Raw genomic sequence first — 72089 nt, forward strand, 5'->3', positions numbered from 1 at the left:
TTCCTTTGCTTGGAAATGTCTTACCTCTCTTCCTTGTATGGCTGGCTTCTGACTTTTTAGGTTTCATGTGAAATATCACCTCATCAGAGTGTCCTAACTACTCCATCTAATCTAAAGTTGTCCTTATTCCCACCCCACCGCTCTATCCTATCACCAAATTTTATTTTTGTTTTAAAATTTATCTCTCTACTTCATTAATGTTCACTTGTTTTATTGGCTGTCTTTCCAACTAATAGGTGAGCTCTGTGAGAGCAAGGATCTTGTCTGTCCTGTTATCATTGTATCTCCAGTCTCTGACACATAATAGGTGGTCAACAAATTATTATAGAATGAATGTAGTGGTCCCATAAGTAGTAGTAATACTAATAACAATTACCTCAAAATTATTTTGCTACTTAATGATTTCTTCCCATAGTATAATGATAATTTTTTAAATTTTTTAAACTTTTTCCCTAGGTAGAAGAATTAAGTCCTGAGAAGGGTGAAAGTGACTGCCCAAGGTGAAACAGGGAATCTTTGATTTGTGGAGCAATCTTCACAGCATTAATTTAGCTTGTGGTATCCCACAAGAGTAAAGGGAGAAAGACACAAGAGATACATGGTTTGAAGCTACTCAAGGCCAAATTCAAGGTGCTTGGACCTGCTTCCAGCCTCCCTGTATTTCCTCAAAGTTTGTCTAAATTCAAGAAAGAAAACCAGGTGGTACCAGAGTTGATGGCTCTTTGCCAAGCACAGCAAGTATCAGCCACTGAGTCGCCCCTTAGAACTCATTAAAAATGAAAAAGAATTGTTAAGGAAGCTGGAAATACTGCTTCATTTCTGGGTAAGATTGGTTTCTCACAGCTCATCCCTGGTTACCACCGGACAATTGTTGGTCGATACAGCACTTAAAGCTGAAAGGATTTGTAACCACTTTGCCCCAGTCCCCACATCCTTCCTGAGTCACTTCTTCCTGAGCCACCTCTTGTCCTTGAGAAGCTGTGGTGTGTAGGAAACAGGGTGGTTGGGGGAGGTCTGACCAATCTTTGTCTCCTTCACAAGTCCTTGTTTCTTTACCTATCCCTTAAGTGTGAGTGTTTCTCAGGGTTGCTCCTGTTCCTGGCCCTCGTATTTGACAAACACCTTTGTTCTATCATCTACCCGTAGGCTAGTATCTTCCCCACATGAACTTTCAGCCTGGAACTTTCCCCTGAGCTCTAGACCCATATAACTATGTTTATTGCACATCTCCACTGGGATGTACAGAGATGCTTTGAACCTAATAGCGAAGCTGAACTCAATAATTTACTGATCCTCACCGTCCACTACCAGGGAGAAAGAGTGTGGAGAGGTGGGGATACTGCCGTGTGCCTGTGTTCTTATTTTAATGAAGGATATATCTGTGCACAAATTTTCTCAAAGCAGAAATTTAGGATTCATAAAATATTTCTCCCTTTCCTTTACTCCTTTTTGGACCCTGCCTTCTGTCCTCATCCAGCCTCCAACCTTTCTTCTTTCTCCAGGTTTTTTTTTTTTTTTCTGAATCTGTTAACAGACATAAGAGCTCTGTGGCTTTGGAAAAGTCATTTAACTTTTCTAAGCTTAAGTTCCCTGCTCTGAAAAGGGGGGTAATGTTTATTTCATAAGTTTATTGTGAGGATCAACTTTACTATTCAAATTTTAGGAATCATTACTCATTAAAAGGCAAGTCCTGCTTGCAAGGATTAGGCAATGTTTGCCTGTAATTCCCAGCAAATATTCTTAATGACAGCCTCCTGGGCAGATCTTCTAAATGGAAGGCATGTTAGAATCCACCAATGTGCCTATTATTTCCCCAGAGATCAGAATTACATCCCAAGAAGTGATGAAATGAAGTTGTTTGGCTGTCAATTGCTTTACTCATTGCTGCCAAGAAAACATGGTTTATATCGCAGGTCACTAGGCAAATGCCCAAATGTTCTCTGGGGTGGTCTTAAGCTAGCACCCGAATACTTAGCCAGAGAACAAAGCTGAGGTTTATAGAGTAGGGCTTTTCTTATTGTATCATCTTTGCTTCCTGCAGCTGTTGCTTCATGGGATTTGGTGGGCAAGTAGTCTAGTTTGTAGCACTGTCTCCACTGGCCAGCCACTGGCCCTATCAGATTACCCCTGTAGAAAAGGTTGCCGTGTATTTCCTGAGCTCCATGTCTCATTTCCTGAGCATTTTTTTTTGGGCGGGCGGGGGACTATCTTGTAGCCTTCACTTTTCCTTCAGCCTCTAAGCCAGCACTGAAATGGCAGAAGACATGTTCATCCTTTTAGCTCTTTTGATGTCCTTCTGTGGTGTGGCTGCCCAGGTCTTTTGGAGCAGCCTGGCTGCCTATACTATTCAGCAAAGCCAGGAAACTATTGCAATGCTGTAATAACCAACGAGATGCCTAGAAACCAAAGTCTTTGTGAGTGAGATCCCAAAATTGACAAAGCTCGGTGATTTGCTTTAGGAGACAGAGGCAAGAACAATGATTTCTTGGTTCTGGAATGCTGCTTCTCTTGTTTCACTGAATTTTCTAAAACTGAGTTTTAGAAAAAATTCTCCAGGAAATGAATTGGGGTGGTCTGGAAAATCAGCCGTGCCACCAATGGCCACTCCTCCACATGATTTGACTGACTGAGAAGAGAGGGATGTTTATGTTAGAAAGTCTTTGAAAGACACTGATGGCTTTGTGGTAAGAGAGGTAGGATGAGAAGAATAACAAAGGAAATACTGTTGAGAAAGTTGGTAGAGGATTTGTTCTTTCAGTTTTCTGGACCATCATTTGGGATACTGCCTGAAGAGTAAAATTCTACTCAAATCTTCACTAACTGGACTATGAGAGAGTGGACTTTCTGTTCCTAAGCTAACCAATCTCATAATTAGCTCAGCATTGAGGTACTTTGAATACAGGGGCCCAAGGTATATAGAATTCTGGTATATAGGACTTTTTAAGAGTTTTGTATTAACATCTTGATGGAAATTTTCACTAAATCTGTTTCCATTTATTTAATTATTTATTTTGTGATGGAATCTCACTCTGTCGCCCAGGCTGGAGTGCAGTGATGCGATCTCAGCTCACTGCAACCTCCACCTCCTGGGTTCAAATGATTCTCCTGCCTCAGCCTCCCAAGTAGCTGGGATTGCAGGCGCCCACTACCATGCCCAGCTAATTTTTGTACTTTTAGTAGAGATGGGGTTTCAACATGTTGGCCAGACTGGTCTCAAACTCCTGACCTCAAGTGATCCGCCTGCCTCGGCCTCCCGAAGTGCTGGAATTACAAGCATGAGCTACTGCGCCTGGCCACTAAATCTGTTTTTATTGGTACATAATACATGTACGTATTTTCAGAGTACAAATGATAATTTGATACATTCATATAATGTGTAAAGATTAAATCAGGGTAATTGGAACATCCATTACCTTAAATATTTCTCTTTTCTTTATCTTAGGAACAATTGAATTATTTTTTGCTAGCTATTTGGAAGTGTACAATAGATTAATGTTAACTATAGTCACCCTACTGATCTGTCACACACTAGGTCTTATTCTAACTGCATATTTATACCCATTGACCAATCTGTACTCATCCTCCTTCCCCGCTGGTTTCCAGGCCTCTGGTAATCATCAATCTACTCTTTATCTTCCTAAATCTGTTTTTTAAAAATTTGCTTAAACATAAATATGCTTACAGAAAGATACTTATAGTGGTGTGAATATAATGCAATTTAGTTTAACTTACCCTATTCAATTTGGACCCAAAATTTGGTACATGATTTTAGTTAAAAAAGGATTTGCAATCTGTTTTATTTTCATCTACTATAAATATAATAAAAATCCTCCCTCAAAAGCTGTTAAAGCAGGCAGCAAGATCCATGAGCAAATTTATTTTTGGTTTACTTCTGAATAATACACAAATTGCACTGCAAAAGCTTAAAAGTTGGTGCAGCAAAATATTTTTGAAATGCATTTTAAAATATATTTTGAAACATATTGTGTAGTGGAGAGAAGCCTATGTGTAACATATGAAACAACTATAATAGCAATCCCATTTTTGTTAATATTGTGTGTAGCTTATAAAGCTACACAGACCAAGATAGAAGTAACTTCTTGAATCCGAGTTCCAGTGGTATGCTGGAGCTGGCTTGTAGCAGCTTCTAAGAATCGATTGTGCTTATCTCTTCCCAATTCTACCTTTACTGATGTCAAGCTGGTAGCTTGAAATTGGCCATGATGGGAGTATTTATACTACGGCAATCAGCAAATGCCACAAATTACGGCTCTTTTGCAGTCCTCCACCTCCCACCTCCCGAAGCCAGTTACTAAATGTTTACCAACACACCACATCACTGCTTAACACTATCAGCTCATCCTTCGAGGTCAAAAAGGAAACTCAACAAAAGAGTTATTGGTTCTCATTTTTATACACTAAAGAATATAAGCTTAATCTCTAGGTTTTCAATCTATAACTGAAACTATAGTTTAGGCAAGGAGTACCTTCCATATCCAAACTGTATTGGTGAGAGGTCACGGAGTTCATATGATTTTAAATTTGCAAACACATATATACAAATTTCCCAAAGTTCAAGGGCAACGGGACTCTAGAAATGATTTTTTTTTTTTTTTTTTTTTACAAAATAATGCTTCTGTCTTTGAAGACTAGAACAGAACATACTGATAAGAGAAGAAGAAACTTTGACAAAAGAGGAAAAAATAACTTAAAATATGTTGGAAAACAACATCAACAGAGGTTCAAAGGATAATTAACAGAAAAATATATTTTCATAAAACTACCAAATGTTTGGCTTAGCTGAACTCCAGTGTGTTGCTAACTCACAGGGAATAGATTTTAACTAGTGTGGGTTAACTGGCACCTTAACAAAGCTGGCAGTAAGCAGTATTTCTTTTTATTTCACCATTTTCCCTTCCTTTCCAACCTCTTTCTCCTCATAATCAATATAATGTCTCTACCATAATCTATCGATGTGTGTTTAACCAGGGGTCAACATCTTTTCTCTGTAAAGAGTCACTTAGTAAATATTTTTAGGCTTTGTGGACCATAAGATCTCTGTCACAACTACTCAACTCTGCAACTGTAGCGTGAAAGCAGCCATAGATGATACATAAGTGAATAAACAGTGGGAGTGTGCCAATAAAACTTTACAAAAACAGACAGCCTACAGGATTTGGCATGCACAGTCTCTGGCTTGCTGACCTCTTGTCTAGACTGCAAAATGCTGTGGGGGTGTTGATCTCATTTGGGAAATGCTACTGTATGCAATAGTGTTTGGCAAATGAGGGATGGGGATGGGGGGCATATATCAGAATCACCTGTCACCCATATCTTACCCTTGCAGAATCTCTTATTCCAGACTGATTAAAAGCAGGATTTAGGTATTCCCTAGTTTCCTTTCCGGTACCCATTTTAGCACCATCCCGTCCCCTAAATACATTACAAGAAGTGTTCCTTTCTCAAGCCTTTCCACATAATCTTAGGAAAGCATGGCTAAAGAGCATTTTTAATTGAAAACATATCAAGAGCCACAGAAGCAAGAATTTTTTTTTTTTTTCTGAGAGAGCGTTCAGCTGTTAAGAACAGGAAAGAAAATTTTGCCCAATAAATTAGATTATTATTTATTATACACTTAAGTGTCTATAGAGAAAAGAGGATAAAAAGAAGAAAGTAAAATGAAAGCAAAATGGTACTCTTCTTAGAGTTTCCAATAATGATAGGTTCCCCAAATGACAGGTTTAATCACTAAGCAAAGGGCAATATTTACTGCTGTGTATAGAGTGGGGATCATCTATTTTTTATATGTCAACATTTTCAGCCATATCTCACACAGTTACTACGTGTCAGTTAATATTAACCTATTTTTAATGAAGGAGGGCCTAACATTTCTTTTTACATAATCCTATGTCTGAAGCAATGGCTCTTAAGGGAATGACAGTTTGGAGATTAAAACTTAGTTGGGGGGCTTACACTGCCAAAAGTCTGACATTATACCTAAGGGGTCATCTGTGCTTCCCCCAGAAACATGATGGCCTCAGTAAGCCATGATTACAGATGGAAATGTGATTTATTACTGTGTTGTAGAACAAAATGGTAAAAATTGCTGATGGAAAGTTGCTAGATAGACAAATACATGCATGAATATAAGATTACATCACTGATAAAAGGCAGGATACAAGTGGTATACACAGAAGGCAGGAGAAACTTTGTAAGCTCATTAAAGAATCATGGTACAATTAATATGCTAATTTATGGACATATTTTGAATTATGGCCACAAAATGCTAGAAAATAGGCCTAATCACCTTTGTAGAATTCTGGTGAGGGAACTGGGCCATCAGAGAAGCATAGATACTTTGGATCAGTCCAGTGTGCTCTGTTAAGGGAACCATTCTTCCTTCTAATTCATTTGGATTTGTTCAACAAAGTTCCCCATTCACAGGACATCTAGGAGGGGAAAAGAGACATGTATGAAAATAATAATAATAACAATAATAATAATACAAGGTAGAAGATAATAAGTTTCCTAAAATATGAAGTGTCAGGGACATTCACACGTGGAAAATATGACATCAGTTTGGAGTAGAACATCAGGCAAAGCTCCATTCATCTCCAGACCACTCAGCTCTTTTCCCAAGCAGAGGAGCAGTTATTAGTGCACTGGGAGAAATTAAACACTGACTTTTGATTGTATTATTACTATAAAAATATGTTAGTTATTCCTTCCAATGTATGATTTCCACAAATTCTTAAATGTAAGCTCATTACAACTTGGAGCCAAAGATTGCTCTGCTGGAGCATCTTCCCCATCAAGCAATGGAAATCAGTTTGGGGAGAAGAGGTTGTTCTGTCTTATTCTATTTAGGCATGTGTTCTCTCAGTCACTTCTAGCCACATGGGTCTGCTACCTACCGTGGTAGAGACTATTTAGGTCACTGGAGGAAAATTAGAGATAATCTCTGTTCCTCAGCAGGCTTTTGGGCAGTAAGTGAGGAAGTAAGATAACGCAGTTCAAGAGCGGGCATACCTGCGCGCATGCGCGCGCGCGCGCGCGCACGCACACACATACACAAACACACACACAAAGCTGAATTGAATTGTCCGCTGTGAGGTTGGAGGTTTGGGGACTCTGTGCCCACTAAGCTACTTTCTATTTCAAGTGCCTGTATGTCTGAGGCTGGGTTTGAAGCCTCCAGCGTGTTTGGAGTTAATCCCCATTAGGTTGGACTCCGCCCCTTTCTCCCAAAGGTAAAGCAAGGTTTTCAGGCATCACTGCAAAGGGCAGCTAGTATTCCCATCCTTGTCTAACAAGCTGTGAGGAGAAGTTGTTTCTGAGATCTGACCCTGAAGAGAGGGAACAAGTCAGTCAGCCTTCGTGGTCAGAAGGTAAATATGCAACTTGGGCCAAATGCAATTCAAACAGCTGGATAAGAAACTGCTTTGCTCTCCCCTTGCTCAGCCCCCCTTCTCCCTTTCCTTTCTCCGGTTTCCTGTCCTTTCATCTCAAAGCTCAGAGAAGCCGTTTTCTACCCAAGGGCAGCCTGGTGCTTTTTTATTTCTTCATAGTCCGTTGTTTGCACAGAGGCTAAGATGAATCAGGGCTGGATTCCTATTTCATATTGACAAGATTTGAGGACCTAAGGGTTAAGTGCTAGTTGGTTTCCCCAGGGGAGTTGGTAACCTGAGGAGAGGAAGTGCCTGTTTCTGGGAGTGGAGAGAGTGATTTTGTTATGACCTGTCTATACAAGTAAAAATGGATCCGGTTTGCTAATGTGGTAGGTTGATCCCCTAGATTTGCCTAAATCTGAGGGGTTATGCGACTGAAATGGGGTAATGAAGCTAAACTGAAATGCAAATATTGAGGCCTCTTAGGCTGGAAATAAAAGAATGCATCCATTCGGTAAATATTTATGAGTTCCTACTATGTGCGCCAAGGCATGACAATATCCAAAAAACCTGAAATACTTAAACTACAAATCCATTCTTGCAAAGAACACTCGGCCAGGTGGTTTCATTTTGTCGTGGGGAACTGAAAATAGAACGAAGCCTAGGGGTGAGGAAAAATCACCCAGGGAGTGGTTGTGGGGAGAGAAAGGGGAAAGGAGAAATGTTCTAATTCTTAGATGGCTTCAAATCTTTTCCATTACTTATGAGAGAATAGGGTCTTTTCTGGTAGAAAGGGAGAGAATTGATACCTACTCTGGTGTTAGGTATAGTGCAGATGTTGTTTCACTTGAATTTTATGCTTAATCATTTCCATTTTATAAATGAAACCAAAACTCACAGGTTTTAAGTGATCTTTTTATGGGCATATAGCCTGTAAGGGGCAGACTTCAGGACTCTGTCTCTGATCTGATTTCAAAATTGTGACTCTTCCACTAAAACAGTATTCCTCAATCATTAGTTCCCATTAGAATCAATTGGGGATTTTTAACAATATGAATTCCCATAAATTCGAATTCAGTGAATCTAGGAGGGGGTGACATAGTCTGCATTTTGAACAAGAATTGAAAGTGATTCTAAACAAGCATTGAAAGTGATTCTGTTGAGAAACATTCTTGATATACCATGCTGCCTCTCAACTTCTCTGAAGTGATTGGAAAAGCAATCAGCCCATCTTCTTCCCATATAGGCCAGATTCACTCAATGGAAGTGGTCAGCCGTGGTGACATTTTATTCCCAGCTTATACAATGGGGGAGAGAGACTAATGGGCAACAATAACATGGCTGGTGTTTAGAACTTAACAGTGTCTTGCCAGGGATCTTGATAGGGGTAGTTTCTATTTTTATTTTTATTTATTTATTTATTTATTTATTTATTTTTTTTGAGGCGGAGTCTCGCTCTGTCGCCCGGACTGGAGTGCAGTGGCCGGATCTCAGCTCACTGCAAGCTCCGTCTCCCAGGTTTACGCCATTCTCCTGCCTCAGCCTCCCGAGTAGCTGGGACTACAGGCGCCCGCCACCTCGCCCGGCTAGTTTTTGTATTTTTTTTAGTAGAGACGGGGTTTCACCGTGTTAGCCAGGATGGTCTCGATCTCCTGACCTCGTGATCCGCCCGTCTCGGCCTCCCAAAGTGCTGGGATTACAGGCTTGAGCCACCGCGCCCGGCCGATAGGGGTAGTTTCTAACTAGCTGACAGTGTGAGACAGAACTCGTAGCCAACCAGCTTATCACTGAAGATGATGGCACCTGTCTAGCCAGAATAAGAACTGAGATGAAGCTCTCTTATTGGCACCTCACTTTTAAAATCAAAGGACAGATGGGGAGCTCAAGGAGCAGCATCTTGGGGAGAGGGAAGGAGAGAGAAGCTCATATGAAATTTGGGGAGGTTATTCTAGTTCCTACCTTTTCAGTCTCAAACTCTGGAGAAAAGAAATAGCCCAGGACCTGATGTGGAGGTTCTTTTTCTGAGCTCACTTTGTCTCTGCATGGTCAAATATATTTATTTAGAGTTGATCATTTCAAAGTTATCAATTGCTCAGTTAGTCGTTTCTCTCCACTTAGTCTCTGACTTCCTGCCTTTTAATGCCTTACCAGCTTGTGAGCATTCCCACCTCTGGATGGAGAGATGCAAATAAACACATAAACTCACCCAACACAGTTTTACTAGTCTTTCTACCCCAAACTAAAAGAGGAGGGAAGGAAGAAGAAGGCCCAGAAAGAGGTTCAGCAAACATGAAATCTGAGGAATTTGAAATAAAAGACATAAGTCAAAAGAGAGATCTTCTTAGAGTCACCAAGGTAGAAATGGAAAATAAAGCCCTTTGAGTGAGTACATCGTGAGATGATTTCAGGCACAGGAGAACTCAGAGCACTTCTCATAATGGAGGTAGCCAGGAGAGAAGAAACCCCTGAGCGAGATAGGTAGCAGAACATGAGGAGAGAAATGTTGGGGGAGTAGCAGTATTTTTTTTTTAAAGCTTTGTCTGAAACAGACAGATCTAACATGGTCAGGCTGCTCATATACCCAACTTGATATAAGGAGTCACATCAGTCCAACACGTTTCTCTGGAGCAGGACTCTATTTACCCACTGGAAACATATGCCTGCATATCTCGTTCATTTCCTAGGGAAGTCTCAACTCTGGGTAAGATGTATTTGTAACAGGATTGGCAGGAAGACAATGCACACTGTCTGGGGGTGTGAGGAGAAAGGCCTGTTCACATTCCTTTGCCAACACCAGTGCCAAGAAAGCTTCTCTTCACAGACCAGTCCTAAACCACCAGTCTTGCAAGCATGTTTCTCTCAGCAGCTGTTAAGTCACTGACTCCCTTTCTTACCATTTCATGTTCTAGTCTTTAATTTGCTTACTGTTTTGCCTGTACCCTCTTACCCTGGGAAAGGCAGTACTTTCCTTAACTCAGAAGTTGCACAACAAGCTCAAGTGGGAACAAAAGGATTTGTGTCTTTTTCTGTGAGTACTGGGGAGGAGGTGATAGAGGAAGGAGTAGATTTGTTTTTCTCCACCAAGAGAAATATAAAAGCAACGTTTCACTTTCACTGATACTTCATTGTAAGTGCCCATATATGAGCAGGTATACAAGAGAGTGAAAAAAAAAGTGAGAACAAATTATTAAAGGCTTGGCAATTGGACACCACAGGGAGAGGGAGAATGCTCATTATGGGGAAAAAGGCTAAAGATCTCCTGCTAGCAATCGAGTTGATGAAGGGCTCTCATCTGGAAGATGGTAGCTAGCTGTTCTGCATTCCCTCTGAGGACCCAACAAAAGGATCTGGCCTTAGGTTGCAACAAGCAAAGTTTATAAAGGCATGTGACAAATTATTTATTGACAGTGAGAGTTGTTAAGCTACTCAGAGATATTATAGATTCCCCTTTCCTAGAGTTCTTTAAAAGTAATAGAGATAACCATTTGCCATGTGTGGTTTAGGTGGGTTTCCTGCATCATATAGGTTGAGGTGACTTCTACCCACAAGGCTGTGCTAGAATGGCTAGCATTATCTCTAATGATGAGCAAACATTAGGCTTTAGTAAGGATAGCAAATTCAGAACAGAACTCATGCTTTTATCCTATTTATGACAACTTTCTGGCAGCATTCACTGCATCTCATACAACCAATCTCGGAAACAGGCTTGCGACCCATCTAGCAGATTAAAAAACCTGAGGAATGAGGGATAATGTGACACCTAGAGAGAGAGGTTCAGCTGCAGTCCTATCAATGCCTAGTAACTCGACCACTCAGCAGGAGCATCAGGGTGAGTTCTTGGTTCCTGAAACCCAGTGTGGCTGTTTGGCTGGAAATTCCAGGACAGGGAAACAAAGCTGTTACATATATGAAGTATACAACAGGAATTAAGATAGAATTAAATGTAGCATTGTTTGTGATGTCTAGTTATGTAAATATAAAGTGACTTAGCCGGTTTCTGGGAATGAACTTGGATTCCTTCGGAGAGTTGTCATGAAGGAGATTACTCCATTGCAGGTGGCATAATTAAAAGCATTTTCTAGAATACACTTCACTGTCCACCACATGTGAACATAAAGCAGTGTGTGTGAACAGACTACATGTGCCCTGAGGCCTCTCTATCCAGCCACAAGAGAAGTTGGGCTGAGACTCATATTGTGTTCAGAAACTATTAAGCAATTGGATCTCTGAGATCTCTACCTTGACTCCATTCAAGTCAAGTCTATGATTTAGAAAGGTTTACATTTGAAGTATACAAGCTTCATATCTTCAATGTTTAATTCCACGGTCACTTTTAACTTTATATTGTTTGAGTCCTGAAAAGAGAATATTAAAGAATTATCTGTGGCAGTGATTCTTAAACTGCTGTCCATGGATCGTGCTAGCCCATAACATCTCTAGTCCTAAATAGGGTGACCATTTCATCCAAGATTGTTTGGGACTTTCCTGGTTTTATCACTGCAAATTCTACATCCCAGGAAACCCCTGAGTCCCGGGGAAACTGACATGGTTGGTCACCTTAGTCATAAATGAAATAAAGGCTATGAATTTTCCCTAAAGTTGAAAGTACTTCATCTAAATTCTGAAGGACAATGAGTTTTTCTAAAGCTAAACATATTTAATTTAAATTGAATTTTGAGAATTTGCCTTCCTATGTCTTGGCTTCAAAAACGTTACTTTTAAACTGAAATCATGGTAACAGTAGTTGATAGTATTGTAGTTTAATTTAACAGCTTCATTTGTCACAGGTGAGGACAACCATATATTACAACCCCTCCCCTTATTTCTACTGTAGTCTCGGTACTACACAGAGATAGTCCGATCCTCTGCCTTAAGTTCTCTGCCCCTCCTACTGGTTGTTATATTGGGACTTTTAAAAAAATTTTATTTTTCCATAAGTTATTGGGGTACAGGTGATATTTGGTTACATGAGTAAGTTCTTTAGTGGTGATTTGTGACATTTTGGTGTACCCATCACGCAAGCAGTATACACTGCACCATATTTGTAGTCTTTTATCTCTCGCCTTCTGCCCAACTCCCCAAAGTCCATTGTGTCATTCTTATGCCTTTGCATCTTCATAGCTTAGCTCCCACATACCAGTGAGAAATATGATGTTTAGTTTTTCATTCCTGAGTTACATCACTTAGAATAATAGTCTCCAATCTCATCCAGGTCACTGCAATAATGACTTCTTTTCCTCTAGGTAGATACCCAGTAGTGGGATTGCTGGATCAAATAGTAGTTCTACTTTTAGTTCTTTAGGGAATCTCCACACTGTTTTCCACAGTGTACTAGTATACACCCACCATTGGTATAGAAGTGTTCCCTGTTCACTGCATCCATGCCAACATTTACTGTTTTTTGATTTTTTGATTATGGCCATTCTTGAAGGATAAGGTGGCATTGCATTGTGGTTTCGATTTGCATTTCCCTGATCATTAGTGGTGATGAGTATTTTTTTTCATATGTCTGTTGTCCATTTGTATATCTTTTTTTAAGAATTGTCTGTTCATGTCTTTAGACAACTTTCTGATGGGATTGTTTGTTTTCTTTTTCTTACTGATTTGTTTGAGTTCATTGTAGATTCTGGATATTAGTCCTTTGTCAAATGTATAGATTGTGAAGATTTTCTCTCACTCTGTGGATTGTCTGCTTACTCTGCTGACCATTCCTTTTGCCATGCAAAAGCTTTTTAGTTTAATTAGGTCCCAGCTGTTTATCTTTGTTTTATTGCGTTTGCTTTTGGGTTCTTGGTCATGAAATCCTTGCCTAAGCCAATGTCTAGAAGGGTTTTTTCAATGCTATCTTCTAGAATCTTTATAGTTTCAGGTCTTGGGTTTAAGTCCTTAATCCGTCTTCAGTTGATTTTTGTATAAGGTGAGAGATGAGGATCCAGCTTCATTCTCCTAATTGTGGCTAGCCAATTATTCCAGCGCCATTTGTTGAAAAGGGTGTCCTTTCCCCACTTTTTGTTTTTGTTTGCTTTCTCAATGACCATTTGGCTGTATTTGGGTTTTTCTGGGTTCTCTATTCTGTTCCATTGGTCTATATGCCTATTTTTATACCAGTACCACGCTGTTTTGGTGACTGGCCTTATAGTATAGTTTGAAATCAGGTAGCATGATGCTTCCAGATTTGTTCTTTTTGCTTCATACTGGGACTTTTGATCTCCAGGTGATGATGTCCATGAGGGACATTTGGAGTTAGTTTTGACTACAAGTGCTGAGATTGAAAGAAATCATGTTCTTGCCCTGACGGTGTTTGCACTATGTCTGGAGAATTTGGGTTTCCTTCTGTCTTCCCTGGACTTCTTTCCTGATTCTTCAACATTATTTTTTTAATTCTCTATGGGAAATCATGGAGGCTTTTAATTGTAGTACTTTTGGGGTAATACTGTAGGGGAAGCCTTCAGGTAAAAGAGAAGTGAGTAATTATGGCTTTGCCATTGAATCACTGTGTACCCTTGGGTAGGTCACTTGTCTTTCTGAACTCAATTTACTCATTTGTAAATTTGGGGTAATATCTTTCTTACTAAACTAAGAAGACCGTTGGGCAGAGCACATACAATAATGGATTTGGAAGGGATTGTGATGACACAGCTAATAGCTGTTTGTCAGCTTGTTTCCTCTCCTCCTCTGGCCTGGGCTTCTTCATCAGGAAATGAGTCTGTAACGGAGGGCTGCTTGCACTTTTTGTAATCTTACAAACTCTAATATAACAAACAGAGGCATTACCTCATTGCGGCCAACCATACCTGCTGTCTAACAGCAATTACTCAAAACTAGTTTCACTTCTCCCCCTGTTGCCTTTCAATCCCTCATCACATCTTTCTCTCATTCCTCCCATTCTCAACCACAAAGCCTAATTCCCAGGGGCCCAGCTCAGGGCACTTTCTTCCCAAGCCCTAACATTCCAGAGTAAGCACCTGCAATTTACGATCTCTGCTCCCTTCCTGCACAAAACACATAGCACAAAATACATATGTATCAAGAGGGGAATTGTGGTTGAGTAAAAAAAGAGCAGTATATTAAGAATCAAATAACTGGGCTCTGATCTGGCCAGTGTACCTCACTAGCCCTTCACCCTTGAGTAAATCACTTCCTCTCCATATTCCCATCTGTAAAGTGATGGAGAGGGGGTAGTTTAACATTGCCTGGTAGAAAAGTACTGGCCTAGGCATCCGCAGATCAGGTTTCTGGTTCTGATGTTGCTGCTTGCTAACTTACTCTGTGACTTGAAGAAAATCACTTCCTCCTTTACTGGGCCAAATTCTCCCATATGTAAAACAAGAAGGTTGGATTAAATGATTCATTAAGTTCCCTACCCATCTGGAAATTGAATGATTCTATGAAATGGCTTTCACTAAACAAACGTGAATTGAACTGCCTGCTCTGTGTCAGGCACTGTTTGACGATGGTTGTGAAAGGGCTCATGACTGAGACCCTGAGACACTTAGTACCTCTGCTGCTTGTTCCTGTCAGTGTCTAAAATTGGGAATGTGGCAATGACCCTATACAGCCAGTTCCTGTACTTCCCCTGCTTTGGGTCCCCCAACCTCCTTCCCCGTCCTCTACACCACCACATATAACTTTAAGCAATGGTGGTGAATCATGGAGAAGTTTTTGAAACATATTCCACCATCTGCCTGCTGGAGACATTCACAGTCCTGTCATCAAGCTGCAGTGTGGTCTCTAACCGGCCCAGTAGAGAAACAGGCCAGAAAGCAATGGCAGATTAATGGAGTTGGGAGGAAAGTTGTTGATTTTTGACAGAGGGGTCTGTGAAAACCATTTGTGAGCTGAGCTGAGGAACTAGATCTGGAAAGACTCTCAGCATCTTGATTACAAGATTACTTGTTCCAGAAAGGACCTTGAAAGGTCCTTACAGCTATATGTTCCTGCTGCAAGGTAGGGAGTGCCTGATCCTGATCTATTTCAGAATTTTGAGAAGCTTTTTGGATTATATCCAGCAAAGGACGAGGAAGCTTTTCTTAATAGCCAGTCCAGAGTTAACCTCTCCTGGTTGGAAACTGCCTCCCATTTCGATTGTAGAAAAGTGACTGATCAGCACTCTCTCAGTGACAAGCACAGGGTATGAGACTAGACACTCCTTATTTTATTCTATCCGTTTTAACCTGGCTGATGCATCCCAGTTGAAAAGCCCACACTAACACACTGCTGGACATCTTACCAAAGTCAAATGGGAACAACCTGGAACTCCATGGCGAGGTGTCTTTCTCTCTTACCCCTTATAGTAGGGGCAGGTCCTGCTAAGTTGTCTTTCTTCTCCTTCACTCACTGAAAACAACTTTGTTCCTGATCCTCTTCAGATATTGTCTTCTTCCAAGCTACCAGGCCAGGAAGTCCATTCAGCTGGAAGCTGGGACAGCAGCCTTGTTTTCATTTGGTCTCCTTTCCTGCTACTTGTTTCACGATGTATGTCAAGAGTTAAAAGCTGTCTGATCCGGCTGTATTTGAGTTGGCAGAGCAGACCCTAATTCAGTTATCTGGTTCCTCCATTGCAGCCTAAAGACCATAGAACTCTAAATCAGGCAGAAGGAAGGGAAGGTGGGAAAAGTACTGAAAAGCAAAATCCACAGGGATCCAAACGGTCCTCGAGAGAATAATCTTATCCAGAAGCAATGAACAAGTGGCACATAATTGAGCCCCAGGACTGGCCAACCAGATGAAAAATAGGCCAGTGGAGCCTACATGGTAACTTACTGCATTTGGTGCTGTGATCCAACTCATCTCCCCATCCCTGCAGAGAAACCTGTGACCATGAGGAGCAGCCTGACCATGGTGGGAACCCTCTGGGCCTTCCTGTCCCTTGTTACTGCTGTGACCAGTTCTACCAGTTACTTCCTACCTTATTGGCTCTTTGGATCCCAGCTGGGGAAGCCAGTGTCATTCAGTACATTCCGGAGGTGCAACTACCCTGTGCGGGGAGAGGAACACAGTCTGATCATGGTGGAAGAATGTGGGCGCTATGCCAGCTTCAATGCCATCCCAAGCCTGGCCTGGCAGATGTGCACGGTGGTGACAGGTGCCGGCTGTGCTCTGCTACTCTGGTGGCACTAGCTGCTGTCCTGGGTTGCTGCATGGAGGAGCTCATCTCCAGAATGATGGGACGTTGCATGGGAGCAGCGCAATTGTTGGAGGTAAGACTGTGCTTCTAGGATTGAGTGGGTTGGGTAGTTGGGGCAGGGAGGAGTGGGGAGTGTAGCCTTATGGGGAAACCCATTCTCATCCCCTTCAGTTTGTCCAACTCTAAGGCTATGAATGAAGTCTTCTTTAAAATATTTAGTCTAAGACTTCCCAAACTGCAATCAATATCAGAGTTTTATTCACAGTAAATTTGGCTAGTAGGCAAAGTTGATCTCTGTTGTTTACCCTCTATTTTTGTTACCTTCATCTGCCTGCAGGTAGCCCATTTAAAAACATTATGTATTAATATATCTGCCTTCCAGAGGCAGCAGCATACACTCTAGTATTACTGCTCCAATATAAACTTAATCTCTAGTAGTCCTGCTCTCTGGTAGTTATGTCAGAGAACAGTGATCTGATAAACACATACACACAGGTGCAAATTACTAACAGTTCTCATCAAAGAAATACACCTCTAATAGTGAAATGCTAGGTACGAGACAAACTGTAGATGACTACTTATTTGGAACACATCTAAAGCTAGACTTATCTGGCAACTATTAGCAATCTACCCAGACTTCTTGTGACCTTGACCCACCTTACTTGTTCTTCCCCTCATTCAGGCTCACCCTTACTTTAGTGAAGGGAACCTGAGATACTGGCAATGTGTGGACTGGCTAGAAAAAGCAAAATGAAAAAATGGAAGACTTCAGAAAGACAATAAGAGCTGTACAATTTGAACATCTGAGAAGAAAAAACAAATTTAGAAAGACAGGAAAATATATATGTGAATATTTGAGTATTTTGCAAAACCTAGATTAGGCACTGGGAAAAAGTGCTGGTAGAATCTACCGCTGAAGTTTGCTGTTACAGAGTTTTAGAATTATTATCCAATTCATAATCATTATTATCTCCATTAGCATGACAGTGTGGGTCACTAGAGCCAGGAAACTTGGATTTCACTTCTGTTTTTTTCACCAAGTTGCTGTGTGACCATAGTGGGAAAATGACATGACCTTTCCTATGCTTCACTTCCTTTGAATTTGTCCCCTGGTGATATAGTCCAGATCTGATCTTTCTTTCTTCTGCCCAATGACTGCATTCAGGTGGCCTTAGAGTGAGATGGCAGTGATGAGCTAAGACAGTGGTTCTCAATGGGGACTACTTTTGCACGCCCCTCCCCCTGGAAGACATTTGGTAATGTCTGGAGGCATTTTAAACTGTCACAACTTGGGGAGGGTTCTACTGACATCCAGTGGGTGAAGGTGAGGGATGCTGATGAACGTCTACAATGCACAAGACGAAGACAACACTCCCCTACAACCACAAAGAGGTATCCAGCCAAAATGTTAATAGTTCCAAGTTTGGGAAACCCTGGGCTAGGCTACTATGGTTTCCTGGCCTGATTATGAAAAGCATCAGACTCTTTTTGTAATACCAATTAAGGTGATGCTCTGGTTTCCTCTTTTCTCAGACTTTAAAAGTTTTAAATCTGAATTACCATTCTAGCCTCCTTCATTTCTGATTTTTCCCACCGTTTAGCCACTAATGGGTTTTTAGCCACATTGGAATGTATAATTAGGTTAGTTTCTTCCCTTTGAAAACTGTAATACTACACCAGTTGCTAAGGTGATCTAAGCCAATTATCTTAGCTGGCTTTGGAAGCTCCATGGGTATTACAAATAGGTCTTAGGCTTACCTTTCACTTTTATTTTTAAACATGCTATAATTAACTCAGCACTGCTATGAACACATTATTTCAGGAAGTGACACTTGGCTGATAGGGCAGAGGGGTCATCCTTGCAATTCGTATTCATAGCCCTGGAGCCCAGTTCTGTGCCTGGCACAAAGCAGATGTTCAGTAACTGTAGAAAGAATGAATGCATGGCTAAGGCAATATCTAGCATATGTTGGGATAAACTGAATGTGTGACAGCTGGATTAGTTCACATCCTTTCCTCTTTTTCCAGGCTTCCATGCAGGGATGTTAGCACCCTGAGCTCTCATCTCTTCTGACAAAAGAGTGACAGTTTAGTTTCACTTGTATTTCTAAGAGTTTCCAGCAGAGTGAGGAGGGGCTGACTGTCAAGAATCAGAAAGCCTAGCAACAGCCTCTATCCAATTCCACACATTAAAGCAGCTCCCATACCCCCAGCTTGCTTCCTCTTTTGGGCTCAACTGAGACTTTCACAAAGCATTCATAATTCTCCATATGATGCATTTCAGTTGATTTCACCTACTAGGTATAGAAACTCAAATGAAATTGTTGATGGGGGATGTGGGAAGGTAGTGGAGATTTGGATATTCACAGCTTGGGCGGGACAGAACTTTGAGTGGCAGGTATCACATAGAGGAAATAAAAACATGAGCATCATTTTAGTTTCACATGATTCTGCCGTTCTATATCCACATGAGCCTTGCTCATAGGAACATAGTCACAGTGTTCACATGTAGATGAGGGTCTTTAAAGCTCAAGAAGAAAATGCCGTTTGGCAGTAGTCCTACAAATCTTCAAGACCCTGGGTGTGCTACCAGGTTTATCCCTGGGCAGGGAATTGATATTGGGACAGATCGCTAGACATCCACAACTTCCCCATCTGTAATACCAGTCAATTAAGAACCATTCCTGCCTCCTTTTAGAGACTGGTGGCTGTCCAGGTTATATCAGATGTGCAAGAATGGTGAGGGTTGCTTGGATGAACTTACTAGAAGCCCCTTGGCATATGACTGTGACCTAAGGATCTTTGGACATCTTTGGCCTGACCCTCTGAGACAGGCTTTGCCAGTGGAAGGAAACCAAAGCTGGGCAGCATTTTGGGCCCAATGGATAAAAGACAGTAGAGAAAGAGTTTGGGAGATTAAGTTCAAACTTGTGTAGCTGAGGGGAATTGATTTTGTTGCTTCAGGCCTGGCTGCTTCTCAGCAGCTAGTGCATTAACTGAAATACATTGGAGGAGGAGTCAATTTCTGTCAGGTCTGGTTTCTCTCTGCCAGACCCCAACCACTGAAGAGATGGAGTATCCATTAAGAACTACCCCCTCCCCCACCTGACTCTTGTTCCCCCATTTGGCGGCTGCCCACAGAGATGAGTTGTGGGAAGTGGGAGAGACAGGAAGAAATAAAGAGCTGCTGGCCTGACTCATACTCAGCAAGGTGACCTGATGGGGCCCATGGGTCCCATTTGCTCCACCTGTAGCTGATCCATCTGGACAAGCCTCGGGTCCAGAGAGCCTTCCACTGGGACCTCCATGCCCTGCTCCAATCAATGAAGGAAACACCTGGCCAGGAGATTATTTCAACACTGGGGATGCTGAGATTTCCAAACAGCCTACTCCCAGGCCCTGAGAACATGGCCATTATTCACATTCCCCTGTGTATACATATGCAAGATGCTTATGAGATTCTCTATCTTCAGTGAGAGCTAAACAAAGAACAAATAGGTGAGTAGTAAATATAAGGAACTTCTTGGCAGGAAAACAATATAAGATCTTGGATCAGGTTACTCATGGGAGGCCAAAAATCTTTCTTGACCAAGGAGTGTATCAGAATCACCTGGGGTGCTTAAAAAATGTGAGCTTTCCAACTCTCTGGTCTTGTTTCCCATTCTGATATACACAACAACAGGTGTAAGGCTGCACATTTAGTGAAATCTCCCCAGTGACTTTGATGTGTATGTGTGTTCCCTTTCCCCAGCCCAAGGGAAGATCACTACCCTGGACATTATTTTTTGTTGTTAAGAGAACAGCATTCAACACACCAGTGCTTTTCCCCGTGTAAGGTCCTAACATTACATGCTTCAAACTGAATAAAAGTTGCCGTTGGAGGCATATCACTGAGAACTTTATTTCAGGAAGAGTTCCATGCTTCTAAAAATCATTATCATCTCTGGAAACCATTTTTCTTCCGGAAAGTCTTTCAAAGTTTCACCAGATATCATTTTATTTATCCTTACCACGCTGAGAAAGGATTATGAAAGTGATTTTCTGTTTGGGAAGTGGTATTCAGGGAAGTTAACCCACTAGCAAAGACTTATGTAGCAAATTGGAGCAGAGCTGAGAATATGGTCCAGGACTCCTGACTCTCAATCCTGTGCTTCATACACTGATGCTCTTGATTTTTTTTCTTTTCTCTGTTGGAAAAGAAATGCTATCACAGTGTTTTCCAGAGTGGTCCATGAGCCACTTGGATTAAGAATTACCTGGGGTGCTTGTTATTACAGATTCCTTAGTCCTACAGACTGCACCAGGGCCTGCTAAAGTGCATAATATACAACCTCTCATGCTCATATGTTTTTGAAAATATATTATAAAATATTTCGGATGTACTCACTACTCTGTGTAAGAAATGGAATATTAGCAATATAGCTGAAGCCTCCTTTATACCCTGATCACATTCCCTTGTCCCCACTGAAAAGGTAACAACTGTCTGGGAGTTGTTACTTACCATTCACTATCATGATTCCAGGACACACTAAAATTTGAGAAACTCTGCTCAGCCTTGTTTAGGGTGTTGCTTCTTTCTGGAATTCCCTTTTCTTCTATCCCTCCCTGTAAGTATCTACTATCTCTCAAAGGCCAGGTCCAAGGTACCCTTCTGTGAAGCCTTCCCTGATCTACTTTTGACATCTTTAGCAGGTATGAACTATCCTGTAACTCCAAGAGGAATATGGGGTAGAATGAATGGGGGAGGTAAGTGAAGGAACTCCCTAGGAAGGGAAAGCTGAGATATAGTTGAAAGTCAGGTTTGTAAATTTTCCTCTGGTTTGTGTTTGAGTCAAAATTGTTATAATAACAAATTAACCCATACTAGGCTTCTGCTCAGGGCAGTAATTCCAAGCTACCCAATAATTATGTTTGGAAAGCACGATTGGCAGCTATGCAAAGATAAGAGAATTGAGAACGAGAGCAGGAAGTTTAACAAATGCTCACCCAACAGTTACACTTGTGAATAGTGGAGGGGTGTGCAACGGGGGTTGGTAATACCCAACGAGGAGGTTATCCTTGCCAGAAGACAAAGATTAGGCATATACCTATTTGAGAATGTGTAGTTGGGAGAGGATTATATAGCAGCTGGGATATGGGTAACTAGTAATGCTGGGAAAAGGGGAAAGTTGAGAGCAGCTGTGGTGTGGCTGGAGGGAGGGTTCCAAGTTCTGTATCAGATTTTGCACTTGAGGGTATGTATTGGTGTCCCAGTTTCCACAAGGGCTGAAGCTGAATAAATAACTCCAGCCCTCTTCTTGGTCAGCTCAGTAAATTCAAACCATGGCAACTATGTCAGGGAGAACATTTTTTTGATAGGGGATTCTTAGGGAGGGGAGCAGTTGAGGAAGGGAAATAAAGTGGCAGCCTATTGGACACCTGCCCACATGTAGTAGGGGAGTAAAGACAGTAACACACTCTAAAGGCTTTCTTTTCCTTCCTAGAAGCACGTGAGATTAGAAAAGTTCCCAGCTAAGCATATGCAGTTGAAACAGACTTCTTCAAGGGGCATATGTGGTTGGAGCGGAAGTCAAACTGGGAGTTAGCAAAGACACAGAAGAGAAGTGAGAGCCAGGGCTGCAGCTCATATGTGGCAGGGCTGGGATTTAAACAAGTTTTCTCTGCACCAGAGCTTCTGCTCTTAACATTTTTAGTGGTGTTTTTCTTAAGTGTTGGTACCAGGACAAGATACCTCCACATTACAGGGTGCTTTTAAAATGCATATTCCTGGCTGCAGTTACTGAATTAAATACCTGGGGCTGAAGTTCAAAAATCCACATTTTAAATGAACCTCCATTCTTTCAGAAGGTGGCAGGTACTGACACTTGTGAATGACTTCCCTGTTGCTACCTGAAGCACATCTTCACAACTCCAAATTAATGAGAACTGCTGGAGACAAATATAATTGAGAATGAATTACTCAGTGAATCCATTTTTATTTTTAATGTGTTCCCAGGGGCATCTTTCTCCAGCTATGATAAAATGTAATGGAATCAGCTGTCAGTTACAAGTCAAATATCTTCATGAAGTATGTTTACAACCTAATGTGCTCACCTTTCTAAAAGGCAGGATGGAGGGCTGAGGAAGATGGCAGGGGTGGGAGGGCAAGTTGGGCAGAGCATGGAGCTACATGCACTAGAGCTGAACAAATGCTTTGCAGAGATTCCTGTTCTTTCAGCAGGTACCTCTGCAAAATTGCAAGATAACTCCAACCAAGCAGCTTTTGAATGAAGCCCTGTTCAGGTTTGGACTTTTTAGCTGTTTGTTATGAGGTTAAAGGGTTGAAGAGGTGAGGAAGAAATTACCATGGAGAACACAGGTAGAAACTGGGAGAGGAGCCACAGGGAGAGTCAGCTGCATAAGAATAATAAATTTTTCTTGAGCACTTTCTATGTATGAGGCACTTTATGTATATTAATCTCATTAATTCTTGGAACAGCTCCATAAAATACAGTCAGCCCTCCATATCTGCAGGTTCTGCATCCACAGATTCAACCAACCATGACTCAAAAATATTTTTAAAAATCCAATAAGAATACAACTATTTACATACCATTTACGTTGCATTAGGTATTATAAGTAATCTAGAGATGATTTAAAATATACAAGAAGATGTGCTAGGTTATATGCACACTACATCATTTTATATAAGGGATTTGAGCATTCGCAGGTTTTGGTATCTGCAGGGATCCTGGAACCAATCCCCTGTGAATACCAAGGGACAAGTGTATTATTATTACTCCATTTTACAGATGAGGTGAATGAAGCACAGAGAAATTAAGTAACTTGCCTAAACTCACACAGCTTCCAAGTGGCAGGGCTGGAATTTGAATCCAGGTCTAGTTCTGCAGTCTGACTACAGAACCCATTGTTTTAAGCCACCATGTTGTGCTGTCACTCTCCATCTAATGCCTAGAAAATTCCTAGTGCCTGCTAGAAATATTGTTGCCAAGAGGTAATCATCCCTGGACACATGTCTCTAGAAGGACAGAGCCTTTAAGGGTTGATGATCTCTTTGATCAGTGAAAAAAGGCATTGCTAGTTACTGCTATGTGACCTTGGGTAAATCATTTTCCCTTTCTGCGTTTCAGCATTCACATCTGTAACAAGGAGGGATTAGGGTAGGTTATGTCCAAAAGCCTTTTCCTTTCTAAGGCTTTTTCTTTTCTTTTTTTTTTTTTTTAATGGTGTCAGGTGTCTGGGATGATTTCCCAGCCATGACATTGGAGTCCCTTCAGAAGGGACTTTCCAATGTGGGCAAAGGAAACTGTCTGTTATATAGCCTGTGCATACTCTGAAACAGATGCATTTATTGAGTACTTATTATCTACCATGTACCAAGACACAGAATTGAAGGTAAGTATGTCTCCCTCCTTCAAGGAATACACACTCTAGTGAGGGAGGCAGATGATAAACTTTTGTAAAGAGTATATATTACAGACTATTTTAGTCACAGGAGTAAGCACTGGGTGCTACGGGAACAGAAAGAAGGAGCATGTAATTTAGCCTGGGGGTTGGGGATGGCGAAGGAAGACTTCCTGGAGAAGGAAATCCTTGACCTGAGCTCCTCAGTATAGTAAGATCTGAGGGGCAGGGGTCTGAAGAAGATGGAAGGTTCCCTCTACTGTGCCAAGAAAGGCACTTGGCCAGCTCTAGTTTCCGCTTGAGAAGGCAGAGTTCGTGCCAGTCCCAGGGATCTGAATGTGAAGGTTAGAAAATAGAGCTGGTGTTCTTTTATAAACTTGTGTTCTTTTCTCCCTAGTCTGTGTGGGAAAACTCAGTCTTTATTAAATTTTCCCTCAAAGGGTATATACTGGCAGCAGGAAAAGGCTTAGGTTTCATTTCTACTTTTGTCCTTAACCCAGTGTGCATACTCTGGACGACCTCTTCATATCCTAGGATTTCAGTTTATCTGTGGAAAAAACAGGGGGTGTTGTTGTATTACCACTGGATGAATTCCAGGGCCTAGAAAGGTCTTTGAGTGACCAGTTTCACTTCCTGTGATACCACGAGACAGATAAGAATGTGTTCTAATTTTAAGCATTCCACTGAAGAGAATTTCTAACCTTAATTGGTCATTGTTTTAGTTTCTAAAACCATTCTCACTGTCAGTAAATTCTCCATATTATTTAAATCCTTCTTGCTGTTTCTTAAGGTCCTTCTCTTCTTCTGCGGCCTCAATGAGTACTGAGAAAAGCTAGTTGCCATGGCACAGCCAAGCTTGGAGGCTACTTTGAGATCTTCCTAAAGGATTCATCTGAAGGCAATATGAGTTCCTTAGAGTATATATGGCTTCTTCCTCAGTGAGAAAAGAGAAGTGAAGATGAAGCTGGCAGTCCCTGGAGCAGCCTGCTTTTCATTGTCCAGTTGAGCCCCAGAGCTCTGGAACCTATAAATATGCTATTCATTCACCATTAATCAAGCAACTGCTTTGTGACAGTTGTGTGATATGTTACTTTCTGCATCCACATTCATGGCAGGTGTCCCTCCCATGATCATTAGTGTGGCACCCAAGTATGGTGTGATTGTAATTAGACTCTTGGTTGCAAGTAGCAGAAACTCACTTGAGTTTCCTCAGTGAAAAAGGAATTTATTAAAACATAAGGAAAGTAGAAATGGAAAGCCATCAGGAAGGCCTGGCTTCTCTTTTTTCTAGCGGTTCCATTGACAGTATGGAGTTTTTCTCATGGTATGTCTGCTTCATGTCACTATTCTCCTCTATTCTCTCCCTCTACCAATCAGTTTGCTCAGCTTATCCAGAATTGATACCCACTCATAACTTTGAATTGAACTTGGCTTTAGCTTGACACAGACTTGATTCTACCTTCTGGTGCTGTGGCGGTGTTTTCAACTTCTGCATTATCTGTTAACTAGCTCAGCATCTTTATGATTTTTTTCTCTCCATTTTTAAACAGACTAGTCAAGTGCAGTAGTGAGAAGGGGAAAGAGTAGAACAATAAGTTCAATGTATAACTGACTGTGAATAATCAATTGAGACAACTCGCTGCCTTCAGACCAGTCATCTTTATGTTTCTCAATTAAAAATTCCAGAAACAAAAGTCTAACCCAGGTCACCTCTTCATGACAGGCTACAATGTTACCCATCACTGACCAGCCAATGAATTATTTTAGTTGTCAGATGCCAATGCTTGATAAAATACTCTGTGACTAGAGGCAGGGTAAAAGCCATAGGATATAAAATGTGAAAACGTATGCAGCAAGAAAAAGTTGTGAGCAACACAGTTGCCCTTAGAAGGCAGTGTTGGCAAGCAGATCCAGATTTGTATCTGTGGTTGGAAGAATAAGATTATCACTAAGGTACAACAGAATTTCCCTGTAATGACTAAATGACCTAAATAAAAGGGCTTTAATCCTTTTATTTAGGGTAAGGGTTCATGGTGGAAGGCATATGGAAACCAAAGAAGGAAGGACTGCTTGGTATAAAGCTGGAATGATTTATCAGGGGAGGAGTGTGGTTCCCTGCTCATCAGTCCAGCAGTTGACTCCAAGTTACAGAAATCATTACATGTTTTCAGCTAGTAGGGACTTACCTGATGTTTAGAAACAGCTGGATTTTGGAAAAGAGTAGCAACCTTTACATTGTTATTCTCTGTGTATCAGACCAAAGCAAAAGAAGTTGGAAAAGCCAACCTGGCCTTGTAAGTCATTGACAAAAGTATTTTGACTGTAAAAAGTATATTGGGTTGTCTCAGTTTTCAACATTTTTTAAATTTATGAGTTGTCCCCTCTGTTACCTATTACACCCCACTACCTGTGGCATGGCCAAAAAAAATCCTGTTTAGTTGGAACTCTCATAGAAATTTAGGGTAAAGGGGGAAGTGTAAGCTCAACTGAGGAGGAAGAATTTGCACTGAGCTAATCTAAAGGGCATGTTGGGGTGACAGAAGACGTTATATTTTTTCTACCTGTGTGTATGCTTTCTTTCTAGGGCTGCTGATAAGCTCAGGCTGTGCCTTATACCCTTTAGGATGGAATAGCCCGGAGATAATGCAAACATGTGGGAATGTCTCCAATCAATTTCAGTTAGGTAAGGTGGCCTGGGCAGATGGCAGTGATGGTTCATGGGAAATCTGTTTTCCAAAGCTCTTTACCACTTGGAGGGGACTCTGTTAGTGGTACTTGCCTGAATCTCTCTCAATGTGTTAGCTTATAGGAAGTGGTGGCTTAACTCAGAAGAGTTAGCTGTAAATTCCCCTTCTTTAACTATCTCTCCATACCATTTATGCACTTTTACCCAGAGACCTATGACCTGTTAGGGCAACCTTATCTTCAGAAGGATTTAAAATGCTTGGAGATTAACAATCTGCCATCTTCTGAATAAATCTTAGTTCCTACTAGTGTTTCCTTCTAGGCACCATTTTCCAAAAGTAAATCAACAGTATCGCTTGTCAGTCTCCACGGAAGATGTAACACAACGTTATTTAGTTTACCTGACGCATGAGGAACCTATATAAATATTCAAAATTGTTTCTAACAGCAAGAGTTGTTAAATATTAGAGTAGGTGACAGAAGTAGCCCTGAACCATTCTCTGGTTGCTAATTTTCATTGAGAATGTCTTAGGTTCACTATTGTGAGTTGGTAATAGATTAGATTCTAATTGGAAGATTTCAGAAATACTCCCCCACCTATCATGATGAAAGAGAGTAGGAGAGGGAGTGTCTAGGTTTCCTTGGGTATTCTCAATTGTACAGAACGATTTGGGAATAACAAGGCCATCCAACCACGTATAGCTTGTGCTCCAATACTTCCCTTTCTCTCTGTTGCCTCAGATTGTTTTTTGAGTCTTGCTTGACTCATTTTTGAGAAAGTTTTTCACTATGCAAACATAACACGAGGGAAAGTGTAACTAGTATGGACACTCTAATGTCCAGTGTTCTTCACTCAGGGCAAGGCTGACTGGTAAATATAATATTTCTGACATAAAGGAATGAATAAATACTTGGGGCAGGTGCTGAAGAAAGGGAAGCAAGCTACTAGTCCTGCTAGCTGAGGTAAAAGCTAAAGATTGAGCACATTTTTCCTAGTTGGTTGTGGAGACTGATTCTACTTTTTGAAAATGACAGTTTTGTTGATATATAATTCACATACTATAAAATGTACCCATTTAATGGGTATAATTAGTGGGTTTTAGTATAGTCACAATGTTGTCTAACCATCACCACTATCCAATTCCAGAACTTTTTTTTTTTTTTTTTTTGAGATGGAGCCTCCCTCTGTCACCCAGGCTGGAGTGCAGTGGCCCGATCTCAGGTCACTACAACATCTGCCTCTCAGGTTCCAGCGATTCTCCTGACTCAGCCTCCCGAGTGACTGGGACTACAGGCTCACGCCAGTGTGCCCAACTAATTTTTGTATTTTTAGTAGAGACAGGGTGTGCAGCGGGGGTTTCCGCCATGGTTCAAACTGCTGACCTCAGGTGATCCTCCCACCTTTGCTCCCCAAATTACTGGGATTACAGGAATGAGCCACCGCACCCTGCCCCAGAACATTTTTATCAGCCCAAAAAGAAACCTCTTATCCATTAGCAGTCAGTGTCTATTTCCCTTTGCTCCCAGCTGCTGTAACCACTGTCAATATGGATTTACCTATTTTGGATATTTTATGTAAATGGAATCACATAATATGTGTTTTTTTGTGTCTGGCTTTTTCACTGAGCGAGAAGTTTTCAAGATGTATACATGTTGTAGCATGTGTCAGTACTTTATTTCTTTTCATGTCTGAATAATATTCCATGGTATAAATGTAACACATTTTATTTCTCCATTTATCATTTGATGAATATTTGACTTGTTTCTACTTTTTGGCTATTATTATATAATGTTTCTATAAATATTTGTGTACGCATTTTTGTGTGGACATATTTTCATTTCTTTTGGGTATATATCTCAAAATTGCTGAGTCACATATTAACTCTATGTTTAAGCCTTTTGAGGAACTGCCAGGCTTTCCAAAATGACTGCATCATTTTACATTCCCACCAACAATGTACAATGGTTTCAATTTTCTCAACATCTTCCTCAATACTTATTTTCCACTTTTTTGTATAGCTGTCCTAGTGGGAGTAAAGTGCTCTCTTATTGTGGTTTTGATTTGCATTTTCCTGATGGCTGAAGATTTCAAACATCTTTTCATGTACTTATTGGCTGTTTTTACATCTCCTTTGGAGAACTGTGCATTCAAAACATTTACTTGTTTTTTTTTTTTTTTTCTTTCTTTCTTTCTTCCTTTCTTTCTTTTTTTTTGAGATGGAGTAACACTTGTCACCCAGGCTGGAGTGTAGTGGTGCGATCTCTGCTCACTGCCACCTCCGCCTCCCAGGAGGAACTTTATTAGGTTGAAGAAGTTCCCTTCTATTCCTAGTTTGCTGATTGTGTTCATAATGAAAGGGTTTGGAATTAATCAGATGCCTTTTCTTCATTTACTGAGATAATCATGCAAATTTTGTCTTTTATCCTTTCAATATGGTGCATTTCATTGATTGATTTTCATATGTTAAACCAACCTTGCATTTCTTGGATAAATCACAGTTGGTCATGATGTATAATTTATTCTATACCTTGCTGGATTTAGTTTTCTACCATTTTATTAAGGGTTTTTGCATATATATTTATTAGGGATATTGACCTTATATTTCTTTTCTTGTGATGTGTTTATTGACTTTTGGTATTAAGGTAATATTGGCTTTACAGAATGAATTGCTATGATTCTACTTTGATTAAGGTAAAGTGCCGAAGTAAAAAGTTGGACATGTGATTTGCATGGAGATTACCAACTTTGTTTTCTGCCCTAATCACCACCTAAGGACCTAGTTCATAAATGGGTAGTTCTAGGCTGAGTGCAGTGGCTCATGCTTGTAATCCCAGCACTTTTGGAAGCTGAGGTGGGTAGATCACTTGAGCCCAGGAGTTCAAGAGCAGCCTGAGAAACATGGTGAAACCCTCTCTTTACAAAAAGTAAAAATAATTAGCTGGGCATGGTAATGTTCACCTGTAGTCCCAGCTACTTGGGAAGGGAGATACACAGAGCCAAAAAAGAAAAGACACGGTCCCTACCAAAGGAATAAGCTTTTTACCCTGACATGGTTCAGAGAGATGAAGAAGGTAGGGAGGAGAATAGAGGCAGGCATTATCAATCCATCAGAGTAAGTAAAAAGGATTTACCACTCTAATACTCTGATAGCTTTTCTGCAGCCTCCTATATGAAGAAATCACATTCATGTCTTCAACCTATCTTTTCTTAGGTTTTCATTCAAGTTATCCTAAACCGTCCACACTATTTTTTCAGTCCTAATTTGAATGATCAAGATACACTTTATATTAAGACACTGATCTTGATGTCTGCATTGGATTAAGATAGCCACAAATTTCTTGACAGTCTTCCCATAGAGAAGCTGGGTCTATCTCCAATTCCTATTCCCCAAATCTTAAGTGACTTATAGCTGCTTTAAGTTAATCTAATTAAATCTAATTAGAGCATTAGACTTCATAGTCTAGTCAGATTCATTATAGAAGATAAATAGAGTATGACAGAAGTGACGTCAAGCTTATTCTAGGCCTATGGTCTAAAGAACTTGCAGTTTCCATCTTGGTTTCTTGGAGCTCTGAGTCATCATGTAGAAAGTTTGACTATCCTGGAGAGACCACATGGGATTTCCAAGAGTTACTTAAAGACAGAAAAGTTCAGCTAGTACAGCCATTCCTGCCAAGGCACTAGACATGTGAGTGAAGTTGTTCTGAACCCTCCATACCGGTTAACTGAATATCACTGAATGACATCAGTTAATACCATTTAAAGTAAAAGAATTGCCCACCTGAGCTCTGAACAAATTGTGATCCACAGAACCATGAGATATAATAAAATGGTTGTTTTTAAGCTGCTATGCTCTGAGGTAGTCTGTCATACAGCAATAGATAACCAGAAAAATGCCAAACTATAAGTATATTTCAGAATGTGATTTTAAATAAAAATAATTCATGTATGTGACAAAATAAAACAATACATATATAAAGGTTTAAAACTTAAAATCAGTCTTTTTTCTGACCTCAATCCCATTCCCCAAAGTGACCATTACGTTCCTTTTATATTCTCCAGAATTTTTAATAAATACAACATATTTTTTTCAACTGGGATCATATTATCTAGCTCTCTAGCTAGCTAGCTAGCTACACTGTTCTGCACCTTGGATTTTTCACTTATTCATGTCTCTTGAAAACCTATCAATGTTTATAGATCTTCCTTCTATATTTTAGGTATGCCATATGTTTCCATTGTAGGGATAACAGGCTCTGTGAGGGCATAGATTTTTGTCTGTATTGTTTATTGCTATCTCCCCAGTGCCTGCTTTAAGAGTACCAAATAGTACTGAATATTTGTTGAATGATTGAATCATGATTATTAAGCACTTCTTTGTGCACATTTAGGTTGCTTCCAGTTTTTGGCTTTTCCAAAACATATGTCAGGGAACAACTTTATGTATATGTCTTAGCATACTAGTGTATCTGTAGGACAGATTCTTAGGAGTGGAATGATTGGGTTAATGGTTATTTTAAATTTTCAGAAGTCACTGGTGAATTAAATGCTCTCCAAAGAGACTGCACTAAGTTATTCTCCAACCCACAGTGTGAGTTTGCCTGATGTCCCATAGCCTCCTCGATTTTGTGGATTGTCAACATTTCAGTTTCTTCCACTCTGGTATCTTCTTTTAATCTGCATTTCAATAATTATGAAAAGGATTAAATAACATTTCATTTTTATTGCTCATTTCAAATAATATATTCAACTCCAGCAACTTTAAAATGTAACAGTGTCTATTTACAATTACAATTCTTTAAAAATCCTTAACTTTTATCCATTTACATTTAAGTCTGCTTTGATTTCAGACCCTGATTAGAATGTTCCTGAGATTTGCCTTGGTGTATTTTAGCTTGGAGTCAAAGCCCTTTCTAGCAGCTCATCTCCAACTCCCAGGCAGGCTTGCCATCGAAGGACCTCATGCTGCTTCTCTTGGAGAGAACGGTTTTTAGCATATGCCGTCTTCCTTCAGCAAGGAAAAGAAATAGAAAGGGAGGGGGCAGAGAATGGGAGACCCACTTTATCCTTTCCATTCACTTGTTCATAACTCTTTTTCTTTTTTCTGTGCATAGGATTGAGGAGAAAAAAAATGATGTTAACAATAATTAATATGTTTTTGAGCATTTACTATATCCAATACATTATTTTACTTAAACATTGATGACAGGCAGAGAGGGAATAACTGAAGGAGCAAAATTCTTGGCAAGGTGGTTATTAAGTTACCCCAGGGCACAGAGCTTGTAATTGGCAGAACCAGGATTTAAAACCAGGTTTGGGAGTCTCCATTGCCCTAGCTCTCAACCATTACTTAGGTGCTGTGATCATTATGTAACAATAATTGCTATCATTCATTGAATGCTTACATAGGCATCATATTAATTACATTTTATAATTATTATGCAATACTTCAAATATTTTAAGAGATATGAAGTAATACCATGAACATCCATGTACGTATCACTGATTAAGTAGCTACTTAAAGTTATGTAGCTTGCCTAAGTTCACTCACTCAGCTGGTAGAGTGGCAGAGCTGGAATTTGAATTCCAGCTTAGAAAATAAAACCTTACCAATATGTTTGAATCTCTGTGTATCCTGCCCCAATTACATCTCTGTGCCTCTTCAACAGAAGTAACTACAATCTTGAATTTGGAAGTCTTAAAAATGTTGTATGTACCGTTATAGTGGTTGTGCTGTGAACATTAAATTCATTACCATCTTGGTTTCTTAAAACAATTCTGTGAGGTTGATTTCATCTACTGATATTATCCTGAGAGGAAGAATAAGACTCTCATATCCCTGCCCTGAGAGCACAAAGCCCTTGGTGCCAGTTTTGATGAGGCAGCTCCCTCCTTTATGCTACTTGGCATATTTAGCTATGTGTGGCATACAGAATCATAGAATGTCCAAGCAAAATAGATCTTAGCTATCATTTGGGTTGGTTTGTTCTTTATTATCCTTTGTCTTCAATGTCACCACCTCAAAGTCCCCCACCATCATACTTTTCTATCACAGTATCATTTTGGTGTCTTTTGTAGCACTAATCACAATCTATAATTATTAGATTTGCCTATTTGATTACCTGTGTTCCTTATTCGAATGTAAGCTTCATGTTGGCAGAGACCTTGTGTGTCCTTTTTCACATTCAATGGAGGCTTATTGAGCAAATAAATCTCATCCCACCTCCTCAATATAAAGACAAGAATCCTGAGACCTGCAAAAGGACTTGCCAAGATCACACACCTTAGGTTTTCTGACTTGCAGGCAGGCACTGTGCTATGAGGGAAGGAACTTCGATGGTTATAAAAATGGTAGATGTCCTCATGGTGTCTGATTAGTGTTGATAAAGGATATGAAGGAAGAGACAGGGTTTGGTGAGAGAATTCTAGAGGGGCATCTGACTTCAATTAGAGGAGGATTAGGGAAGTCCTCTTCAAGAAGGTAAGATTTAAGAAGAAACCTGAAGGGTGGGTAGGCTTAACCAAATGAACTACATGAAGAAGAGAGTTCCACACAAAGAGGTAGAATGCTATAAAGGCTCTAACGTGGGAAAGCACATGTTGTATTTGGGTGCAACTCTAAGGCCAGTTTTGCTGAATCAGAAGAGTGAGAGTAATGGGAAGAGTAATAGATGATCTCAGAGACATAGGCATTAGTCAGAATTTAAAGGACTTTGTATTTTATCCTAACTGCAATGAGAGACCATTGCAGGGCTTGAAGAAGAAAAGAGATAGGATACGATTTCTATTCTAGGAAGTTTCCTCTGGCAGTGTTATAGAGAATGGCTATGGGGATGGTGACGAGAGTGGAAGCAGGAGACCAGTCAGGAGGCTGAGCCATAGTCTAGGCAAAGACATGAGCATAGCAAAGGTGACTGTGGAGCTGGGGAAAGTAGGCTGTTTCAAAATATATTTTAAAGGTGTAATCAATTGTACAGGTGGTAGATTTGATATGGGTATGGGAGAGATGTCTGGAAATGGGGAAGACTAGAGGAGAAGCAACTGTGACTGGGATTGGGAAAAGAGAAGAAAACTCAGTTTTAGATAGGTTTTGGAGATACTTGTGTGAGAAATCCAAGTGGAGATGTCAAGCAAGCAGTCTGGAGCTCAGTGAGGTATCTGACCTTGAGTTTAGAAATTGGGAGTTCTTAGTACGTAAATGATGTTTAAAGTACTGGGAAAGAGGATTAATACTAACAGTGGTTATCACCTAGTGAATGTGACCTATGTGCCAGACAATGTTCCAAGTGTTTTATATGTATCATCTCATTTAATCTTCACAGCAACCAAGTGAAATAGGTGCTGTCATTATCTTCATCTTATCATGAGGATGAGAAGTTTACAGAAAGGTAAAGGGACTTACCCGGGATGAATTTAGCTAGGGAGAAAGAGTTGAGTGAGAAGAGGAGAGAGCCCAGTCTTAGTAATGGGAAATTCTTCATATGTAAAGATTGGGCAATCATAGCGAACTCCTATATGGCACTCACTATATATCAAGAGCTCATTACATCTTTGCCACAATCTATAAGGAAGATATTATTAGCCTCATTTACCGAATGGGAAATTGAAGTTAAGAGAGGTTAAGTAACTTGCCTAAGGTCATTCAGCTGTGGAGTGGCAGACAGAAGTCCGATCTAAGCAACACCATCTAACAGAAGTTTCTGCAATGATGGAAATGCTCTCTGTGTTGCTGTCTAACGTGTTGCTAGTCACATGTTGTTGAACAATTATAATATGGCTAATGGGACTGAGGGACTGAATTATTACTTTTAATTTTATTAAATAAATGTCTAATTTTATTAATTAATCTAATGTAATTTTATTAAGTGTAATAGACACAATGTGACTAGTGGCTACCATATTGCACAGCATGACTTGAGAGAGTCTGTGCTTTTAGTTGCTTCTCTGTACAGAAACTTACTAAGGAGACTCAGAGGAGTAGCCAGAGAAACATAAAAAAGAAAATCAAAAATGTGGGGGTCACAGCAGCCAAGAGAAAAAGAGTATGTCAAAAAAGAAGGTGTAATCAACTATGTTTAATACTGCTGCATTAAACTCGATGAGGACAGAGAAGTGACCATTGGAGTCAGTCAGACAAAGGTGATCTAGAAGAGAAGTTTTGGAGTTACGGATACTGGCAGTATTGTGAGACGAGGGAAATGAAGCCAATGTGTGTAGATAGTTCTTTCAAGCAATTTGCTAAGAAGGAGAGCAGAGAAAGTAAGCAGTAGCTGGAGGAGAATGCGGGATGAAGAAAGGCCTTTTCTTTTTTTTTTTTTTTTTTTTTTTTTGAGATGGAGTCTGGCTGTGCCGCCCAGGCTGCAGCGCAGTGGCCGGATCTCAGCTCACTGCAAGCTCCGCCTCCCGGGTTCACGCCATTCTCCTGCCTCAGCTCCCGAGTAGCTGGGACTACAGGCGCCCGCCACCTCGCCCAGCTAGTTTTTTTTTTGTATTTTTAGTAGAGACGGGGTTTCACCGTGTTAGCCAGGATGGTCTCGATCTCCTGACCTCGTGATCCACCCGTCTCGGCCTCCCAAAGTGCTGGGATTACAGGCTTGAGCCACCGCGCCCAGCCTATTAAGAAAGGCCTTTTCTAAGATGACCAAATGCTTGGATGCTGATGGGAATGATCCTGTAGTGGAGAGAGAATGATGCAAAAAAGCAAAGTCTCTGAGAAACTGAGGGTGCAATGAGTAGGAATACTTTTTTATTGTATTATAAAGAAATCTAAGTAAGAGCCCTGAACAGAGATTTCAAGTGATTTCTTGATATACTTATTTCAACTTCGACGAGATTTTCAAAATCCTCTTAAATCCACCACACTACTAGAGAATTCTTTCATATTCAATGGCATATAGACAGGGGACACCCAAATAGGTCCCACTGAAAACTTAGAGAAGCTATATACTTCTTTTTTTTCTTCACAAAAAACTAGATGTTTATTTGTTCCACACATGAAAAAAGGATGTGAGAAGTCATGTTCAGCAACATAAAAGGTCTCCCTGATTACTCTGCACAATGAGAATAAAAGGATTCATGAATACACATATTATGACAAAATTTCAGAACATAAAAGATAAACAGAATACCTTAAAAACTCGTAGAGAAGAAAAAAGTTATAAAAGACAAAATACATATAAAAATCAAAATCCTTCCGGCAGAATATATTTTATCAAAGTCAATGGATGCTAGATGAAAGAGGTACAATGCTTTTAAAATTTTATACCCAGAAAAACTGTCATTCAAGTAAAATAAAATAATGAAGATTTTCAACATGGAAGGCCATATAACATTTATTTCTCATGCATTTTTCATAAGGGAATATTGGAAGATACATTACAGTCAAAAGAGAGAATAAATCCCAAAAGAGGAAGGCAAGTAATCCAAGAAACCATAACTACAAGTCTGCAAATCTTTGAAGAATGCATGAATGACTCCTCTGTAACATATTAGAAGGCAATTGTTCCCAATTGGAGGAGGCTTATGGCCTTCAGTGAAAAGGTTGATAAGAAAAAGGGAGACTTGAAGAAGGAGAAATTCTGACTGAAAGGTTAGGATAATTTGTGAATAGGAAAATGTCAGATGACAGATAAAAAGAATATTAGAAATGCCCTGATAAACAAACATGCAATAAACATATATAAGAAAGTCATGGTCCAAATATAAAGCAAATGAAAAAGAAGTATACTTTAAAACAATTGGGAGCCAAAGTAAGAATATATTTTAATTTTAAATATGGGTTCATTTATATTAAATTAGCTCAAGAAAATAACACTGTACATGTAACAAGTGAGAAGTATCTTAGTAGAGAACTTGGTCCCTTATTGAACAATATTTACTACTTCCTATTATTGAAAGCACTATTTATTGGTAATAGAGTCAATCTATTGTCAAGGTATGGGAGATTACGTTGTGATTGTAAGATAAAAATAATATGTTTCAACTTATACTTTCTATACCTAACACAGAGTCCATAATAAATGTCCTCATTAATATTTGAAGAATAAATAAATACATCAATTTCTTTTTTAAAGTTACAATTTTTATTTTACACATGAAAAAGGTAGAAGATAAAAGAATTTAAGAAGTCCTATTTTGTCTAGCATAGAAAAAAAGAGAACACAGTTTTGTGAGTTTTTTTAATATAATATATACTTTAAGTTCTAGTCTATTAAGGTAGAAGTCAACTATTCCTATGTTAAAGTTTTAGTTTAATCAAAATGAAATGATCAGGAAACAGATTTTTTTTAGCTGATTCTTATACTGTTATTTTCCTTTACTCTTTAGTTCTGAGGAAGAGGACATAAAAATCTTGAATTTTACTCCTGTTGCTCAGTGACAATGTTCAGAGAAATGTGGCATTTTAACCATCATTTTGGTAAACTTGGTTATTTTTGTATGGCCATCTGTCCCTAAACTACATTATTAAGGATATTCTTTTCTAAAAATTATACTTTAAGTTTTGGAATACATGTGCAGAACATGCAGCTTTGTTACATAGGTATACACCTGCCATGGTGGTTTGCTGCACCAATCAACCATTCATCTACATTAGGTACTTCTCCTAATGCTATCCCTCCCCTAGCCCCCCACCCCCCAACAGGCCCCAGTGTGTGATGTTCCCCTCACTGTGTCCATGGGTTCTCATTGTTCAACTAGCACTTATGAGTGAGATCATGCGGTATTTGGTTTTCTGTTCCTCTGTTAGTTGGCTGAAAATGATGGTTTCCAGTTTCATCCATGTCCCTGCAAAGAACATGAACTCATCCTTTTTTATGGATGCATAATGTTCCATGGTGTATACGTGCCACATTTTCTTTATCCAGTCTATCATTGGTGGACATTTGCATTGGTTCCTAGTCTTTGCTATTGTGAATAGTGCTACAATAAACATATGTGTGCATGTGTCTTTATAGTAGAATGATTTATAATCCTTTGGGTATATACCCAGTAGTGGGATGGCTGGGTCATATGGTACATCTAGTTCTAGATCCTTGAGGAATCGCCATACTGTTTTCCATAATGGTTGAACTAGTTTACAATCCCACCAACAGTGTAAAAGTGTTCCTATTTCTCCACATCCTCTCCAGCATCTGTTTTTTTCCTGACTTTTTAATAATCACCGTTCTAACTGGTGTGAGATGATATCTCATTGTGGTTTTGATTTGCATTTCTCTAATGACCAGTGATGAAGAGCTTTTTTTCATATGTTAGTTGACCCCATAAATGTCCTCTTTTGAGAAGTGTCTGTTCATATCCTTTGCCCACTTTTGATGGGGTTGTTTTTTTCTTGTAAATTTGTTTGAGTTCCTTGTAGATTCTGGATATTAGCCCTTTGTCAGATGGATAGATTGCAAAAATTTTCTCCCATTCTGTAGGTTGCCTGTTCACTCTGATGATAGTTTCTCTTGCTGTGCAGAGCTCTTTAGTTTAATTAGATCCCATTTGTCAATTTTGGCTTTTGTTGCCATTGCTTTTGTTGTTTTAGTCATGAAGTCTTTGCTCATGCCTATGTCCTGAATGCTATTGCCTGGGTTTTCTTCCAGGGTTTTTATGGTTTTAGGTCTCTAATGAGACATAGCTGCTTTTAAGTAAGCTTATAAAACTGTCGTGTTATAAATAGCACTTAATTCTAGGGTCATGTCTGTATTGTCCACCAGTGGATCACATTCACAACATGTTTTCATGAACATAATATAATAAGACCCTAAAAAACTCAAGCATAACTGATGGTAATATGCCTTTTTATAATGAGGAAAACCTGAGATGGAGAGCTAAAGTGATTTGTATAAGGTCACACAGCAAACTAAAGGCAGAATAATGAATGGAACCTATCTTCTAACTCATTGCCTGTGTGCTACAATGACTTTTTTCCTCTCCATTGGTGAGGGTATGTCTTGAGTCATTTGAGAATTTGTTTTCTTTAGGATAGACTTCAGCTCTATTGTTTTCAGAAACAAATGTCTGAAACATCATGGAAAGTACCTAGTGTTGCATCCTGTATCCCCACCTCAACCCCTATCCCCACCCCCAGCCCCTTTCAATCTTTTAGTATAATCAGATTAAACATAAATAAGGAAGTGGCTGGACCTGATGGGATTTTGAAAGAGATCCCAATTGGAATGGATATATATGGGAAATTATTAATGCCTCTAGATTTGATTTGCACTAATAAAGGAACCTAAATGGTCCTGCTAAACTCAATCAAATAAGAAATATCTACAAAATTGTTGTGTTCCACATGTTCTAAGAGTATATACGGTTTATCTGGGGCCTCTCTCTGGTCTTCTGGGGTATGTGTTTGGGGGATAGGGAGGATAAATGATTGGATGGGGTTTGGGAAAGATACAGCCTTGAAAACAAAAGTGTACAATTGCATAAAGAATATACCAGCCCCAGCCCCACAAACCAGGAAAGTTTGACCTCCTTCCTTCCACCGCCTCTTTTGTTTCCAGGTTCTTCTCTTGTGTCTTCTAGTCCATCTTCCAGGTCCCTTGCTGTCCCGAGACTCCCTTGGTGCTCACTCTACCCTCGCTGGAAAATTATGTACCTGACCCTGTCCCACCAGTCTTCAGTTGAACGGTTTAGGAAATTGACTCCTTTTCTTCTTTTCTTCACTTAAAGAAGAAACTAACAGCTAAATATTTAAAACAGAAAATGAACAAACATTAACCAGAACTTGCACTGAAACTTAAACTGAGAGGGACCTTGAGATCAGTCAGTGGGGCAAATAAGGGCAGGTGACTTTCTCAAGACCCCACAACTAGTGACCTAGGACTAGTTTCCTTACTCCTACGTATACGATAGATGCTGCTTAATGGCAACCCAGTATCTGTTTCTTGAATGAATCACCCATTCAACAAGAGGGAGAAAATAGGTGAAGGCTCCTTGCAACAGCCCTGTCAAGTGCAATGCCTTTCATATACCTTAATTTTATTAAATAAATGAAAAATTTAAGTTGAGAAAAATGCTTTGCTGGTTGTTAATTGAATTCCAGCCATCAAATGAAGATTTTATGGACTTGATGCCACATAGATGAATTCTTGAGAAGTCCAATTCTAAATTGATGCTATTCTTCACCAAGCCTCTAATTGAAAGGGAGGGTTGGGCATAGATTGCCTAGTTGTAAGACTGGGCTTTTGCATAGCTACATTCTTAGCTCTGTGATCTTGGGCAAATTATTCAGCATTTGTGAGTTTGTTACTACCTCGTGGATTGTTACGAGGATTAGATGAGATAATGCATGCAATACACTCAGTACAGTATTTGGTATATAGTAACCAGTCAATAGTTGATCTCTGATATCATCATCATCATCATCATCATCATCATCATCATCATCCCCCGATACCAGTTGTTAAAATAAAAATGTTCCCAGTACTTTAGTTTCCAGAAAAAGGACCTATTACAGCAAGGAGCCAGTATATGCAGCATGAAGGATAAATGCACAGGTTAATAGTAGAATGACCTGGGTTTAATGAGAAGAATAAGTGAAGTATAGACACATACAAAGCACAATAGGCTGCATTATATGTAACTTGCTATTAGTAGCAGCCCAGTTCTCAAGAGCCTTTTTGGAGGGGATGCCTCAGACTTGGCTTCTGGGAGGGAAGGAGGGACTCCCTCCAACACACACTTGGCAAAGGTCTGCAGTAGCGGCTACCCAAAAGCCATGTGTGTGCTCCCTGTGTTTCCTCTCCTGGAGGTTCATTTCCTTTGCTCTCCCATCATTTCCGCTCATTCTTGCCAGTTCAAAGCCTTTTATGGTGACTTGGGGTTTGACCTTTGTGGGTTCAGTTTCCAGGCATTTCCTGTTACCTTTTCTTTCTGTCAGTTTCCTTCTTTATGGACAGTTTGTTTTCTTGTGCTCACCAGAGCACAAAGAAGCAGGCGAATACATTTCTGTGCCCATAGAGGGGCATCAAAGTGTGGTAGAACCAACCATGGCCAGGGTATCAGGGCACCTGGGTTTTGATCGTCTTAAGCTTGCTTGGGCACGTCACTTTGGCACTCTGAGCCTTAGTTTCCTTGTTTCCACATAGAGAGCATTGGACTAGATCAATAAGTACTCAGAGGCCCCAGATACATGCCTAGCTCCCTGTGTTGTGATATGCCTACTTTTATGGTGAGGTCTTTGATCTAATTTCATGTCTACCTATTTTGTTTTTAAATAACAGAAGAGCAGATATCAGGTCCTCTTAATGTGTACACACACATACACACACACACACACACACACACAGAAGAAATATATGTTAATTTGCTTGACTATAGTAATCATTTCACTATAGGTATATAAAAACATCATATTGTATATGTTAAAAATGTACAATAAAAACTAAAGCAATCTACTTAACGCATCCCTTCTAGAGGAGAGGAGCTTTTAGTAATACCCACCCCATCAAGATTAGGTTATAGAGGAAAAGAAAAGAAAGTAATACCCACCCATGGAAGCGGGGGCCAGAGATTGGCCAAAGGGATTGTCCAAAGCAACTCATCTATAGAAGGCCATCCGCCCCTCACAATTTTCCTGCGGCATCAGCTAGAATGCCCTGGCAGGCAGTCCTTGAGAATTCATGGCTTAGGTGTTGCTTAAGATTTTTTAGTTGCCCATCTAGCCCACACATAGAGGGATATCCAGCCAGAGAAGAAGCTGTGTTGGGCTGGAGCAGGCAGCGGGGAATCAGTCAGTTAAAAGGCAACTTAAGCAGCTGCTCTGTGAGGTAGGTGGTATCGCTTCTGTTTTACTCATGGGGAGCTGAAACTCAAAAAGGTTTGATGACTTGCCCCAGAGGTTAAGTTTGTGACAGGACGTGATTTCAACTGCACATCCGTAGTGCTTGGCATGCTAAGTGTTGCACTGAATGGAATGAACAAATTATAGGGTGGCTCTGTTTCTATCTGACTGTATGACCATAGATAAGTAATTTCACTTCTTTAAACCTGTTTCCCCATGACTAAAATGAGGATGATATTACCTACGGATATGGTTTGACTGTGTGTCCCCATCAAAATCTCACCTTGAATTGTAATAATTCCACGTGTCTAGGGCAGGACCAGGTGGAGATAACTGAATCATGGGGGAAGTTTTCCCCATGCTGTTTTCATGATAATAAGTGAGTCTCACAAGATCTGATGGTTTTATAAGCATCTGGCATTTCCTCTGCTTGCACTCATTCTCTCTCCTGCTGCTCTGTGAAGAGGTACCTTCTGGCATGATGATAAGTTTCCTGAGGCCTCCCCAGCCATGTGGAACTGTGAATCAATTAAACCTCTTTTAAACCTCTTTCTTTTCTTTTCTTTTCTTTCCTTTTTTTTTTTTTTGAGATGGAGTCTCACTCTGCAGCCCAGGCTGGAGTGCAGTGGCACGATCTCGGCTCACTGCAGCCTCTGCCTCCCAGGCTCAAGCGATTCTTCTGCCTCAGCCTCCTGAGTAGCTGGGATTACAGGCATGCGCCACCACGCCTGGCTAATTTTTGTATTTTTAGTACAGACAGGGTTTCACCATGTTGGTCAGGCTAGTCTCGAACTCCTGACCTTGTGATCCACCCACCTAGGTCTCCCAAAGTGCTGGATCAGGCGTGAGCCACTGAGCCCAGCTTTTTTTTTTTTTTTTGTAAATTACCCAGTCTCAGGTATTTCTTCATAGCAGCATGAGAATGGACTAATACACCTACCTTCAAAAATTGTTTTGGCCATAACGTGACAAAATGCACATAAATGTGCTTTATGAAATAATGCTTTATGAAATGAACCTCCAGGAGAGGAAACACAGGGAGCACACACATGGCTTTTGGGTAGCCTCTACTGCAGGCATAACAGATTAGAAAGCTAATTTACCATTAGATTTTCTCACTGATCATCTTCTATTAAAAATAGTGAGGTGCTTAAAGTAATGAGACTCTATACATCCCATGGGCCACTAAGCTACTTTCATTTTGAACAGAAAAATAATGACGGTGCTTATAAACATTTCTATCTTTTCTGACATAGTCTGCATGAGAATGGGGTGCTCACCCCTGGAGTAGTTGGTGACTAAAGCGACTTCCAGCTTGATGACTCCAGAGGAAAACAAGGCTGTTACAATAGCCTGAAGGACAGGTCTTCTGCTTCACTTGGCCTTATTTTTACATTGCCTTGCAGAGGGCCTAGTAGGCTCAATGACTGGAAAAATGAATGCAGAATTGTGAGCCAGTTGTCTATGCATCATATGACCACATGATGGCAGTAAAGTCAGGTGAATTCATTCTCTGCGGCTTTCTCAGTCCTGCCTCTGATCCTTAGCTCAAAGAATGTGAATCACACTTAATTCCTTGCTTCTGTTTCTTCCAGTTAATGTCTGGGCAACATGGTGAAGCCCCGTCTCAACAAAAAAAATATTTTTAAAAAAATATTTTCACCATGTTGCCCAGGCTGGTCTCGAATTCCTGGACTCATGTAAGCTGCCCACCTCGGCCTCCTAAAGTGCTGGGATTACAGGCGTGAGCCACTTGGCTTGACATTAACTGATAGTATTACTATTGTTATTAGTATAGGTTGGACAATATAGAAGGTTTTTTAATAAAGTGAAATGGGTTTCAAAGGCAGGAACCAGGAGGAAAACTAGGGACAACTGTAATCCTAGGACCAATTCCCTGGCGAGGCTAGAGTTACAGGGATGAAAATATATGTTATATCTGGGTTCTATGTCATATGACTTTTTCAAATCTTTGTCACCAAGCCACACCCTGGTGAACTGTGAGAAATTACGAGAAGGAGACAAATGTATCTTTCAAGTAAAAGCCGCTAGCACTGCATCAAGCACAAGTGTAGGTTTCCAATAAATGTTGATTCCTCTTGCTTTTCCTCTAAGAGTTAGACTGATGTGGGCTAATGATATGGTCATATCCAGTGGTTCTCCATGGAGCTGTGTATCAGAATCATATGGGCTTTCTCCCCAGACATACTAATTTTGTAGAACTGGAGTGGGGCCTAGGAATCTGTATTTTACTACTCTCTCAGACACTTTTGGGAACTTGTTGGACCAGTTGGGAGCATGTTTAGCTGAGATGAAGAGGATCTGAGAAGTATTAATTATTCTAGGCCTGGTGCTAAGCGTTTTGCATGTGTCATCTTTTTGACCTTCATAGCTGCTCTGTGAGATAGGTGGTATCACTTCCACTTTACTCTTGGAGAAGCTGAAACACAGAAAGGATAAATGGCTTGCCTCAGAGGTTCATTTTGTGTAAGGACATGATTTCCAGCCCAGTTCCCTGTAACTCTCATCCCAGACTCTTCTCCCTGTATCACACTGACTTCCTGAGCACACACAGACCTGGACTCAGTCTCTATATTCTCTAAGTGGGGACCTTGGTCAGACACTTTATCTGACTGTTCGATTCTTTCCTCTATAATAATTCCTGCCTCTGGCTGGGACTTGAAGAATGAATAAAACAAATGAAAAATAAATAAATGAGATAATGGATTACAGAATACCTTAAAAATGATACAGTGCTAAACTCATATTGGGTGGTATTTGTGACATTTGTCATTACCCAGGAACTTTGGACCTGGAAAAGTCTCTATTATCCTTTGGCTGATAAAGCATGAATGGAAATAGCTAATGTTCAAAGCTGACATTGCTGGTATGGGGCTAATTTAATGGCTAGAATGAGGGAACATGCACTTCTGAGTCCTGATGTAAGTCAGCTCACTGGGTCTGGCTTTCTAGCATTCTTGAATATTTGAGGATTAGGTCAAAACTTAATAACAGTCACTCAATAAGCATATTCTGGACATTCACTGTATTCAAGATGCTGAATAAGGCATTGTAAAAACTACAAAGAATTTAAGGATATAGTCTTCAACAAGCCCGTAGTTTATTTGAGGAGACATGATCCATACACACACACACACAGATGGAATCTAACAAAAGCAGCCATAATGATGTCAATCACAAATGTGTAGTGTCGTCAGAAGGAGTAAATTACTGTTGTTTTGCTAAGGCACACAATAAGAACTCTAGAATCTATCTTCCTTCTCTTTGTGTAAGTTCTCATCTAGATTACTGAAAATAGCCCCTGACTCTCTCTCTCCCTGTTCCACAAAGGTACTGCACATTAACCCCTTTATCTATCTCCCATTTGGTGGACAAACTGACATTTCTAAAATGCAAATCTGATGTCATTGTCCTTCTTTAGTAGCGGTTCCCCATTGCCTTCAGGATGAAGTCTGGATTCTTTAGCAAGGCCTACAGGGACTCTGACTATCACTTCCATCACCACCCTATCTTCTTCTCTTGCCCAGCCACCTCGAAAATACCATGTCCCTCCACCCTTTTGCAACTTTGCATGTGCTACTCTGTTTGCTAGCAATGCCCTTCTTTCCTTCCTTACCTAGCTAACTTTTTATTTTTCCCTGAAAACTCCCCAGCTCCTTTCAACTGGATTTGATATCTCTCACCTATATCCTTGTAGCAGTCCATATCGGAGCACTTGTCACACTAATAGTCTATTTCCTTGTCCTATTTCTGCTTCTGACTCCCTTTCACTCATCTAGTTTGTTGATCTTACCTATGAGAAAACAATATGTTTATAGAGCTTACTATAGTGACTGGCATATAGAAGCATTTAACCAATATTAGCTATTACTATTCCAGTAACTGACTTATTTAGCTGAGAAAGTTTAAGTGGAAGCAAGCAGAGGGCTACTGAGCATATGTTAGGGGAGAGGAACCAATTTCCTAGAGGCTAACTGTCCTCAAGAGCTAGCGCTGAATCAAATGCATCCAATATTTGGTCAGATGGGTTTTAACCCGTCTCCTTGAGGAGAGCGCCCAAAGCTCTTCTGAGAAGCTGCTCCAGGTGTAGCTAACAGGCTGTATAAAAGGCAACACGGGGTGACACAGAAGTGTTTTTCAGAGGCAGCTAAAGGTAAATCTGGAGAGAGACCTAGAAGTACAATTTAACTTGGCCTGAGACATGAAAGATGAGCAGAGTAGCTAAAACTCAGGATAGTTATATGGAAAGTGATATAAATAAGCAATACAGGTTGGCAAAACATGAGGAAAGGTCAGAAGCTAATGCTCAATAGTTGCGAGGAAGATTTTAATCGAAGGACTCAATTTGTTTGGCAGAAGTGTGTGAGAGAGAAAAGGAAAATCAGCCAAATCAGGGCATTTCTGTCATCATGAGGGCTTGGCTCTTCTTTGAGTACTCGCATGGACTTTCTAGCAAGTGCCCTGGTCTTCCCTTACCCTTTGGAACATTGGGTTGAACCACGATGAAGCTGAAAACCCAGAATGTCCTACCCCTCCAGCAGACCTGACTGGACCAAAAAGTCAGTGGCTACTCACAATAGCATATTTACCTGAACAACTGAAGTTTTCAGTGGGTTTTTTTTTTTATTTTTCTTCTCTGGCAAAGGAGCCTGGCAGGCTTCTGGAATCTTCAGTAGGTTCTGGGCCTCCAATCTGGGCTGCTGTTGACACTCACGCCCAGCTTGGAGAGTGAGAAGAGAGATGTTCTCATAGCTTTGGCTGTCTTTTTGCTGGGGGCCGTGGTGGGGGTGGTAGGATGTTTGGCAATTGCTCTTGAATTCGTTGGCTTTGCTTTATCTTTGTGGATTATTCATCTGTGTTTGCTGAACCTAGCAGAGAAAGTTCTCTGCTCATTTAGCTTGGCTGCATTAAAAATATTTTTATGTTGCTACCTATAAAGACCCTAAAGTCAACAGTATGTTTCTGAAAAGATGCAACCGCCAGCTCTTGCTAACATAAAATTCAGGTCCTCATGGCAAAAATATGTTGAGTCAGCAAATAGCAACCACCACTTCCTCCCTTACCCTACCATGTGTACCAAACGATAGTTTGGAAGATGGGTTGTTACCTGGTTTCATGACTTTAGATGGTGCCACAGTGTTGAGAAGAACAGCTGGCTTTCCTGAACTGAGTTTGCTTTGGAAAAAATAATACCCTCAATAGGAAGAGGTCTGTAAAAGCTTAACCCTCCCCAGCCATCAGTCTCCATGTGCCATGATCCCTATCTCTAGTGTTCTAATCTTCCACCCACCCCATTGATTCTCCTTTAGTCTCTTTCTCTTCTTTGATTTCTCTCTATTCCTTCGCCTCACTCCCTACTCTATCAAATTCCAAAGGATTCCTAGGTGTTTCTCTGTAGCTGAGGGTTTTGTCCTCAGGGCCAGTATAAGCTACCTGGCTTGATATGTGGAAGCCTATGAAGGCCATCGAGGCCCCCAGGTCACTCCCAAGCAGACTTCTCTCCATATCTGTCCTGTCCCTCTACACTGGGTGGTGAAGTTGAGGATGATATGCAGGTTCCCATTTTAGATTCTTCTCTGTCCTTGGTGTCATTCCTTCCCTTCTTTTGCCTATCTAAGGCCAGGGCAGTGTCTCTTAAACTTCCTGATTATTGGAGTATATTAGATGAAAAAACAAATGCTAATATTGTTCTCTCTGCCCCTTACCTGAAACACTCTCCAGTCTTCTGATTGCAATAATTCCTAGAAATTGGATCTCATCTTTCTAGTGGAATACAACCCTCTATCTACACCTTTGAACTATTCACATTGCCCAAATGGATTTTTCCCTTCTTGCTTGACCCTGAAACTCCAAACTGCTTTACCCCATCTTCATGAGCCTCTCCCCTGCACATCAATATCGAACACTTCTTACCATAATCCGGGGTCCTAGCGTGCTTGTTTTTTCCCTTCTACAGTAGCAGCTCTCAGAACTTGACTGTTGGCAACACTTGTGTGAAATTAAATCATCATAGATCTGAAGGTGCCATTACATTTCATGTAGCCCTATTCAGTTTTGGAGGTGTTCGTTGTGATTGTGGGCTTGCTATATCCCTGCTCCCCTGACTCTTCCGCCAACCTTTCAGGAGCCTGGAATTTCATCAGATGATTCTCTGAAAGAGAAGACTCCATTCACTCAAAAGACAGACTTACCTCACTCTCTTTTTATGCCCTTTCTTTTCAACATTGTTTCCTTCTTCCTCCAAAGAGAACTCCTTTTTTTGATTCACTTTCGAGCATTCTTGGTTTCTAAGCTGGCATTCTGCACATGCCCCCTGAATGAGGGAGCCACTCTATCAGATTCTGACTCACTCTGGTCCATAATTTTGATGCCCACACCAATGCTAGGTCCTACCACAAGCACTGGGTTGGGGCTAACTCCCCATAGCTCATCATGACCCATTGACAACTAGCCAGACACCACAACCCTGAAGGGCATATGATTGCGGCTCTAGGGAGGGTGGTCAGTTTAAGTGGCTGCCAGTGACAATTTATCTCTAAACAGTGAGCTGTAAAACATAACATAGTGCTGCATCAAAGGAAACAGAGTCAAATTCCAAACCAATTTGATTTGCAACTTGGAATAAAAGCAACGTGTCTTGATTTAAATGTCAGGCCCACTGCTGAGTGATGATTTAATAACTCATATGAGGGATTCTGTCACAGCAAATTCAACACTGGAGTTGAGTGACTCACAGATAGAGTGTTAGAAATGATACAGAAGAGCACAAAAAGGAATAGGCTTTTCTCAGGGCTCATCCAGAATCTTTGCATAAAGCTAATTTGCAGTTAGAACCTCTTTTCTCCCCCTATCCTGCCACCGATCTTTCTCTTCACAGACACCCATGCATGGATATGGAGAAAATTTCTAGGTGTGATGTCATCTCCCTGCAGTATCTTCTAAGGACACAGACTTCTAACAATTCTAGCATGGAAGTAGAGTCAGTGCATTTAATCTGAAGGCAAGGAAGCGGTTAGTCTGGTGTTTCTCAAGGGACTTTAAGAGCACATCTGGTCCTAATGTGATGTCTTTAGGCAGGTACTTAATTATTTTTCCCCATTTTAAGGGTTAAAGAGCTGAGACCTGGTGGAGTCAAAACATTTATTCATATGTTTATCCTGTCTCCTTACTCCCAGGGAATCAGTGCTTCCTCCTCAATACCTTGTGAGATCTCTCCCCTTGAGTTTCCCTTGCCTTCCAGGGGGTAACACACCAGAATGTTCAACACTGACCATGCCTCAGTCCCAGTCTGCTTCCCAGGTCAAGAAGGAACCATGCATGGCTGTTCTTAAGGGAGGAAATTCCATTCTGTTGGGCTAATCTTTTAGTCATCAAGATTTATTTTGAATATAATTTAAAGTATAAATATCTGGTGTTTGTCTACATGAAGATTGCTCAGCCTAGACAATATCGACACTTTTTGGCCAGATCACTTTTTGTTGAGGAGAACTTTTTTATGTATTGTTGGATGTGTAGCAGTGTCCCTGGCCTCTGGTTAACTCTCTCTGCCTATGTCCTCCATGTGCCTCCAATCTATTTGACACAGACCTTTCAGGTTAATATTTCCAAACAATACCTCTAACTTAGTGGTTCTCAATAGAAAGCAACCTCCCCTCACACCAGGGGACATTTGGCAATGTCTGGTGACATTTTTGGTTTTCACAACTTGGTGGGGAGGAAGAATAAGCTGCTTTAGACATATAGTGGGTAAAAGCCAGAGTGTTACAGTGTACAGGAAAACCGCCCCCTGCCCCCGCCCTCGCACCAAATAAATGTCCAACCCCAAATGTCAATAGCGCCAAGGTTGAGAAACCTTGCTCTAGCATATCATTCGCTGCTCAGAAACTTTCCATTGTTTCACACTGCTTGTCAGAAGATGACGGATTTCATGACCTCTCCTGATGTAGATTCAGTTTATTATTTTGTCAACTATAGCTCCTTTTTGGAAACAACTCTGAATGTTATGCTTTTTCTGAAACATGTCATGTGCTTTCTCACTCACATAACTTGGCTCACGCCAACCATGCCTTCTGCCTAGAATGCCCACTTCCCACTACTAAAGCCAAGTTGAAATGTAGCATCTACAAAGGCTTACCTGAGCTCAAATTTTCCCAGCTGCAAATAATTCCTCCTTCCTGGATATTCCTATAGTATTTTACACCTATATCTCTTAAAGCACTTATCATAGTCATAATACAATAGAAATATGAACTGGAAGGGGCTTTTAGAATTCTCTTCAGTAAATCCTTTCTCTAAAAGTAAAGGAAAGGGAGGTCCAGAAAGGTGAAGTAATTGGCTGAAGGCATCGTATATTCTCGTAAGACTTGGACTGTAGTAATTTGTGTTCTTGGTTTCATTCTCCTAGCATGGTTGAAATGGATGATCATGAACTTTGAGTTAGGTCTGGCAGTCAAATTGCAATTCTGACACTTATAAGTGGACCAAGTCATCTACCTTTCTGAAACTCAGTTCCCTGAGCAGTAAATGGAAATAATCATGGCTGTGATGAGAATTAAATGAGATTGTGTATTAAAAATGCCTAGCATGATTAGGGGAAAGAGCGGGGCAGTGGCAGACGCGAACGACTCTGTCTGACAGCTTTGGGGAGAGCCGTGGATCTCCTAACGCGGAGGTTGAGATCTGAGAACGGACAGACTGCCTGCTCAGGTGGGTCCCTGACCCCTGAGTAGCCTAGCTGGGAGACATCCCCCACTAGGGGCAGTCTGACACCCCACACCTCACAGGGTGGAGTCACCCCTGAGAGGAAACTTCCAAAGAAAGAATCAGAGGTACAATCGCTGTTCAGCAATATTCTATCTTCGGCAACCTCTGCTGCTGACACCCAGGAACAGGGTCTGGAGTGGACCTCAAGCAATCTCCAACAGACCAACAGACAGTCCTTCTGACTGTCAGAAGGAAAACTATCAAACAGGAAGGACACCTATACCAAAACCCATCAGTACGTCACCATCATCAAAGACCAGAGACAGATAAAACCACAAAGATGGGGAAGAAGCAGGGCAGAAAAGCTGGAAATTCAAAAAATAAGAGCGCATCTCCTCCTGCAAAGGAGCGCAGCCCATCGCCAGCAACGGATCAAAGCTGGTCAGAGAATGACTTTGACGAGATGAGAGAAGAAGGCTTCAGTCCATCAAACCTCTCAGAGCTAAAGGAGGAATTACGTACCCAGCGCAAAGAAACTAAAAATCTTGAAAAAAAAGTGGAAGAATTGACAGCTAGACTAATTAATGCAGAGAAGATCATAAACGAATGACAGAGATGAAAACCATGACACGAGAATACGTGACAAATGCACAAGCTTCAGTAACCGACTCGATCAACTGGAAGAAAGAGTATCAGCGATTGAGGATCAAATGAATGAAATGAAGCGAGAAGAGAAAACCAAAAGAAAAAAGAAGAAAAAGAAATGAACAAAGCCTGCAAGAAGTATGGGATTATGTAAAAAGACCAAATCTACGTCTGATTGGGGTGCCTGAAAATGAGGGGGAAAATGGAACCAAGTTGGAAAACACTCTTCAGGATATCATCCAGGAGAACTTCCCCAACCTAGTAGGGCAGGCCAACATTCAAATTCAGGAAATACAGAGAACGCCACAAAGATACTCCTCCAGAAGAGCAACTCCAAGACACATAATTGCCAGATTCACCAAAGTTGAAATGAAGGAAAAAATCTTAAGGGCAGCCAGAGAGAAAGGTCGGGTTACCCACAAAGGGAAGCCATCAGAATAACAGCAGACCTCTCGGCAGAAACTCTACAAGCCAGAAGAGAGTGGGGGCCAATATTCAACGTTCTTAAAGAAAAGAATTTTCAACCAGAATTTCATATCCAGCCAAACTAAGCTTCATCAGTGAAGGAGAAATAAAATCCTTTACAGATAAGCAAATGCTTAGAGATTTTGTCACCACCAGGCCTGCCTTACAAGAGACCTGAAGGAAGCCCTAAACATGGAAAGGAACAACCGGTACCAGCCATTGCAAAAACATGCCAAAATGTAAAGACCATCGAGGCTAGGAAGAAACTGCATCAACTAACGAGCAAAATAACCAGTTAATATCATAATGACAGGATCAAGTTCACACATAACAATATTACCTTAAATGTCAATGGACTAAATGCTCCAATTAAAAGACACAGACTGGCAAACTGGATCAAGAGTCAAGACCCATCAGTCTGCTGTATTCAGGAGACCCATCTCACATGCAGAGACATACATAGGCTCAAAATAAAGGGATGGAGGAAGATCTACCAAGCAAATGGAGAACAAAAAAAAGCAGGGGTTGCAATCCTAGTCTGATAAAACAGACTTTAAACCATCAAAGATCAAAAGAGACAAAGAAGGCCATTACATAATGGTAAAGGGATCAATTCAACAGGAAGAGCTAACTCTCCTAAATATCTATGCACCCAATACAGGAGCACCCAGATTCATAAAGCAAGTCCTTAGAGACCTACAAAGAGACTTAGACTCCCATACAATAATAATGGGAGACTTCAACACTCCACTGTCAACATTAGACAGATCAACGAGACAGAAAGTTAACAAGGATATCCAGGAATTGAACTCATCTCTGCACCAAGCGGACCTAATAGACATCTATAGAACTCTCCACCCCAAATCAACAGAATATACATTCTTCTCAGCACCACATCGCATATTCCAAAATTGACCACATAATTGGAAGTAAAGCACTCCTCAGCAAATGTACAAGAACAGAAATTATAACAAACCTCTCTCAGACCACAGTGCAATCAAACTAGAACTCAGGACTAAGAAACTCAATCAAAACCGCTCAACTACATGGAAACTGAACAACCTGCTCCTGAATGACTACTGGGTACATAACGAAATGAAAGCAGAAATAAAGATGTTCTTCGAAACCAATGAGAACAAAGATACAACATACCAGAATCTCTGGGACACATTTAAAGCAGTGTGTAGAGGAAATTTATAGCACTAAATGCCCACAAGAGAAAGCAGGAAGATCTAAAATGACACTCTAACATCACAATTAAAAGAACTAGAGAGGCAAGAGCAAACACATTCAAAAGCTAGCAGAAGGCAAGAAATAACTAAGATCAGAGCAGAACTGAAGGAGATAGAGACACAAAAAACCTCCAAAAAATCAATGAATCCAGGAGTTGGTTTTTTGAAAAGATCAACAAAATTGACAGACCGCTAGCAAGACTAATAAAGAAGAAAAGAGAGAGGAATCAAATAGTCGCAATAAAAAATGATAAAGGGGATATCACCACCGACCCCACAGAAATACAAACAACCATCAGAGAATACTATAAATGCCTCTACGCAAATCAACTAGAAAATCTAGAAGAAATGGATAATTTCCTGGACACTTACACTCTCCCAGACTAAACCAGGAAGAAGTTGAATCCCTGAATAGACCAATAGCAGGCTCTGAAATTGAGGCAACAATTAATAGCCTACCCACCAAAAAAAGTCCAGGACCAGATGGATTCACAGCTGAATTCTACCAGAGGTACAAGGAGGAGCTGGTACCATTCCTTCTGAAACTATTCAATCAATAGAAAAAGAGGAATCCTCCCAACTCTTTTTATGAGGCCAACATCATCCTGATACCAAAGCCTGGCAGAGACACAACAAAAAAAGAGAATTTTAGACCAATATCCCTGATGAACATCGATGCAAAAATTCTCAATAAAATACTGGCAAACCGGATTCAGCAGCACATCAAAAAGCTTATCCACCATGATCAAGTGGGCTTCATCCCTGGGATGCAAGGCTGGTTCAACATTCGCAAATCAATAAACGTAATCCAGCATATAAACAGAACCAAAGACAAGAACCACATGATTATCTCAATAGATGCAGAAAAGGCTTTTGACAAAATTCAACAGCCCTTTATGCTAAAAACGCTCAATAAATTCGGTATTGATGGAACGTACCTCAAAATAATAAGAGCTATTTATGACAAACCCACAGCTAATATCATACTGAATGGGCAAAAACTGGAAAAATTCCCTTTGAAAACTGGCACAAGACAGGGATGCCCTCTCTCACCACTCCTATTCAACATAGTGTTGGAAGTTCTGGCTAGGGCAATCAGGCAAGAGAAAGAAATCAAGGGTATCCAGTTAGGAAAAGAAGAAGTCAAATTGTCCCTGTTTGCAGATGACATGATTGTATATTTAGAAAACCCCATTGTCTCAGCCCAAAATCTCCTTAAGCTGATAAGCAACTTCAGCAAAGTCTCAGGATACAAAATTAATGTGCAAAAATCACAAGCATTCTTATACACCAGTAACAGACAAGCAGAGAGCCAAATCAGGAATGAACTTCCATTCACAATTGCTTCAAAGAGAATAAAATACCTAGGAATCCAGCTTACAAGGGATGTAAAGGACCTCTTCAAGGAGAACTACAAACCACTGCTCAGTGAAATCAAAGAGGACACAAACAAATGGAAGAACATACCATGCTCATGGATAGGAAGAATCAATATCGTGAAAATGGCCATACTGCCCAAGGTTATTTATAGATTCAATGCCATCCCCATCAAGCTACCAATGATTTCTTCACAGAATTGGAAAAAACGGCTTTAAAGTTCATATGGAACCAAAAAGAGCCCGCATTGCCAAGACAATCCTAAGTCAAAAGGACAAAGCTGGAGGCGTCACGCTACCTGACTTCAAACTATACTACAAGGCTACAGTAACCAAAACAGCATGGTACTGGTACCACAACAGAGATATAGACCAATGGAACAGAACAGAGTCCTCAGAAATAATACCACACATCTACAGCCATCTGATCTTTGACAAACCTGAGAGAAACAAGAAATGGGGAAAGGATTCCCTATTTAATAAATGGTGCTGGGAAAATTGGCTAGCCATAAGTAGAAAGCTGAAACTGGATCCTTTCCTTACCCCTTATACGAAAATTAATTCAAGATGGATTAGAGACTTAAATGTTAGACCTAATACCATAAAAACCCTAGAAGAAAATCTAGGTAGTACCATTCAGGACATAGGCATGGGCAAGGACTTCATGTCTAAAACACCAAAAGCAACGGCAGCAAAAGCAAAAATGACACATGGGATCTAATTAAACTAAAGAGCTTTTGCACAGCTAAAGAAACTACCATCAGAGTGAACAGGCAACCTACAGAATGGGAGAAAATTTTTGCAACTACTCATCTGACAAAGGGCTAATATCCAGAATCTACAAAGAACTCAAACAAATACAAGAAAAAAACAAACAACCCCATCAAAAAGTGGGGAAAGGATATGAACAGACATTTCTCAAAAGAAGACATTCATACAGCCAACAGACACATGAAAAAATGCTCATCATCACTCGCCATCAGAGAAATGCAAATCAAAACCACAATGAGATACCATCTCACACCAGTTAGAATGGCAATCATTAAGAAGTCAGGAAACAACAGGTGTTGGAGAGGATGTGGAGAAATAGGAACACTTTTACACTGTTGGTGGGATTGTAAACTAGTTCAACCATTATGGAAAACAGTATGGCGATTCCTCAAGGATCTAGAACTAGATGTACCATATGACCCAGCCATCCCACTACTGGGTATATACCCAAAGGATTATAAATACTCTACTACAAAGACACATGCACACGTATGTTTATTGCGGCACTATTCACAATAGCAAAGACTTGGAATCAACCCAATGTCCATCTGTGACAGACTGGATTAAGAAAATGTGGCACATATACACCATGGAATACTATGCAGCCATCAAAAAGGATGAGTTTGTGTCCTTTGTAGGGACATGGATGCAGCTGGAAACCATCATTCTTAGCAAACTATCACAAGAAGAGAAAACCAAACACCGCATGTTCTCACTCATAGGTGGGAACTGAACAATGAGATCACTTGGACTCGGAAGGGAACATCACACACTGGGGCCTATCATGGGGAGGGGGGAGGAGGGAGGGATTGCATTGGGGAGTTATACATGATATAAACGTCATGCACATGTACCCTAGAACTTAAAGTAATAAAAAAAAAAAAAAAAAAAAAAAAAAAAAAAAAAAAAAATGCCTAGCATTATCGGTACTCAATACATGTTTGTCAGATGAAAATAAGGATCAATAATACTTTAAATAATGGGATTTAGGAATGGGTAATGGTCCATAGGACTTCACTAAAAGGCGACAAGAGGCAAAATATGGCAACTCATTGCCACCTGCTCCCTACTTTTGCACCCTTCCATAGAAGGTTTCCTCAGTGAGCCATCAGACCAGCATGCAAGTTTTCTGTGGAGTAAACTGAGTGCTGAGAGTGGCTCCCAAATGGTAAGGTAGTTCTTAAAAGGTGCTTTTCTTTTTCTTTTACAATGCCAATGATATAATCTCTTCTTTCCTCCAGTATATAACAGGTAGAGTTGTGGGGAGGGATGTGGATGTAAGATATATTCCCCTCTTTCTCCTTAGTTTCCTTTATGACAGCAGCCTGGGGTAGATGCCTTCAGAGGTCTAACAGGAATCTCTGTGAGAGGGAATTCACAAGGCACTTGGGATGGCAATAGGAGCACTTTAGTGTTGGCTCCTAGCCCAGTGATACCTGGTTCTGGCTTCAATGAGGTTTATTGGGGCCTTTCTAGCCAGTTCTTCACTCTGGAACTGACCACTCTGTCACCTTTCTTCCTGCCTAGGGCTTTGGGATAATGGCATGCTATGCATTTTTCTCTTCATTCAGAGAAATGAGTCTTTCCCTGATCCCAGGGTGCATGTGCCTAATAGAAATATCCTTGCTCCTCGAATGAGGGGATGACCTGACAGGCAGCTGAAGAAACAAAATGAGACTTTTGATGTCTTATCTAGACTAGATTTGGAATAAGCTGGGGAGGATAAAGTTGCTTGACAATGGGCCCACCTCAGAGCTGGCTCCTCTCTGCTCTGCCAGGTGAGTACAGGAGATTTTTGTTGGAGGGGGTTAGAAGAGAAGCTCAGGTGAGTCTATTACAACTTGACTTAGGAACCCCCCTCCTTAAGGCTTACAGGTCAAGGGTCCTGTAAGAGGAAAATGCTTTTGGGTGTGATGAAAAAACCTGCAGAGGGCAGAGCACTGGATTGAGAGTGAAGAGACTTGGTCTGGATTTCTGCCTCTACCTCTCTGTTTCTGAGAGAGTTCCCAGGGCTATCACCATAGCCTCATATTATGGTTTGTGAAGTAGATGCAATAAAGTCTGCAGTCTTCCTCCCAGTAATGGCAGAAGTTGAAGGTTTTCCAGTCTCTGGAGTTTTCACTCTGTGAATTCCAAAACATTGTTCAAACCTTCCTACTTTGTGTATGTGAACCAGGGAGTCTGTGTGTGCATGTGTGTGTGTGTGTGTGTGTGTGTGGATGAGTGTGTGTGTGTGTGTATGAGTGTGTGTGTGTGTGTGTGTCTGGGGGAGGAACAACAAGGCGGGGATACAGCTCTATAGCCTGCTTATCTCTATACGTTATTCTTCAGTTTACTGTCTTCAGAGTCCACCATTGTTGTTCTTGTTTAAACTACTTTGGAGATAGTTGAGCTCCTTTCTCAAAGGAGGCTTCTTTTTCAAATTTGCTCTTTCTGAGGTTTGCACTATTTTCATAGCTGCTGTAATTGGGCTTTCACCATGATTTTGGGTGGGACCACAGGAGTTCAGGAACTTATATGACTGCCCAGGTCTATTGGTAAAGTACTATTTCCTCTGAAGGACTGTAACACTTGACACTGGTCATAAGAAGGGATAAGGATCCATTCACCCATTCAAGTAGAGAGGAAGGATTCATGGTATTGTGAGAGGCTCTGATGAGGGAAGTTGACTTAGGAAGGTCAGAGAAAACTTCACTGAAGAATTAATGATTATGTTTAGTTCTGAGGAATTATTAAACATTGACTAAGTAAAGAAAGTAGTGGAAAGTATATGCATACATGTGCACATGCAGTGAATATTTTAGGCAAAGGAAACAGAATGTGCATAAGCCTTAAGGTACAAGGGATCAGGGCACATTCCAGAAAGAAATAAAATACTATATTCGCTGGTTTTTCAACTTTAATTCAAAATTTAAGCCATAGTTTTAGGTGTTAAGGGTTGAAAATGCCATGTACTCAGCTTTGAAGTACTGTTAGGCTAAATCACACATACTGAAATGGTACCCACTGTGAATAGAGCATATGAAAGTAAATCACAAAAAGAAACAATGCATCTGTACTATTGAGCCAACAATCTGGAAGAGAGGAAAGGACAGATAAAACTGTGAAATGTAAATCTTTCACCCAATATTTTGTCCAGCAGGTACATCTGTCTATGGAGTATACAGATACATTCCTGGAGGGCTACTTGGTTGAGGTGACATGAGCCCAATGGAATGAATCAAGGGAGGGCTTCAAGCAGGTGCCAAGTTCTGGATTGTGCTCTGAGGAAGCTATAGATTGATGAATAAGAGGAGAGAAGATGTTTCTGGCAGGATAAACAGCATGAGACATGACTTGGTGGTAGACTATTTTATTTCTGAGATGGGAATGTGGGGATAATTAGGCTGGCTGAATGGAAAGCAAAGAAGCCAAGCTTGGGGCCATCTTAGACTCTTTCTAGGACACACCAACTAATCAATTAAAGCAGTAAAATTAAGGTTCACCAGGTACTATATGAAAATAAATAATTGGTTATTTGAATTTAGCCTTTTAAAAAATAAATTGTCATACAGATCAATCTTGACATCCTCCACTGACTGTAGTCGGGATTAACTTTCTTCAAGATTTAGAGGTCAGTGAAAGTTGCTGCCTGTCTTTCTTTTCAGGGCCTTTCTGCAATTTTGTATCACTGGGACCCTACCATAATTTATGGAGTCCTGTTTGCTTAACTTTATTTTAGCAGTTAGTTACTTTGATACCTTGTAAAGTAATAGGTCTTATTTCTCTAGGCATTGACATTTTCTGAAGGATGGCTGAAAAGTCACAAATCTTTCAGACAAAGGAACCTGTCTCTGATGGAATAGCAGGTGGTGGGGTGGATGTCTTTGAGCAGGTGACCTTTCCTGTTACCTTATAAAGAGAAAACTATCTACTTCAAAGCTTGGCTTTGATTCCAATGCATATTTCTTTCCTGGGTGTTGAAAGGCTAGGTTAGGATAGAGACATGATGTAAGAGGGAGTGGATTTTATTTTACTTGTCTAATCCCCTGATGATGCAGGCAGCCCATGTACAGTATTCTATCACTGTGGTTAAAAGTGTGGAGTTTTGAAGTCATGATGAGTCAGCATTTATATCTTTAGCACTTGCCGGCTGTGTGGTTTTCAGTTGCCTCATCTTCTGTAGCTGTGTGTGCCTCAGTTGCTTTGTCCTTTGTAAAACAGGGATAATAAGAGTACCTATCTCATATAATTACTGTAATGATCAGTGAGGTATATGTTTAAAGAGCTTAGCATAATGCTTGACATCTTATCAAGTTGTTCTTGTCATCATTGTCATTAGCATTGCCACCCATACCACCCCCAAGCTCCTACTCTAACAAAAAAATAAAATCTTACAACCTCTTGCTAAAAAGCAAAGATCAGCAGTCAGCACAGAAGGAAAGAAGAAAATAGGAAGCCCAAGGGCATTCACTGTTTCCTATTCTCATCCTAACCATAGCATCTCAAAGAGAATGTATAAAAACTGTACTTTCTGGAATCATTTCTATATTTCATTACCAAGAGAAAATATGAAAAGACACCCAATCCTCATTCTCTGTCCCTGTTCTCACAGGTACGTGTCGGCTTGGCTGGGCCTATTACTGTGCTGGAGGTGGAGCAGCTGCAGCCATGTTGATCTGCACCTGGCTCTCTTGCTTTGCTGGAAGAAACCCCAAGCCTGTCATATTGGTGGAGAGCATCATGAGGAATACCAATTCTTATGCTATGGAGCTTGATCATTGCCTCAAACCTTGAGCTTTGAAAGAAGATTGGAGAGGGTGGGAAATGGGAGGAGAGAGCCCTGAAAAGAGGTACTAAGGATTAGGCCATTTGTCATCTAACTGTCATTAGTGTAGCCTAGTGTTTGCATGTTTTTTAAACTAATTGTCATTCATTTTCACTTATCTTTTAGCCAGTAGGTCACTGGCTGTTTATAAAATTCATCTAGAGGAAACATTCTCAGACATTTACCCAACTGGCAAGTACCTGCTAACCCAAAGACCCAAAGTACTCCTTTATGCAAAATAGGATCCAAAGCGAAGGCTGGGTAAGAATAGTTGTGCAGGGAGGGAGCACGAGATGGGCAGGGCTGGTTCCTACCACTCCATTCACACAGTTCATTCCCAAGTATTTATTGCCACCCCCAAACATCTCTGGAGTACTACTGCTCAATTTTTGTGTCATTATCAGGAGTATACCTTGACTCTTCCTTCTTTTTTCCTGCTTTTCTTTCTCCCCCTGGTTGTGGGGAAGCTTCGGGAGGGGGGGAGGGTGACTCACAGTGGGGAAAACATTAGTCAAGGATACTTGCATTTAGCCTGGAGCCCCTTCCTCATTATGCTTTAGAATATTCATAGGCATTCATTTTGTGTTCTGACTGGGTGATGAGCAAAAAAATATATAGTAGCGAATATTCCCTAATCCTTTATAGATACAGAAATGGTGTTCATCAAATGTACTGAGAATAGACTAGCATTTGTGGGGCACTCAATCAATTTAAATTCATGGTGACAGTGACAAGGATGTTTCTGTTAGATACTTATTGAAATTTCTATCAGAGATCATTTTTATTGACTAGGAAATCCACGGTGGCCTTTTACCCCCTATAGTCACTCCTAATGTGACATAAGTTCATCTGCCTGTTTCAAAGACTGTTCGTCAAATGATCTCTCCTCCATCTGGGGCGAGTTAGCCACAAAAGAACACAGCACTTATGTCACCTAGGGCTGATGTATTTTTAGGCCTGGACTCCATCCCATCTGTGCTCAAGGTTGATGGATAGTGTAGAAGAACTTGGTGTCTCCTGGGGGCAGAGTTTGTCTCGCTCCTCCCCCCCAACCCCAGTTAATTTAGGCCAGCTCTATTGTTCCAAACTACAGCTTTAGGGAATGGGGAGGGCCCGTGATTCAAAAGGCCAGCTCATCTGTTTCTATTCTTAATAATTCCAGCATGTTTTTGGTACAGCCCTACCTAGAGGGATAGAAATAGAAAAAAACTGGCTTCATAAGTTACATTCCATCTCATGAGAGGTCAGAATTCTTCCATTGGCTTTACATAGGTAAGTGAATTTAAATGCTTCCCTCATCTACAGTTGATTCATTCACTGAGTCACTCATTCAGAAAACATTTCTTGAGTATCTTACTGTGTGACACATTCTGTGCTAAGTTCTGGGGATAAAAGGACAAAGACAGTTTCTCACCTTAAAAGGGATAGTGGTGAGGTATTGAGAGACATGTCAACAAGTACTTGTCAGTGTATTAAGTGCTAGAAAAGTGAAGAAGAATGGCTAAATGATCACAGAGAAGTCATTAAACCAACTTGGCATGAAGAGGTTCATGGGAAAGCATCCTAGCAAAGAAGATACCTAAGATGGGTCCGAAAGATGAATAGCAGGAGCTTTGTCAGCAAAGGCAAAGAGTGCACAAGACAAGCAATGATGGCAGCCAAGTCATGGAGACAGCATTAGAATGACAGATGTGTGTAAAAAGAGGTGGCAAAAGCTGAAGTTGAAAATGGAAGCAGTAGCCAGATTCCGTGGGACCTTTTACTCCATAATAAGGCGTTTGAATTTTATCCTAAAGAAGGGTCATTGAAAGGGAAGTGACATGAACAAACTTGTAGCTTTCAAAGATAAGTTTGGCTAAAGTGAGGAGAATGAAAGAAAAGAAGAGGAGAACTAGAGATATTTCAATAATCTAAGTATAAAACGATCAAGGCCTGGAGGAAGGTAGTGATTGTGAGGCCGGAGAAGACGGATGAATTTGAAAGAAGATATTTAGGAAGTACATTGTCTAATGGATATGTGTAGGTATTGGCAAGTGAAAATTTTGGGATGACCACTCTGGTATGTGAGCGACTCCTATCATCAAGATGGCAAATGCAAGATGAATAACAGGTGGTAGGGAACTGGTGATTGAATTCATGTCAAGTATTATCTCCCTCATGGAACTGCATTAAGTGTTTAAGGTAAGGCCAACTTGAACATACCTCACTGGGAAGGAAGCAATGTAATGTGTTTGCAGCACCTCCTTTCTTTAAGAAAGATGACTAAGAACAGCTAAAACAAAGATGCAACTAGCTTAAACCTCAATTTTATTGTGTAGACACAATAATGTAACTTTAATTTAGGAAGGCCCGCTGTATAGAGAATATGTCAAATATTTGAGAAAAGGCCGATAGCTCACTTCAGAAAAGATAGGTGGATCAGGCGATCTCTCTTCTCGGGTGAGGCAACCTTCTGGATTTCTGTAGGATAGACTTTGTCAAAGTGAGTGTATAAGTCAGAATCCTGCCAAGAAACAGACGGTATACTCAAGGAGTTTAGCGGAGATGAGCTTAGTGAAACGACAATTTATGATGGTGTGTGCAGGGTTGAGGGAACTTACCACTGATGGTGAGGCATAGAAAGAGTATGAACAGTGAGGGGCTACTATTATTAATACTCTTAACACTGAAAGGACAAAGGGAAAAAACAGTGTCATTGGCATCCAGTAAGTACTGCACATGTACAAGAGGGGCTGCCTCACAGGAGCTGTTGCTTCAGGTAGCACAATGTAGTCTCTGCCCAAATGCAGTAAGGAGGGAGAGCGGGGAATGAACACCCATATCTCACTCTCTTTCCACTCTTTGATCTCCTGCCAGTGCCCGTCATTAGCCAGATCCAGCCATACAGCAGCTGGAAAAGAAGCCTGTTGCTATAGTCAATTGAAGTCAGACTCCTTTGGCACAGAGCATGGCAGGGAAGGGTGGAGAATGAAGCTTGGGGGTATGAGGGGCCAATGGAAAATAACATTTCAGTGAGTGCTCTTAGCCACCAGACAATGCCATTGCCTTATGCACTGCTTCCCAGGAAGTATATGCTTTGCTTTCCTCCATGGCCCAGATACCTAAACACACTGTGAAGTAATTGGACCCTGGAAAGGAGACTGAAGAGGAAGGTGGTCATTTGAAATAACACTTTAAATAACTATCATCTTGCAGGAGTTAGTTGCAGGTTGAATTAAGTTGGAATGTTTTCTCCTATTTTCCAATGAAAGGAAACTGGATTTAAAAGAGATTATTTTTTTTCTGGGAAGAAACCAGGCCTGCAGGAGCTTATATTCAAAGAGGGGTCTAGCCCCATATTCAATTCAAATTTAAATTCCTCCTTGCCTATGTCTGGTTTCTTTCCTGCCAGGCCTTGTTTTTACATAGATGTCTGACAAGACTAGGTTCTTTTCCCCATGGCCTGGAGAAAACTTTTAGAAGCAAAATCTGTGTCTTGGGCTGCTATTTTATAGAAAGGAAGGAGAGCCCATGGGTCAGGTGGAGGCTGAATGAGTGAGGTAAGAACCTAAGAGACTCTGCGGTTTGTCCCATGCCTGGCTGGCTGTCATATTCCTTGCCTGGGCATGCAGGCTGAGTGCCTAACTATGGGCCCATTCTGACCCTGGAACCACTTAGACCTTGGGGAGGGGGAGAGAGGTAGGAAGTGATTCTTCTGGACTAACTCACAGTCCATTTAGTGTTTCATAAGAGCCCATTTTGCAAGATACTCCTTTCAGAAAATAATGTCAGATGGGCAGCAACTACCCAATTGACATACTTTTGTGTCTAGAGGATTGAAATTTCTACACCTGGGCTAGCAAGTGTTAAGTCACTGGGATGTGTCTTCAGTGGTGCTGTCTCTCTAATGTCACACCTCATTACCTCTGGTCTCAGGAGTAGCTGCTTTCATTCACTTACAGCTGCTAGTGACTTCCAGGCAGTGGGTTCTGTCTTGCGGGAGCGTGTGACCTGAGCCAAGACGGAAATGTTCTGGTCTCTGGGAAAGGAGTTCTGGCTTATGTAAGAGTAGATGGCAATATGAAGTCTTGGCTGGATGAGAGAAAACCCTGTGAGGATGAGGGAATGAGGAAGCTTCTGGGAAGCAGAGGCTTTATAAATTTGTCAAACAAATTGTGCCAAGGAAAGGTCTAGCTCCTTCAATATGTGATGGGGACACTTTCTTCAGAGTCTGGCATTCACTTTCTGTAGAAATATTCATATTAATTTAAAGTAGTTTCAAGATTGTAGTTGGTCCCGAGAAAGCCTGGTGATGGGAAAAATGGAACTTTCAAGAAAACTAATACTGAATATATTTTGTAAAGGATGGAAGGCATCCTACCTGGTGGCTTGAGGGGAAAGGTGTGCTATTTCTAGAACTCACAATCAATCTCCGGCCATACCCAGTAAAGCTTTCTTAGTAGACAGCAGGCAGGGCCCTTCCAAAGAGTCATAGCCACCTTCTGTTCTTGGTTAAAGAGCATTTTCTTAGCTGGAGTGGGTCTGGAGTTGAAAGATATTTATTACTGGTCTCTCTCTCAGATGTAGAGAAATGCATTTTAAGCTTCATTTTTTCATCTGCTTCTGACATTTGGCTCTTCCAGGGTTGATCTCTTCTCTAAACTCGTCAAACCCCCACTGAGTCCTCAAAGCTAACAGCAAATAAACAGTTGCTATGTGTGCACACAAATAATTTAGATTTTCATTATACAGAGCTGCTGATACATTAGGAGGCAGAAGTAGGGGGAGACAAAATGCTAGGTTTTGAGTGTGGCAACGCTGTATTCTCCTTCCTCCCCTTCCAGAAATGAGGCCCAGAAAATAGTACTTGGGAGTCAGGGGGTGGCGGGGTTGGGGGGTATCAGGGCCAGCCAGCATCCACATTGGCAAGACCCTGATGTTGGCTCCCTTTCATGTAGTATCTCTGCTACATGAAAGAGACATTAGAAGAGGTGGTAGAAACTATAGATGAGAATCAAAGCTGGTAGAAAGTTCAAGAGAGAAAAAGGGTAAATAAAGCGGTAAATATCAGAACCATTCCAGAGAAAGTGTCTCCTCCCACTGTAGCTTACTAGAATGTCATTTGGGGCAATTCGACTTTCTTTCCAAGATATCTCAGTATCTTCTGCACTAAAACAGAAGATAGGCAACACGGTAAAGTGAAGTCGGTCCAGGCTTTGGAGTCAGACAAATCAAGGTTTGAATCACCGCTCAAACGTTTGTTAGCAGTGTGTCCTTGGGCAAGGCAGTTAACTGAGCTTACTAACATTCTAAGATAACACTGGCTATTGGCTCCACAATTCTCAGCAACTATAGAAGGAGTTAATCACTCGGTGGCCCCATTCATTTTAATTTGCATTGATCATTCTAACGCAGTGATTTTTAATCCCGGTCAACATTAGAATCTGCTGGGAAGCTTTTACAAAATGTGATGCTTTTGTCCGTCCCAGTTCAACTGAGTCAGAATCTGTAGATGCCACTACACCATACCACCCTCTCTTTATTTTTGCTATCATCTACTGACCTGCTAGTCATCCCTCATTCATAAGGACTTTAGCACCTGGCTCAGTCTCTTCTCTATTTTTAATTCTTTCGTCCTTTTAGAAATTTCAATATCATATGAACCAATTTTCCAATTTACTGGCCTCTAAACACTTTGACTTCTTTACCTCCAACAATATATTTTTTCTGCCCAACCTTTTGTAGCTCCCACTCTTGACATCAACAATAAACACACAGTCACTAAAGTCCTGATGTCAAATCTCCCATTCCTGAACAACGCTTCTTATTCTTTCATCTCATGTTTTTTAACATCCCCACTCTACCAACTATTTGACCCCATCCTAGTTACACAACTAGAGTCCCTAGTTTATCATTGTAATCACCCCTTGCATAAATGTTCCACTCTTTTCCCCTCTTTAATTCTGCCATATATTTATTTAAAAAAAACCCTAACCCTGGTTAAATGTAATAATTTACCTGCTCAATGCTTGCACCAAGTTCTCAACTATTTAGAGAGAAAAACTAGCTACCCTTGCACCTTTTCCTTGTTTATACTCACCCCCTTGGTGAGTTCATTCAATCTCACGGCTTTACATGTTATCTATACCCTTGCTACACAAAGGGTGGGCTATGGTCCAAAAGCATCAGTATCACATTGGGAATGTATTAGAAATTTAAAATCTTGGCTCCACTCCAGACCTACTGAATCAGAATCTGCATTTTAACAAGATCCCTAAGTGATTCATTTGCATTAAAGTTTGAGAGGCACTGGTCTATACCAATGGTTATCATCCTTGATTGCAAACCAGAATCAGCTATGATTTGCTAGTGCCAATATCTACTTTCAGAAGCTCTAATTTAATTGGTCTAGGGTAGGGTTTGGATATATATAAATTTTGTAAGCCATCATGTGATTTCAATGTTCAGCCTAGATTGACAACCACTGACTTAAGTACTGATGACTCCCAAGTTAATATCTCTAGGCCAAACGTCTCTGAACTTCAGGCTCAAATGTTCAACTACTTATTCCATGTCTCGACTTGGATATCTAGTAGACTTGACAGAGTGTACCTATCCAGAACCAAGATCCAAATCTTCCAATCCTAAACCCATTCCTTGTAATCATCCCCATCTTACTAACTAAAGGGCACTATACTTACTGGGTTTTCCCTTCTACCTCCTTGTGTGGCCCTTCTCATCCTTTTTTTTGGATCATCTGCCTATGTTCAACCTCCCAGTGTTGAAATGATCCAGGGTACATAGCTCCTCTCGATATCTAGAATCTCCCCAGGTGATCTCATTTACATGCTGATGATGCTCTGATTTAAACATAGTCATGTTGCTCACATTTAACCTGTGCAACAGGAAATTACTAGTTTTCTCCTCCAACCCCACCAGCGCTTCTGCCAAAACCTCGGAATAATCTCTGATGCTTTCCTTCCCTGGGCTGCTACCTCCAATCCATGTGCAAATCTTAACAAGTCTACTTCCAAAATATATTCGTTATCTACACACTTCTCTTATCTCTACTATTACAACCCTAAGATATTAATGACAAAAAAAGTTTTAGCAAACTGAGACTAAAAAGGAATATTCTACTCTGGTAACAGGTATCTAATAAGCCTCTAGCAAACACTGTACTAAAAAAAAATTTAGGAGCATTCTAGTTTAAAAGAGAAAAAAAGGACAAAGATATTTCAGCTCACAACTGCAACCAAAAATATAGGGTACCTAAGACTAAATCTTACAAAAGATGCAGAAAAATTATAAAGCAACATGGGAAAAGACAAAAAGGATTCATAAATAGGTTTCATGAATGGAAAGACTTGAGATGTTTTTTAAAGCATGTCAGGTTTTTTTTCAAAATGAATTTATAAATTCAATGCCATTCCAATAAATATTCTGTCCTTTTTTAGTGTAAGTTTACATGCTCATCTTCACATTTGTGTTCAGATATAAAGACTTAAAGCTATAATCATTAACAAGTGTGGTAGTGACACAGAGATGAACAAATGGATAAATGGAACAGAATAGAGGATCAAGAAACAGACTCATGATTATAGGAAACTAGATAGATATGATAGAAATAGCATTATTAACCAATGAGGGAAGGACAGACAATCCAACAAACGATAACATTGGGAAATGAAATTATATCCCTAAAACACTCCATTTATAAGAATCTTAATTCCAGATGGATTAATGACCTAAATGTGAAACAATTCAAACTTTGAAAAGATAACTTAGAAAAATATTATTTTGACTTTAATATAGAAAGGAACTTCTAAAAAGACACAAAAGGCACAGCCCATAAATCAAAAGAATGATGCACCTGACTACATTAAAATTTCAAAACATCTGTTTAATGAAAAGGTCAGCTTGACTTTTCTGGTCCCCTTCTGTTGGGAGTGGGCCATGTGACTAGTTCTAGCTAGTGGGTTGTGAGCAGCAGTGATATGTGCCACTTCCAGGCTGAATTACTAGTATTTGCCAGTGTGAGCCCTTCCAGAGATCTCCTTTCCCTCTCCCATGGTGACACAAAATACTCTTGTTGAAAACAGCCTGGCTCCTGGAGTGAGGAAGCAGTCCCAGCCAACTAATGGTGCACCTGTGATCAAAAAAGATACATTTACTACTTTAAAAAGCCTCATTAATGAACAGTATCATAAGCAAAATGAAAAGGTAAGCCTCAGACTGGGAGAAAAATATTTGTAAAGGTATAGCTAATGAAGGATTAATATGAAAACAATTTAAAGAGCCACAAATCAATAAGTAAAACCTAAATAACTCAATAAAAATAAAACACAGGCAGAGGGTATGATTGAGTAATTAACTTAGGAGGAAACTTGATAGGATACTTAACTACCTAAACTCAGGGAAATACAAATTAAAGTAACAAGAAGATACAATTTGCATCCGTAAGTTTGGTAAAAATGTAAAAGTCCATTTATAGCAAGTGTTGGAAAGAAATGAGAACTGTCATCATTGCTGGCTCAAATATAAATTGGCATAGACACTTTGGAGAAGAATTTGTCAATATCTTGTAAAGATGAAGATGTAGGTGTAAATGTAGTTTCTCCTTTATGAATTTGCTGTGGAGAAACTCTAGTACAAGAGCAGACAAAGACACATACAATGATGACTGTCAATGTCATTGGTATCTGGAATAGAAAATGTCAAATATTTACCAGTGGGAGAATAGAAAAATAAATTTGATATATTTATTTAATTAAAATGAATGACTTGGAGTCACATGTATGAATGCATCTCAAAATCATAATGTTGAGTGAGTAAAGCAAGTTGCAGAATGGCTTCAGAGCATACCTTTTCCAAAAGTTTGAAAACATGTAAAACAATACTACATATTTGTGATGGAGTATATTTTTGTTCATCAAGTATTCATGCCTCCTCACACTACATCTTTTGCATCTTTTGGAAGAGTATAGTTTCCCAGTCTATCGATGCCTTGGCCATGAGATTCACTTTGTCCAGTAGAATATTTGGGTAGAACTGATAATGTAAGAATTCTGAGCCAAGGCCTTAAGAAGCATCATATTTTTGTTTTGTTTCTTTGGGAGTTTCTGACCTCCACAATGAGAAAGCACATGTCACTTGAGACTATCCCTTCAGTTTCAAACTCAGAATGAAAATACATGAATCATTGCTGCCCCAGCTGACATAGAGACCTGGGAACAAGAGAGCAAATGCTTGCTGTTGTATGATACTAGGCTTGAAATACATGAAAAACTGAACTATGCAATATTCATATGCCAGAACATATGTAATATATGTGTATGTAATACAAACAGAAATAATAAACAGTAAATAATAAAATAATAAACAGTAAATTCAAGAGAGTGGTTATTTTTGAGGAAGGAAACAAGGAATCCTTATTCTTGTTTATTCTGTTTTATTTTTCTTCATAGCACATTTATTTATTGTTTCTCTCTCCTTCCCACTAAAATGTAAATTCTACAAAACCAAGCAACGAGCCTTATTTGTTGACTGCTCTGGTGCAGGCATCCTACTGGCACACAATAGGCACTCAGTAAACATTTGTTGAAAGAATGAGACTGTTTACTCATCTGTAGTAAGGACAACACTAATGGTGATGCAGGATTATATTGAGGGTTAAACAAGATTATACCTGAGAATATGCATCGTATTGAACCTGGCATCTACACACTCAATTATGTCAGTCATTTTTCTTTTTCTTTTTCTATTCTGGATATGTGTTTCTCTGTGGAACTATCTCAATAATGTACAGAGCACTTTGTAATGTGTAAGGTGTAGACAAGAAACCGTTTCTTAACTGTGCAATCTCTAACAAGTTATTTAACCTCTGTGTTCCTGATCTACAGACTGAGGATAATAATACCCATCTTATATGTTGGTTGAGAGTATTAAATAGTGTAATGATATGAAGCACTTAACATGGGACCTGACACATAGTAAACGCTCAATAAACATTAGTTATTATTACTGCTACAAAATAGACAGTTGCCTATGTGGTATCAGTTCAGGAATATTTGGCAGGCTGCTTTACTAAAATAATATCTTCCACACCAGCTTGTCATTTCCATCTCTACTTTTATTACTATGGAGTTATTCTTTTGGTTCATGCCTTGTTCATTCCAGCTACTTCTTATAAGCTTCATTGGGAATATGCTCCCAATAGTTTCTTGTGCTTAATATTATGTGATATCTTATTTTCCTCTACTCCTGGACAGATGGGCAACATAAGGACCCCAGCAAAGGTTTGGGAAGAGAAGTGAAGAAACGCATTCCAGAGGCAACCTTGGGATATTTGCCCCTTTTCCTTAAGGATGGCTCTGTTCAGAATTGCCTGTAGTCATCACTCTGTGTCTCAGCAGGAGCTAACTCTCTAGCTTCTGCTCCTTATGATATAGGTGAGAGATTAGTGATCTCTCATTACTAATATCATAGTAATGATAACTGCTTTCTCTTAGGGTTCCCAAGTGTTCCATGTTCTGAGGATTATCTCTTGCTGTGCTATCTTTTATGATGCATCATCTCTCCCATTTGTTGGGGACCTGCCAACTGAAACCATGCCCAAACTCACTATATAGATGCTGTTGGCAAGACTTCTTCTTGGGCCAGGGGATATTATCCTTAGCTCTCCTGATTTGATTATAAGGCTGCATTATTTAGCTCATGCCATATTTGATGGCTTTGTACTTAGGAATCCTTGAAGTATATTTGAAAATAATTGTGATCGACATGCAAACATGTACAAAAATTTCTGAAAATGTCCATAACTTGTTGGCTTTTTAAAACAACCTTCTTAACATATACTTTATACATCATAAAATTTACCTGTTTTAAGCATATGATCAAGTTATTCTCAGTATATTCATAGAGTTGTGCAGCCATCACCACAATCCAGTTTTAAAAACATTATGATTGGATTCTGAATGTATTGCTTATACCAATAATCAGTAATCTTGTTGGGAATCCTGGAAAATGCCTAAAATTTAACTACATTGTTTTACGGAATATGTGGCCTCCAACAAAATGATACAAATACATTTACATAGTATCAATACAATTTTACCATCAATCTTTTCATACAATTAAAAATACATTTAATGACATATAGTGGGGGGGATGTAGGAATCATGTAAAAAACTGACCAAATTGAATATTTCCATGAAGGTTAGAAACTACATTACGATCAGTAACTGCTAACTGCCACAAAAGAAAACCAAAGTTTCATTAATCTCAACACGAAAAAAATTTATTTCACCAAGTTTAATGCAGGTTGGTGGGAATTCTCTTCCAAGCAGTGACTTGAGGATTAAGGCTCCCTTCTTTCTGTGGTACCGCCATCTTCATATATAGCATCTAAGACCACAAAGGGGAAAGGGAAAGATGGATGAGGAACACCAGCTCTTAACCTCCTGGACCTAGAAGTGGTACACATCACTCCCATTGGTCAGAACTAGCTACATGGCCCCAACCTAACAGCAAGTTTGAGAAAGGTAGGTTAATACATCGATCATTCAGTGAGCAATTTCTCAGCTATGTTGCTGTAGGGGCAAAGACGGAAAGCTTTCCCCTTCATCCTATGAAGGTTCACTGAAAATGAACTGACAATAGGCAAATTAATATGTAAAAAAGGCATACAGATTTAGTTAATGTGTGCAGCACAGAGGAATCACAGAATGAATACCCCATAACCCAATGGGGTACAGAAGCATATATACCCTTCTTCATAGGGGAAGGGAAGATGAGGGTTGTTGGAGTAAATGTTTTTTAGGGGGAATGAATGGACCCAGTGTTCAGACAATGGTTAGTAAATAATTATTTTTGGGAATTGAATGGGATTTGAGAACAGACAATAGTTTGGGACAAAGTTTGTCTGGGCTCTATTATAGGTGTGGTGTTTAATTTTCAGTTTCTTTCTCTATGACAGGAGTTTTAATCTTCTCCGGTTAATGAATTTCAGGGAAGAGATTGAAGGCAATTGTGTTCTTTTTGGGGGGGTCCAGTTTTTTTTTTTTTTTTTTTTTTGAGACGGAGTCTCGCTCTGTCGCCCAGGCTGGAGTGCAGTGGCCGGATCTCAGCTCACTGCAAGCTCCGCCTCCCGGTTCACGCCATTCTCCTGCCTCAGCCTCCGGAGTAGCTGGACTACAGGCGCCCGCCACCGCGCCCGGCTAGTTTTTTGTATTTTTTAGTAGAGACGGGGTTTCACCGTGTTAGCCAGGATGGTCTCGATCTCCTGACCTCGTGATCCGCCCGTCTCGGCCTCCCAAAGTGCTGGGATTACAGGCTTGAGCCACCGCGCCCGGCCGGGGGGTCCAGTTTTAAAGTAGATAAGAAAACATCAGAGAACAGCCTCGTTCTGTGCTTTGGAAGAGATAGAAGATTGAGTAAAAGGGAGGCAGGGAAGGTCAGAGAATCTTCGAGGCTGCTTTTTCAGTTTAGCATGTCAAAGTGCCATACTTTGGGGTATTATTTATTGAGCTCCAAAGTGGTCAAGCCTGTGATGCTTTATTCTTCTTTTGCTCCTTCCTCAAGCGCTAAGAATGACTGCTATATCTCACAATATTATCATTTTATATTCTTCACTTCTAGAAATTAGATTCACTCTTGGTCATTTAAAATGTGCAGTTCTCAGGTATGCCAGCAGTTAAAGTGAAATTTT

At 40.3% G+C, this 72089-nt stretch overlaps 1 protein-coding gene across 1 annotated transcript; it reads left to right on the forward strand.

The window, feature by feature from the left end:
- The first annotated feature begins 15953 nt into the window (after window positions 1-15953).
- LHFPL1 (LHFPL tetraspan subfamily member 1) lies at window positions 15954-59420 on the forward strand. Its single transcript, XM_033201366.1, is given in 6 exon segments — window positions 15954-16491; window positions 16494-16588; window positions 19214-19254; window positions 22620-22735; window positions 26504-26602; window positions 59189-59420. Coding segments are annotated over 6 exon segments (885 nt in total). The 5' UTR covers window positions 15954-16139; the 3' UTR covers window positions 59371-59420.
- Window positions 59421-72089: the final 12669 nt, after the last annotated feature.

The sequence above is a fragment of the Trachypithecus francoisi genome, unplaced genomic scaffold, assembly GCF_009764315.1.
Source record: "Trachypithecus francoisi isolate TF-2019V2 unplaced genomic scaffold, Tfra_2.0 Lachesis_group6, whole genome shotgun sequence".
Taxonomy (NCBI): Eukaryota; Metazoa; Chordata; class Mammalia; order Primates; family Cercopithecidae; genus Trachypithecus; species Trachypithecus francoisi.